Below are 72,089 nucleotides of genomic sequence, written 5' to 3'. Positions count from 1 at the left end.
ACCACGTCGTATCACACTTCGGCATGCATTGAAATTGCACTGGTTCCACATGATGCTGGTGCTGGCCTAGTAATGCGTCCTGAATTGCTCTGGGACAGGTGGCACTTTTGGGGCTGTAGAACACTCGTGATTCAGTCCCGGCTTCATTACTTAGGGCGAGATTCTCCATTGGCCGATGCTGATATCGTAATCGCCGATCGGGTGGAGACTCCTAATTTATGACCGAATTGGGGGTGTTGCCTGTTTTTGGATGCTCAGCCCCCTACAAAACGGCGTCATCGAGGAGTATGCCGAATGCCATTGGGATGGCCTCAGGATGTTACCTGAAGGGTAACCTCCCCCAATGCTCCGCCCCCAATGGGCCGGTTTCCCAATGGTGCGGCACAGGTGTTTTCAGTTTTCGTGAACCCGTCGTGGCGAATACAGACTGTGTCCAGCAGCGTCACAGTCGGGGAGGAGCCACGCTGCTGGCTGGGGGGTTTCGGCGAGGGCTGGGGAGACTGGTGGGGGGTGGGTCAGGTGGCAAGGGGGTGTCCAGCAGGGCACTATCAGGCAGCTCGGGTCCGCGCGCGGCTGGCACCATGTTGTATGGCGCGGCCACTGCGGGTTGTCACTGTGTGCATGCGCGGTCAAGGACCCGGCAATTCTCCAGGGAAGGCCGTACGTTTTACATGGCTTGGCTGCTAGCCCCTCACCGGTCGGAGCATTGATGCTGGGGACTCGCCAATTTTTTTGTCATAGAACCAGACACTTCCTCCAGACATAACCTCAAAATCGGAGAATCCAGCCCTTAGTCTCTCAAACGGAGAATTCTGCCCATCGGCCCCCTGGACGGGCCAGAATTGCTGATCCTGAGGCTGTGTTGACAGCGTCGACAAACGCGACGGCGTTCCCGACGCCGTGAACACTTTAGCCTCAGGATCACAGAATCTCGCCCATAGTGTTTAGACTTTTTTAGGGAGTACGTGAATAAATAGTCTTCTTTAGTGTTTAAAAATTTAGAGTACCCAATTATTTTTTTCCAATTAAACGTCAATTTAGCGTGGCCAACTCACCTACCCTGCACATCTTTGGCTTGTGGAGGTGAAACCCCCAGACATGGGGAGAATGTGCAAACTCCACAAGGACAGTAACCCAGGCCAGGGTTGAACTCGGATCTTCTTTATTTTTTTTAAAATTTAGAGTACCCAATTCATTTTTCCAATTAAGGGGCAATTTAGTGTGGTCAATCCACCTACCCTGCAGATCTTTGGGTTGTGGGGGCTAAACCCATGCAAACACGGTGAGAATATGCAAACTCCACACTGACAGTGATCCAGAGCCAGGATCGAACCTGGGGCCTCGGCGCTGTGAGACTGCAGTGCTACTCACTGCGCCACCGTGCTGCCCCTGATCTTCATTATTTTTAAACCCATGACAGTCTGCTGCAGTTTCTTTAAACTGACGACAGGCTAAAGAGAGCTTGGAAATCTTTCCAAGACAACCGCACTGATTGAGGATAGTAAGGGAATGGAACTAAAGACGCGATTCTCAGGCCTCGTTGCACTTTTGCTGAAGCCAAACGAGGCCAGTGAATGGTGGGAGAGGCCAATAACAGGAACTGCAGCACGCGCCAAACAGTTTACGATGCAATCGGCCCGCTCCCGTATGCGAAATCGGGATCTCGCCGTAGAGTGGCAAGGAACCAATTATCAACGCTTAAGCCTTGTTTCCATACAATGAACAAGAGCCACCCATATCCAAAGGCCTTCTGACATTCAGCGGCCTTCCCACAAGTGTTCATGCTGGCGCCGTTTTGAAAACTCCTTTTGAAAAACGTGAACCTGACGGACAGGCTTCTGTGGGGAGCCAAGGAGGTGGGATTGCTGCCCCTATGCTCGGCGGGGGAGCAGGGGACCCTTCGGCTTGGGGTGCGGGAGCCTCCACAGGGGTGGGCTGTCATAGAATGGTGGAGGGGAGTCACTGTGGGGCAACCGGCGGGCAACTGCAACCGCTCGCGGCATCACCATACCAACCTTGGATCATGTTTAACCGTTCCGAGGGCAATCCTTGTCCCTGCCCGTCAGCCCCACCGACCACCTATAGCCCCCACCGACTGCAGAGGACACTGGTCGTGCGGCTGAAGCTATCACTAATCGGGAATTGGCAGTCATGGTTCAGTGAGCACTTGACACATCCCAAATAGATTCCCGTAGATAGACGGGCCATGTAGCATGTGTGAGTCATTGCCGAGCATCCCAATCACACCTTGATGCCTGGACACTTGAACACTGCAAGAGGCAACACCCCACATACAGCAGCCAACATTCGAACACTAAGGGGATGGGCCACAGCTCCTGGGACATGCCCACGGCTGGAGGGTGGGTGGGTGCCACGTGGTAGGGGAAATGCCTGGAGGGATGGCCAAGCGTTTGGAGGTCGGCCTGCATTGCGGAAGAAAGTGACAGAGACATCATACTGGTTGTGCACAATGGTGATTAATGTGTAATACAAGTCCCTACTCTCCCGATGGTCCCGCCCTCCAACCCCCAACCCCCGATGCACTCAGTGATCCTCAAAGCACTTGGCCCTCCTAGTTCTACCACTACGTCTAGGGGTCTCCCAGGATGCACATCTGAGGAAAGAGCTGCTTTCCTCTTCCGGTGGCCTCCGATGCCCCTGACGGTCCTCTGGGGGCGGGGACCCCGGCTCACTTGTCGGTTGGCATGCGCAGCCATGTTGCCCTTTCCTGTGTGTTGACTGTGAGACGCGGCCTGATCAGAGGGGCGGCACTCACGGGAGATGGTGGCCACGGTCGCCACTCCATGGGACGGGTCCAGGTTGGCACTCAGCAACCCCTCCGTCCTCTCAGTGCCCATAGGGCCATGGGATTCACCGTGGAACAGAGGGGCAGATTGTTCGAGCCCTAGCTGCCCCTGCATCATCTGGCTCTTTCATCCATGGCTGCTCACGATGGTCTGCACCATTGTGTCGAAGCCCTCAATGATGCTCCTCAGTGACTGGGACATGCTCTGCAGCACCTCAGCAATGCCCATCGGCAACTGGGACAAGCTCCACAGCGTCTCGGCCATGTCCATCCGAGAGCGGGGCATGTCCCGCAGAACCTCATCAAGGTCAGCCTAGTCCGGGTGATGTCCCCAAAACATTCTGCCGAGACCCTCGGCCATGGCCGTCAGTAACTGTGCGATGCCTTGGACACCTTCACCTGACTTTGTGCATCAGGCTCTCCACTGTGGTTGCCACCAAGTGTTGGCCTCGGTGCCATGCATTCCCGGCGAAATCTCCTGCGCTTGTAGCCTCTGGGATTTATCTTAGTGGCTATGGATCTGCTGGAATGATGTTGACATCGCCGCCTGAATGTCCTGGCTGCTCCCTTTCGTCACCATCAGCTCCGGTACCTCTGTCCCACAGGTTCAGCAGGCGGAGCGGTAGGCACTCCAGCGCGGGCCTAGCCCCTAAAGGTGCGGAGAATTCCTCACCTTTTGGGGAGGCTCGACGCCGGAGTGGTTGGCGCCACTCTGCTACGCCGGGACCCCCCGCCCTGCCGGGTAGGGCAGAATACCGCCCGTGGTCAGTGGGAGGGATGGGTCAGTCAGTAGGGCAATAACTTTTTTTTAATAAATAATTTTTAATCAAACTTTTTCACATATTTTCAACAACAAACAAACCCCCCCTTACAAAAATAAGAGAAACAAAAAACACATAAATAAACAGAGTATAGCTATATCACACATTCCCCCCAGACTACATGCCCCCCATTAAACGATAATAAATACAATAGTAAACACAGAGTACCCCCCCGATCCCCCCCCCCCCCCCCCCCCCCCGGGTTGCTGCTGCTGTTGACCATCTCCTAACGCTCCGCTAGAAAGTCTAGGAATGGTTGCCACCACCTGAAGAACCCTTGCACAGATCCTCTAAAGGCAAATTTGACCCTCTCTAATTTAATAAACCCTGCCATGTCGCTGATCCAGGCTTCCACACTTGGGGGGCACTGCAACAGAATCCTCCGCCGGGATACCAGGGACGCAAAGGCCAGAATACCGGCCTCTTTCACCTCCTGCACTCCCGGCTCGTCCGATACCCCAAATATTGCGAGCCCCCAGCCTTCGACACCGTCCTCGTAACGCCCCTCCAGAACTCATCCAGCGCTGTGTACGCCCAGAACATGTGGGCGTGGTTTGCCGGGCTCCCCGAACACCTCACACACCTGTCATCTACCCCAAAAAACCGACTCAGCCTTGCCCCAGTCATGTGCGCCCAGTGCAGAACCTTAAATTGTATCAGGCTAAGCCTGGCGCAAGAGGAGGAAGAATTCATGTCTGCCCACGTACCCTCGTCAATCTCCTCCCCAAGCTCCTCCTCCCATTTACCTTTTAGCTCCTCCACCGAGGCCTCCTCCTCCTCCTGCATCTCCTGATCGGCGACACCTTGCCCTCTCCAACCCATGCCCCCGAGAGCACCCTATCCTGGATCCTGCGTGCTGGCAACAGCGGGAATGCCCTCACCTGCCGTCTTACAAACGCCCTTACCTGAATGTACCTGAAGGGCATTTCCAGGGAGGAGCCGGATTTTCCTCCAACGCCCCAAGGCTCGTGAACGTCCTGTCTATAAAAAGGTCCGCCATCCTTCTAATACCTGCCCTGTTCGAGCTCAGGAACCCCCCATCCATTCTCCCTTGGACAAATCGATGGTTCTCTCGGATTGGGGACCACACCGAAGCCTCTACCTCCCACCTGTGGCGTCTCCATTGCCCCCAAATTTTGAGGGACGCCGCCACCACTGGACTCATGGTGTACCTTCAGCGGCACTCTCAGGCTCGTGCCCACACAGGATGCCATCTCCAGCCTCTTCCACGCCGCCCCCTCCCCCTCCATTACCCACTTGTGTATCATCGCCATGTTAGCTGTCCAGTAGTACCCGCATAGATTAGGCAATGCCAGCCCTCCTCTGTCCCTGCTCCACTCCAGAAACACCCTTCTCACCCTCGGGGTCTTCTTCACCCATACAACCCCCATAATGCTCCTGCTGACCCGCTTAAAAAAGGCCTTAGGGATCAGGATGGGGAGGCACTGGAATATAAAAAGGAACCTCGGGAGCACCATCATCTTTACCGACTGCACCCTACCCGCCAGGGAGAGCAACAGCATATCCCACCTTTTAAACTCCTCCTCCATTTGCTCCACCAGCCTCGTCAAGTTGAGCTTGTTGTGGGCCCCCCAGCTCCTGGCCACCTGGATCTCCAGGTACCTAAAACTCCTTTCCACCCTTTTCAGTGGAAACTCATCTATCCCCCTTTCCGGGCCCCCTGGATGTACTACGAACAGCTCGCCCTTCTCCATGTTGAGCTTATACCCGAAGAAGTCCCCAAACTCCCCGAGGATCCGCATCACCTCCAGCACCCCCCCAACTGGGTCCGCCGCATACAATAACAGATCGTCGGCACACAGTGATACCCGGTGTTCCTCCCCACACCAACCCCCTCCAGTTCCTGGACTCCCTCAAAGCCATCGCCAAAAGCTCAATTGCCAACGCAAATAGCAGGGGGGATAGGGGGCACCCCTGCCTCGTCCCCCGGTACAGCTGGAAGTATTCCGACCTCCTCCGATTCGTGGCCACACTCGCCACCGGGGCTTCGTATAGTAACCTAACCTAACTGACGATCCCCTCCCCGAACTCGAACCTCCTCTATACCTCCCACAGGTACCCCCACTCCACCCTATCAAAGGCCTTCCTCACATCCATAGCCGCCACTATCTCCGCCTCCCCCTCCACTGCCAGCATCATGATTACATTTAGGAGCCTCCGCACATTGGTGTTTAGTTGCCTTCCTTTCACGAAAACCGTCTGGTCTTCATGGATGACCCCTGGAACACAGTCCTCAATTCTAGTAGCCAACATCTTAGCTAACAGTTTCACATCCACATTGAGGAGCGGGATTGGCCTACAAGGCCCACACTGTAAGGGGTCCTTGTCCCGCTTCAAGATCAGCAAGATAAGCGCCCTAGACATCGTCAGGGGTAGGACCCCCTCCTCCCTTGCCTCATTGAAAGTCCTCACTAGTAGTGGGCCCAGCAGGTCCATATACTTCCTGTAAAATTCCACCCGGAACCCATCTGGCCCCGGTGCCTTCTCTGCCTGCATACTCCCCAGTCCCTTAGCCAGTTCCTCCAGCCCTACCGGTGCCCCAAACCCCACCACCTGCCCCTCCTCTAACCTCGGAAACCTCAGCCGGTCCAGAAACCGGCGCATCCCCCCCCGCTCCTCCGTCGGGAGCTCCGACCTATACAGCCCCTCATTAAAGTCTCTAAATACCCCGTTTATTCCCACCGCACTCCTCACGTGTTCCCCTCTTTATCTCTAACTCCCCCGATCTCCCTCGCTGCCTCCCGCTTCCGAAGCTGCTGTGCAAGCATCCGGCTAGCCTTCTCCCCGTATTCATACACCACCCGTTGCGCCTTCCTCCACTGTACCTCCGCCTTCTTGGTAGTCAACAGGTCAAACTCGGCCTGGAGGCTTTGTCGCTCCTTGAGTAGTCCCTCCTCGGGGACCTCTGCGTACCTCTTATGTACCCTTACCATCTCCCCCACAAGTCTCTCCCTCTCTCTCCTCTCCTTCCCCTCCTTGCGGGCCCTAATGGAGATTAGCTGTCCCCTGATCACCGCCTTCAGCACCTCACAGACCACCCCTACTTGCACCTCTCCATTATCGTTGACCTCTAAGTATCTTTCTATGCACCCCCGGATCCGCCCGCTCACGGTGCGGGGCATGGTCAGAGATGACTATGGCCGAATACTCCGTGTCCTCCACCCTCGGAATCAGCGCCCTGCTCATCACGGAAAAGTCAATCCGGGAGTAGGCTCTATGGACATGGGAAAAGAATCAGAATTCCCTGGCCCCCGGCCTAACAAACCTCCATGGATCTACCCCCCCATCTGGTCCATAAACCCCCTCAACACCTTGGCCGCCGCCGGCCTCCTACCCGTCCTAGACCTAGAGCAGTCCAATGCTGGATCCAATACTGTATTGAAGTCCTCCCCATTATCAAGCTCCCTGCCTCCAGGTCCGGGATGAGGCCCAACATGTGCCGCATATATCCGGCATCGTCCCAGTTCGGGGCATACACATTCACCAAGACCACCCGCACCCCCTGCAGCTTACCACTCACCGTCACGTACCTACCTCCATTGTCTGCCACAATGCTCAGCGCCTCAAACGACACCCGCTTCCCCACCAAAATCGCCACCCCTCGATTCTTTGCATCCAACCCGAATGGAAGACCTGCCCTACCCATCCGCTTCTCAGCCTAACCTGGTCTGCCACCCTCAGGTGCGTCTCCTGGAGCATGACCACATCTGCCTTCAGTCCCTTCAGGTGCGCGGACACACGGGCCCTCTTGACCGGCCCGTTCAGGCCTCTCACATTCCAAGTTATCAGCTGGATAAGGGGGCTACCCGCCCCCACCCTGCCGATTAGCCATCACCCTTGCTAGGCCAGCCATGTGCCTCCGCCTCCCGCACTCTCCGTTCCCCCCAGCGGCAGACCCCCCCGACCCAACTCTCTCTACAGACTCCAGCTCCCCCTTGGCCATTGCAGCAGCAACCCATTTCCCCCCCACCCCCACCCCCCCTCCCCCTCCACCCCCAGCTAGGTCCATCCTAGCTGTGTTGCTCCCCCATAGCACTCCCGTAAGTTAGCTGACTCCTGCTGATGCCGGCCGCTCCCGCCACTCCCTCGACCCCCCAGTGTGAGAATCACCCCTACCCCCTCCTGTCCATCAGCGGGCGCTCCTCTCCGGCACCACCCTTCCCCCCTGACCCTGCCCCCTTCCACCGCTTGGTGGAAGCGGGGCCGGCTTCCACCAAGCCGCCCCCGCCCCCTCTGGCACAGCTCGCTTTCACGGCCTAAGCCCAGCTCCCCCACCTTGGGCCTCCCCTCTCCTTTCCCCCCCAACGGTGCCCCCTCTTCCAACTACCGATGCCCACACTCTCACAAAACCCGCACTATCAACCAAAAAAAAAGAGAAAAAGCAGTACCAAACAGAACAGAACATCCCCCCAAAACACAACAATCACGTCAATCCCCTCTCGACATCCACTCGCCACCGACCCTCAATCCGAGTCCAACCTTTCGGCCTGGATAAAGGTCCACGCTTCCTCCGGCGTCTCGAAGTAGTGATGGCGGTCCTTGAAGGTGACCCACAGCCGCGCCGGCTGCAATATTCCAAATTTCACCCCCTTCCGATGCAGCGCCGCCTTAGCCCGATTGTACCCGGTCCTCTTCTTGGCCACCTCCGCGCTCCAGTCCTGGTATATCCGGACCTCTGCATTCTCCCACTTGCTGCTACACTCTTTCTTTGCCCACCTTAGGACACACTCCCTGTCCACGAAGCGGTGGAACCGCACCAGCACCGCCCGTGGCGGCTCGTTGGGCTTGGGCCTCCTCACCAAGACTCGATGGGCCCCCTCCAGCTCCAGGGGCCCCGGGGAGGCCCCCGCACCCATCAGCATGTTCAGCATCGTGACCACGTATGCTCCGGCATCCGATTCCTCCACCCCCTCCGGGAGACCCAGGATCTGCAAGTTCATCCTCCTCGACCGATTCTCCATGTCCTCGAACTTTGCCTGCCATTTCTTATGCAGCACTTTGTGCGCCTCTACCTTCACCGCCAGGCCCAAGATCTCGTCTTCGTTCTCCGAGGCCTTTTGCCGCACTTCCCGGATCGCCGCCCCTTGGGCCTTCCGGGTCTCGAGCAGCTTGTCAATCGAAGCCTTCATCAGCTCCAACAGCTCTGCCTTCAGCTCCGTGAAGCAGCGTTGGAGAAACTCCTGCTGCTCCTGCGACCACTGCGCCGGCGGTCTCCACCCGCTGCCATCTTGGTTTTCCTCCCTCGCACTTTTCGCTGCTCCAAATCTACTTTTTTACCCGTTCCATTCCTGCTCCAATCCATACAGTACCGGGGAAATATTGCTGTCACCTTCCCACATTGGGAATCGTCGAACAAATGCCATTGGGGGCCCTAAAAAGAGCCCAAAAGTCAGTTTCTGGCAGGAGCTGTCGAACGTGCGACTTCGCTCCGCATAGCTGCAACCGGAAGTCCCAGTAGGGCAATAACAACTCACGTTTGACAGGTACCCTGGGTGGAACCCGGTGGTTCCTCACCTCTGCGGCATCTGCCAGCCTCTGCGTGAGTGATCGTTCTGTCCTCCGCCACCCCAGTCGCCACCAGGTCGTGCTGTCTGGGCCCTGTCTCGGTGATTATGGGAGAGCTTTTCATGAGGGAACACAGAGGGGGCATTGTTAGCCACATGCATAGTTCACAGTGGTAGGAAGGAGGGTGTGTTGGGGAAGGGGTGTTGAAGGGGGATGGGGGTGAAGGGAGGGTTGGGGGAGTTGATGGGGGAGGAGGTGGAGGGAGGGTTGGGGTTGCATGGGGAGTTGGAGGGTGGACGCTCCCTTTTGGGTGGGGGTGGGGCGTCTTTGGTTTCTATTCACTGGTGCAGCCCGGTGTAGGTCGTTGGCCTATTTTTGGTACTGGAGGCCAGTCCTCCTGGTCGCACTTCCTGAACTCACAGCTGCCACCACTTCGCCCCAGGCAGCATTGGCTGCCCTATGGCTCACCCTCCGGGAATCTCGGGGAAACAGGGTATCCCTCCGGGCCTGCACTGCATCTAGCAGCCTCTTCAGGCCAGCATCCCCGAATCATGGGGCTGGTCTCTTGGCGCCATTGTTGTGAGCTGGCTGGGGTTGGCTGAGCAAGTGCTGCTTCAGTTCTCAACCTTGTTAGTGGGAGGTTGGTGAGCGGGGTTCCGGTGAATCAGCTGGCGAGTCTCCATTACCTACCGTGGGCGGCACAGTAGCACAGTGGGTAGTATTGTTGCTTTACAGCCCCAGGGTCCCAGGTTCAATTCCGGCTTGTGGGGTCGGTGTGGAGTTTGCACGTTCTCCCTGTGTCTGCGTGGGTTTCCTCCGGGTGCTGTGGTTTCCTCCCACAAAACCTGAAAGACATGGGACTGGATTCTCCCAAAATGGGACTATATCCCCACGCCGGCGTAAAAATGGTGGAGTTTTACTCCAGAGATTCCTGTAAAAAGGTTGAGCTAATTCAATGCCCTGCAGGGGGCTATCAGGGACCCGGAGTAAATCGTGCAGCTTTAGCTGCGGATATGGGCCCCCTCACTTCCGGTTTGGAGTCTGCGCATGCGCACGGCGGTGGTCTTCAGTGGCTGCGCAGAGCACCATGGCGGACTTAGACCGCGGAGCCACATGGAAAATGAGATCCCCGATCAGCCGCGCGCCCGAGCATCTAGGCATGCGGATCTGATCCCTGACCGCCTATAAGCCCCCCCCCGCCCCCCCGGTGCCGATCCCACCGCCCCCGACCAGGGCAGCCACGGACTGAGTCCGCAACCGCCACACCAGCATCCTGACCGGCAATAGGTGGTTAGTTCCACACCATCGGGAACTCAGTCAGTCGGGAGCAGAGGATTGCTAAGATAGCCTCCCTCAATGGGCCCCCAGCCACATGGCGTACTCCGCAGTCACGCTGATTTTCGGTCCCGGAGAATCGCCGAAGTGGCGCCAGGCCCGATTATGGCATGAAAGTGAATTCTTCGCCCCAGCGCTGGCTACGATTTTGGCACGAGGCTGCGGAGAATCCAGCCTCCGCTGTCTGGTGAAATGGATATTCTGATTTCTCCCTCTGTGGACCCGAATAGGCGCCGGAATGTGGCGACGAGGGGATTTTCACAGTAACTTCATTGCAGTGTTAATGTAAGCCTACTTGTGACAATAAAGATTATTATTATTTGCAGTGAGAAGCTCGTGGGGCCTCGTTAAGTGGCCCAATTAACGTTGAATAGTGTTTCTGGCCTCGCTGAGCTGGGCCTCCCGCTCGCTACCACACTTGAATGCTTTCCGGAGAATCGCGTCCTAAGTTTCTCAGCTTATTATTCCTCTCCTGTCTGTACCAATGGATGGGTTATTCAATGCTGTTCATTTGTCAGGTCTCTAGAGAATATTATCCTAAATTTATCTCACCAATGTCGATGTCGATTTTAATTCTATCAGAAGCCAAGTGAGTGGCCAGTTAATACTGAGCTTGTGACTTACTTATCCAAATTCACGCCCTTCCCACTATTTCAGCCTTTACCTCCCTAAAGCAGATGGGGATCATGAATTTATTCAAATCGCAGTGCTAGTATGTCAATAGGACAATGATTACATTTTAACTGGGACCTCTGCATGGAAGTTGCCATGTGCAGGGCATTTGTGTGAAGAAGAGAGAGAAGCTGGGGATAATTCTCCTTAGACAGGAGGAGGCCAAGGGGTTATTTAATAGAGATAGTCAAAACCACAAAGGGTTTTGGTTGAAAAAACATGGCAAAACTGTTTCCAGTAGCACAGTGATTTATTTTGATCTGGTTGCACTGACTATAAAGGGTTGTGCAAGCAGATTTAATCGTTCGTTTCAAAATTAATTGGATGAATACTTAAAGGGTAAAAAATGCTGGGTAAGAAGGAAAGAGCAGGGCAGTGGGGCGAAGTGGATAGGTTTTTCAATAAAGCAGCTCAGGTGTGATGAGAAGAATCAGTTCCTTAATTTCTGTAAGATGCTATGATTCAATTAATGAATTGAACAAAATGACCCATTTCTGTAATGTAACATTTAACATCTCGGTATATTTTAGTGTGAAGTAGGTCTGAAGTTGGTCTGAACGCATAAAAGGCCTTCAAGTCAGGCAGCAAGGGAGCACAGTGGTTAACACAGTTGCTTCACAGCATCAGGGTCCCAGGTTCGATTCCCAGCTTGGGTCACTGTCTGTGCAGAGTCTGCACATTCTCTCCGTGTCTGCGTGGGTTTCCTTCGGGTGCTCCGGTTTCCTCACACAAGTTCCGAAAGACATGCTGTGAAGTAATTTGGACATTCTGAATTCTCCCTCCGTGTACCTGAACAGGCGCCGGAATGTGGCAACTAGGGGATTTTCACAGTAATTTCATTGCACTGTTAATGTAAGCCATCTTGTGACAATACAGATTATTATTATTATAAAGGTTTATTTTATAGGTCCTGAAGGAGCAGGATTGCATGGTGAAAATGGTGTCTTGAATAAGGTAGAAGGCATACAGAGGCTTAGGGAGTAAATTCCAGAGCTTTAGGGTCTACACATCTGAAGATGTAGCTACCAATGATGGAGCAATTAGAATCAGAATAGTAGGAAGCCAGGATTGGTGAGAGATCCTGGAGGGCTGTAGGGCTAGCCGAGGTTACAGAGATAAGAAGAACAAACCAATGAGAGATTTGAAGACAAGAATGAGCATTTTAAAATAGAGTATTTGCCAGACTGGGAGCCAATGTAGGCCAGAAAACATAGTCATGAGAAGGCATAGTGGTGATTGTTGACTGGACTTTGTTTGAATGGGTTTTAGATATGGTTTTAATTTTATGCAGGGTGGAAGATGGGAGGCAGGCCAACAGTGCATTGGAATAGTCGTGCATAAAGGAAACAAAAGAATGGTTGATAGTTTCAGTAGCTGAGACAGTAGCAGAATACTATAATATTTCAGAAGTGGACATAGGTGATCTTACGAACATAACATAAGAAATAAGAGTAGGCCATTTAGCCCTTCGAGCCACACTGCCATTCAATGAGATCATAACTGATTTTCCACCTCAACTCCACATTCCTGTACTATTCCCATTTCTCTTAATTCTTTTGAAAAATAGTCAAAAATCTATTGATTACTGCCTTGAATATACTCAATGACTGAGCTTCCACAGTTCACTGTCGCAGAGAATTTCAAAGACCTCACAGGTCCAGAGTGAAGTTTCTCTGTATCTCAGTCTGAGGTGGTCAACTCCATAGTTTGAGTTTGTGATCCTTAGATTCTGGACTCCCCAGACAGGCAAATAATCCTCCCAGCATCTACCCTATCAAGACCCATAGGAATTATCTGTGTTTCAATTGTTCACCTAAATTTGAGGGATTAAAGGTCATCGTAGGATAATCCTCTCTTCCCAGAAATCCACCTTTGGTGCACTCCCTTGAGAGAAATTAGGTAAGGAGACTAACTTATTCACAGTGCACCTGGTATGGGCTCCAGCAAGGTCCAATGTAATTGTGGTAAGATTTTAAAATCTATAATCTAGTTCCCATGTAATCAAGGTAATTTACCATTTTCCCTCCTAATTGTTTTTTCTACTTGCCTGCTGCCTTTTGATACTCACATTCAACTGAGTATCAACATTTCTCAGTCTCTCACAATTTAAAAAATATTTTCCTTTTGTATTCTTCTACCAACGTGGATAACTTTATATATTCTCACATTATATTGCATATTCTTGCCCACTCACTCAACCTGTCTACACCCCTGTGCTGCCTCTTTGCATCTTCCTCACAAGCTACTTTGCATCATCAGCAAATTTGAATACATTGGGTGGGATTCTCTGTTTCTGAGACCAGAGTTTTGACACCGACGCAGAATTTGTGGAGTTCCACGACAGCAAAACTGGTGCCGCACCTGAACTGATTCAGCTACTATCAAGGGGCTAGCACCGGTGCCACGGGAAACAAAATCGATTCCATTGAGAATTAGTGTTAGATTCACTGGGTCCGAGATTGATACTCAGGAGGCTGACAAGCTGCAGCGACATATACACATTTCATTCCACACACACACCATCCCAGCCAACAAGATGTCAGCGAGGCGCAAAGCTCCACGCTTTACGGATGACGAGCTGGAGACCACCTGGACGCAGTGGAGGCGAGGCAGATGACCCTTTACTCCGGCCTGGGAAGGAGTCTGTCAGCCACTTGCGTTCGCTGTGCCTGGCCGCAGGTGGCAGAGGCGGTAAGCGTCGTGGGCAACACCTCCGGTCCAGCCAGCAGGGTGGCCAGGGTGAGTAGGCAGCACTGTGCCCCTGGCATTAGCCTGCATCCACACACCCATTACCTTACCGCTCCCCAACACAGAGGGCAGCAAAACCCCCAACCTGCACCACATACCGATCGCCATGTCTGGGTGCCCTGGCAATTGAGGCCACCAGCTACCCACCCCCTGGACTGCATGTGTTGGTTTTCTGCTTGCCACCCCCCCCCCCCCCCCCCCCTCCTCCCGAACCCTCACCAGGAGAAGGCCACCCACAACTGCTGGGAGCGGAGAAGACTGTCGTGGGACCGCCAAATTGCACCCCTCATCATGGTAGTGCAGAGGACTCTGGGTGGAGTTCAGCTGCGGTCGAGAAAGTGAGACCCTGCTAAATTGCTGTTCCCTGCAACACCCCCCCCCCTCCGTCAACACCCTCTTTTCCAGTACCCTCACCCCCACACCCACCACCCGTACTCCCCCCCCCCCCCAGCCAGTGCCACAGCTGGAGGGCCCCTCCCCCCACTGTGAGCTGAGCACCAATGACGATAGCTGCTCGGCACCAGCCCTCCACCCAAGACGCAGGACACCCAGAGTTCAAGTTTGAGGATGACACTGACTTCCTGTCACAGCTGTCTCCAACACCATCCACCATCCCAGAGATACTCACTTCGATTGGGCACGCCAGTGAACAATGTTATGGGCCAGGGTTTAGAGAACCCCAAAGTGCATCATGGAGTTCACCTGACCCACGACCCTTACTAGATTGTGGTATGAGGAGCTCACTCTACAGGTGTGGCACAGCAGAAATCGAAAAGCAAAACTGTGAACTCAAGTTAACCTTTTTAAAATATACAGTGAACATCTTAGCAACCATCAATTCAAATACAACCCCCAAAGAATACAACACTAAGTAATCCTTACTTTCCTTTTAACATCCATAAGACATTAAAAAAAAAACATTAACATGTTAAGGTCCAGAGTTTAGAGAAGCCCAGAATGTATCATGGAGTTCACTTGACCCTTAACTTTGAATTTATTGGGCAGCACGGTGGCGCAGTGAGTAGCACTGCTGCCTCACGGCGCCGAGGTCCCAGGTTCGATCCCGGCTCTGGGTCACTGTCCGTGTGGAGTTTGCACATTCTCCCCGTGTTTGCGTGGGTTTCGCCCCCACAACCCAAAAAGGTGCAAGCTAGGTGGATTGGCCACTCTAAATTGCCCCTTAATTGGAAAAATGATTGGGTACACTAAATTTATAAAAAAAAAACTTTGAATTTATTGTGGTTATGGGGAACACATTGGCCTGCCTTTCAGGTGTTATTCAACAGGGTGTTACAGATCTTTTAAATTAAAACAATGTTTATTCATGAAACCAGTTGACACTTTATAAACCCACACTAAACATCTTATCAACACCAATAAATCCCCAAAGAATACAGTGCTCGACAGATAACCCCTGATAAATCCCCAAACAACATCCAGAAGACCCCTTTAACACAGAGATCGGGTTTAAATTCTCTAATAAGAGCAGTTATCCCTTTGAAATCACCCAGATGAACACTCTTTAGCTTGTAGAGAGATCCATGCACATCTGCTGCCTTTCACTGCAGCTCTTCTCTCTGAAAACAAAACTAAAAACTCAATCGGTAGCAGCCTGCTCAAAAGCGAAAGTAAAGCAGACAGACAGCCCAGCTCTACCCACACTCTGAAATCACTGATAAACACCCATTTCTTAAAGACCCATTTCTTTTTTTTTAATTTAGAGTACCCAATTCATTTTTTCAATTAAGGGGCAATTTAGCGTGGCCATTCCACCTAGCCTGCACATCTTTGGGTTGTGGGGGCGAAACCCACGCAAACACGGCGAGAATGTGCAAGCTCCACACAGACAGTGACCCAGAGCCGGGATCGAACCTGGGACCTCGGCGTCGTGAGGCAACAGGGCTAACCCACTGCGCCACCGTGCTGCCCAAAGACCCATTTCTTAAAGGTACTCTCACATGATACCTCCCCCAAGAAAAAATAAATAAACCATCAACTTCAAGATGGTTAGGGCAGCACAATGGCACAGTGGTGAGCATTGCTGCCTACGGCGCTGAGGACCCAGGTTCGAATCCGGGCCCTGGGTCCCTGTCCGTGTGGAGTTTGCACATTCTCCCCGTGTCTGCGTGGGTTTCACCCCCACAACCCAAAGATGTGCAGGGTAGGTAGACTGGCCACTCTAAATTGCCCCTTAATTGGAAAAAAATAATTGGGTACTGTAAAAAAAAATTTAAACTTCAAGATGGTTTCATTTTTCACCTTTTCACTTTCCTTTAAAAAATATGGACAGTGAATATACATTTCTTTTATAACAAAACAAAACACACAAACGTTTATAATAACAGTCCATTTTAGCTCTTCTTCCTCCAACTGGAATCCTTCTCGATTGACAGTGTCTTTGAACAAGAAGGTCTTTGCACGATCCGTCCATTTCTCTACGCCTTGGCATTTCTCTTTAAAATCAGATATTTTAGTTCAATCTGATCACAGAGTCCCTATTAATTCTCCAACACAAGAACATTGGTTATTGTCATAATATACACACAGGTATATGATGGTGCACAGACAGGCAGTGATTGACACACAGGATGACCAGTGAACACACAGAACACAGCAGTCAATCACCAGACATGGCACAAGCACTATAAAACCAGAGGGCACTAGTTTTCCCGCTCTCTCGGGATCTATCCTCTGAGACAGTCAGAGCTCGTGAGCAGCAACTAGAACATACACCATGTGGTAGTAAGATAGCCTGGTCAAGTTAGCCTCAGGTCTCCAGTCAAGTCAGCATAGTGTCAACCCACAGTTAAAGCATATATGATAGTTAAGAGTTCAATAAAATGAGTTGCATTTCTTCAAGTTTTGGAAGCCTGTCTCTCTTACTACGCAGTCCTCGCAGACCCAGCTTACCCAACACATCATGGTACCAGTGAGTCATGCTCAAGTTTGATGACCTACCTTGAGATAATCTGCCTTTGACTAACAATCAGCCATCCGGTAACATGGGCAGCGTCAGCCCTCCCCCGCCGATCCGCATCGCCGGCAACCTCGGTGCTGACTGGAAGATTTTCAAGCAGAAGTTCCAGCTGTATCTTGAAGCCACCAACCTCGAGGCCGCATCGGATGCTAGGAAGATCGCTCTCTTCCTCTCTACAGCCGGGGACCAGGCTATCTACATCTTTAACTCCCTCACCTTTGCTGAAGGCGAGGACAAGACAAAGTTTAAAACAGTCCTGCTGAAGTTCGACAGCCACTGTGACATCGAAGTCAATGAGAGCTTTGTATGCTATATGTTCCAGCAGAGGCTTCAGGGTAAGGATGAACCTTTTCAGTCCTTTTTAACCCATCTCTGCATCCTTGCGCAGTCCTGCAACTATGGCTCCACCTCCGATTCCATGATCCCGGATCAGATAGTTTTTGGGGTCCACTCCGATCGCCTTCGCCAGCAGCTCCTTAAAGTTAAGCAGCTCACCCTTATCATCGCCATCGAGACCTGCGTCCTCCACGAGCACGCTAACAACCAGTACTCCCATATCAATACGGCAGGAACTGCATGGCAAAACCCCCACGATGCGGAACGGGTACAGGCCATCAAACAGCTCCAGGGCCTGAATCTGGATGAGCGTGGCCATTTTGCGCGCTTTTCCCGGGTTCCTGCGCATGCGCGCCACGACCAAGGGGACGGCGAGGCCGACAACCGAACTGCGCAGGTGCGCACATCGTTCGACCGCACTGCGCATGCATGGTGGCGCACAGACGTCCTGACGTCGGGAGGTGATTTTCCGTTCACCATGGACATCAGAATCAAGCCTGACCGTTGGCAGCTGGATCCGCAGTCGCCTCACGCCAGAAAAGACTTTGTTCACTGGCTTGCAGTCTTCGAGGCCTACATCTCTTCAGAGGACCCTTCCCCGATGGAGGCTCAGAAAAAGCAACACCTGTACTCCAGACTTAGCTCCAGTGTCTTTCTGCTAATTCGAGATGCGACTGACTACACCACAGCTATGGAACTGCTCAAAGAGAACTATGCACAGTCGGCGAACACCCTGTTTGCGAGGCATCAACTCTACTCGCGTCCAGCAGCCAGGTGAGTCGATTGAGGTCTTCTGGAGGGCCCTTATACCTCTGGTACGAGACTGCGACTGCCGGGCCCTCACAGCCACGAAACACTCTGACTTACTCATGCGCGATGCCTTTGTTACAGGCATTGCATCGGACCCCATCCGACAACGACTGCTGGAAGGGGCTGCCCCCAACCTCGCGGCCGCAAAGGCTCTGGCGCTTTCCATGATGGCCGCCTCCCGTAGTGCGCGATCTTACTCCACTAGCCACTCGGCCCACCCGTCCTACCCCTCGTGAACCCCGCAAATGGCCCCCCAGGCCCAACCGTCCTACCCCTCGTGGACCCCGCAAACGGCCCCCCCAGCAGCCCCCCCCGCGCACTACACCTGCGCTGCTCGCCGCACCGTGCTCCCTGGGGGTCCCCACTGTTACTTCTGTGGTCAGCAGAAGCACCCCCGCCAGCGCTGCCTGGCCCGCACCGCGACCTTCAAAGCTTGTGCCAAGAAAGGCCACTTTACAGCGGTGTGTCAGTCCCGGACAGTTGCCGTTATCACGCTCCCGGTCCCCTCGCCTCAGCCACTCGCTCAATGGGCCCCGCCGTCCGCTTCCCCCGATCCCACGTGCGACCAGTGGGCACCGCCATCTTTCGCCGCCCTGCCACGTGCGCTCCATGGGCGCCGCCATCCTCATCCACCACCGCCATGTGCGTTCCATGGGTGCTGCCATTTTGTCCCGACCCCACAACGTGCGCTCCATGGGCGCCGCCATTTTACCCACAGATACTCCAGACGCCGCCATTTTGTCCTCCCCCGGGACGGGGCCACGGGACACGGGTCGCTACCGCTCCTCGTCGGACTCATCTGACTCGACCGCCGATCGCCCGCTACTCGCCTCCGTTATGCTCGACCAGTCCCGTCCTCGTAACCTGGCACCCTCTTCCACAATGGTGCTGGTCAACGGCCACGTGACCTCCTGCCTCATCGACTCCAGGAGCACCGAGAGCTTCGTCCACCCAGACACGGTAAGGCGCTATTCCCTTGCGGTCCATCCCGCCAACCGGCAGATCTCTCTCGCCTCCGGGTCCCACTCTGTCCCGATCCGGGGTTTCTGCCTGGTTGAACCTACTGTACAGGGCGTGGAATTCGACCGTTTCTGTCTGTACATTCTCCCCAACCTCTGCGCGTCACTCTTACTCGGCCTGGATTTCCAGTGCAATCTCCAGAGCCTCACCCTCAAATTTGGCGGACCCCTACCTCCCCTCACCGTTTGCGGCCTCGTGACCCTCAAGGTCGAGCTTCCCTCACTCTTTGCCAATCTGACCGCAGATTGCAAGCCCGTCGCCACCAGGAGCAAACGGTACAGCACCCAGGACAAGGCCTTCATCAGGTCCGAAGTCCAGCGGCTGCTTCGGGAGGGTATCATAGAGGCCAGCAACAGCCCTTGGGAGAGCCCAGGTGGTAGTGGTTAAGACTGGGAGAAGCACAGGATGGTCGTGGACTACAGCCAGACCATCAACCGGTACACGCAGCTCGACGCGTACCCCCTCCCCCGCATTTCTGATATGGTCAATCAGATTGCACAGTACCGGGTCTTCTCTACTATTGACCTGAAATCCGCCTACCACCAATGACGTCGGCGCCATGACGTGTAACAACTGAGGCTCCACCCATTTAAAGCGGCAATGTCCCGCGAAATCTCGACGTAGTCTCCAGTGTGGCAAGCTTGGCCACTACACAGCCCTTTGCAGATCTGCTCAACTGCCCAACACACAGCGATCCCAGCCACAGCACAGGAGCATCCAGTCAGTACAGCAACCCGTTGCAGACTCCGACTCCGATATTCTTCCAGACACCGACACCGAGGGCTTCACATCCCCATTCCAGGTGGGCATCATCACCAAGCATACCCTGCCTTCAGCAAAGGTGGTGAAACAACTCCCAGTGATGAGCATTGCTTCGGACGACGACTGGTGTGCCATCCTTACGGTCAACAAGGCTTGCATATGCTTCAGACTGGACACTGGCGCTTCAGCGAACCTCATTTCAAAGTCTGACCTTGACACCATCCGCGTCAAGCCAAGCATTCTTCCACCGGCCTGCCAGCTCCTCGACTACAAAGGCAATGTCATTGCTGCCAGTGGCTCATGCCAGCTTGCGGTGTCTCATCGTTCTTCAAAAGCGACGCTGCGTTTTGAAATTGTAGGAACCAACAGAGCTTCCCTGCTCGGTGCTCGGGCCTGCAAACTCCTGAATCTTGTGCAGCGGGTTCACACCATGTCGTCTGCAGAGGCAATGTCCTCGCCAGATGTTAACTTCCAAGCCCAACTAGATTACATCATAGCACAATACCACAGCGTGTTCGAAGGCATGGGCACGCTCCCTTACCAATACAAAATACTGTTGAAGCCAAATGCCACACCATGCACTGCGTCGGGTGCCGGCACCCCTTAAGGACCGTCTCAAGCAGCAGCTGCAAGACCTCCAGGACCAGGGTGTCATTTATTTTATTTTTTTTATAAATGTTTTTATTGGGTTTTTGAACAAGGTGTAATTACCGTTATGTACACAGAATAAGAAACATATATCTACATATATACACATATTTAGAAGAGAAGGGCACACCCCAACATAGAATACAATAAAATATGAAATAGACTAACTGGTGGGGTATTGTACACCAGCTCGACAGCGGCAGCTCTGTGCATCTGGCAGAATTATTTACACCACGTAAGTACGCGACTGTTTGCGCGGGGTGGGGGGGGCAGGGGTGGCGGGGACTGGGGGGGGTGGCAAATATACATTTGGGTGCCGGGGAAATAACCATAGTGTGCGACACCTGGCCGGGTCGTGTGCCGCTGTCGCCCGCCTCTCCTGGACGGCTCTCGCCTCCGTCCCCCGCTCGCCTCCGCTAAGGTCACGGAACCCACGGACTGGGTTAGCTCCATGGTTTGTGTCAAAAAACCGTCAGGGGAACTTCGCATTTGTATCGACCCCAAAGATTTGAACCGTAACATCATGAGGGAACACTACCCAATACCTAAACGAGAAGAACTAACCAGTGAAATGGCTCACGCCAAGTTTTTCACAAAGCTGAGTGCCTCCAAGGGGTTTTGGCAAATACAGCTGGACGCGTCCAGTCGAAAGCTGTGCACATTTAACACCCCGTTCGATCGCTGCTATTACAACCGAATGCCCTTTGGCATCATCTCCGCCTCAGAGGTGTTCCACCGCATAATGGAGCAAATGATGAAGGGCATCGAGGGGGTGAGAGCGTATGTCGATGATATCATTATCTGGTCCACAACTCCTCAGGAGCACATTGATCGCCTCAAGCGAGTGTTCCACAGGATCCACGAGCATAGCCTCCGACTCAATAGAACCAAATGCTCATTCAGTCAATCAGAAATCAAGTTCCTTGGCGACCACATTTCGCAGTTTGGTGTGCAGCCAGATGCAGACAAGGTGTTGGCGATCAATGTCATGACGACCCCGGAGGACAAGAAGGCGGTCCTCCGCTTCCAAGGGATGGTCAACTTCCTTGGGAAGTTTATCCCCAACCTTGCATCACACACCACAGCTCTCCGCAATCTCGTTGACAAAACTGTGGACTTCCAGTGGCTCCCCGCTCATGAGCGAGAGTGGCGTGAGCTCAGGGCAAAACTCACCAAGGCCCCGGTGCTGGCGTTTTTCGACCCCGCCAAGGAGATAGCAATCTCCACCGATGCGAGCCAGGCTGGCATTGGGGCAGTACTCCTCCAGCAGGACAAATCCTCCTCCTGGGCCCCAGTTGCATATGCCTCCAGAGCCATAACACCCACTGAGCAACGATACGCTCAGATTGAAAAAGAATGCCTGGGCCTCCTCAAAGGGATTGACAAATTCCATGATTATGTGTATGGACTCCCCAAATTCACGGTCGTGACTGACCACAGGCCATCGGTTCACATCATTCAAAAAGACCTCAATGACATGATGTCACGGCTACAACGTATCCTCCTCAAACTCCGCTGCTACGATTTCGAACTGGTCTCCACCCCTGGCAAAGAGCTAATTGTGGCCGACGCACTCTCTAGATCCATCACCACGCCATGTGAGCAGTTGGACTTTGTCTGTCAGATAGACGCGCAGTGAAGATTTGCGCCTCCAACTTTCCGGCCACTGATGAAAGGGTCGTGCCAGTTCGTCAGGAGATGGCCAGGGATCCTTTACTCCAGCAGGTCATGCGACATCTCATGGATGGTTGGTAAAAGGGGCAATGCCCCCAGTTTTATAATGTAAAGTAGTATCTAGCGGTAGTGGATGGCATACTAATGAAGCTGGACAGGATAGTAATCCCACAGAGCATGCGAGAGCTGGTCCTCGGCCAAATCCACGAGGGTCACTTGAGGGTCGAAAAGTGTCGCCGTCGAGCCCGAGAGGCAGTATATTGGCCAGGCATCAGCCAAGATATTGCCAACACGGTCCTCAATTGCCCAACGTGTCAAAGGTTCCAGCCGGCTCAGCCGAAAGACACTCTGCAGCCGCATGAACTGGTGTCCTCCTCATGGTCCAAAGTTGGTGTTGACCTCTTCCATGCAAAGGGCCGAGACTATGTCCTCCTCGTGGACTACTTTTCCAACTACCCCGAGATGGTCAGACTGACTGACCTCACATCAGCAACAGTCATCAAACCATGCAAAGAGATTTTTGCCAGTCATGGCATTCCACTAACAGTTATGACTGATAATGGCCCATGCTTCTTCAGCCAGGAGTGGACGGATTTTACTCGGCTGTACAATTTTACTCACGTCACTTCAAGCCCCCACTACCCCCAGTCGAATGGGAAGTCTGAAAAGGGGGTCCACATTGTTAAAAGACTGTTGTGCAAAGCTGCTGACTCGGGTTCAGATTTTAACCTGGCGCTGTTAGCCTACAGGGTGACTCCTTTGCCCGCTAGCCTGTCCCCAGCACAGCTGCTAATGAACCGCACACTATGGACGATGGTGCCAGCTATCCACATCCCGGACCTTGACAATTTTCTGGTCCTGCAGAGGATGCAACAGTCTCGGGCCCAATGCAAGTCAGTGTATGACGCCCACGCCACAGATCTCCCTGCTCTGGTCCCTGCTGAACGGGTTCGTGTTCAGCTACCTGACGGTGGCTGGTCTGCCACAGCTGTGGTGGTTAAGCAAGTAGCCGCGAGATTGTTCCTCGCTCACATACATGATGGCTCCTTTCTTCGGCGTAATAGGCGGGCACTTCGGCTACTTCCACGCCTGCCACCTGAATGTGATGTCCCACCTCGCATGCTGGTTCCTCAGGACGCGCCTTTCCATAAGGCCACCGATCTGCCGGTTCTTTTACCGACATCTACATTGGAGGCAGTTTCACCTGTTCAATTGCAGGCGGCCCCTGACCCACCCTTGAGGCGGTCAACCAGAATTTGTCGCCCACCACAGAGACTGAATTTATGGACTGAATGTTGCATTACCTTGTGATCCGTTTATACACCTGTACATATTGTTTCTTCCTAATTTGTTATCTGCCCTCTATCTGCACTGGACACCTTCCCATGTAAATACATTAGCAACTTGGTATATAGTCAGGCTCCTGTACACACACACTCACTATTTATTGACCTACACACATTTTTTTTTAAAGTAAAAGAAAAGTAGGGGGGGGGGAGATGTCAAAATATACACAGGTATATGATGGTGCACAGACAGGCAGTGATTGACACACAGGATGACCAGTGAACACACAAAACACAGCAGCCAATCACCAGACAGGACATGACCACTATAAAGCCAGAGGGCACTAGTTCTCCCGCTCTCTTGGGATCCAGCCTCTGAGACAGTCAGAGCCCACGAGCAACAGCTAGAACATACACCATGTGGTAGTAAGATAGTCTGGTCAGGTTAGCCTCAGGTCTCCAGTCAAGTCAGCATAGTGTCAACCCACAGTTAAAGTATGTAGAATAGTTAAGAGTTCAATAAAATCAAAGTGCATTTCTTCAAATGTTGGAAGCCTGTCTCTCTCACTGCTGCAGTAAACGCAGTCCTCGCAGACCCAGCTTACCCAACACATCAAGGAGGCCCAGACACTCCTTCTCAATCTGAGCGTACCGTTGCTCAGTGGGCGTCATGGCCCTGGAGGCAAACACCACTGGAGCCCAGGATGAGGAGTCATCTAGCTGAAGGAGCACCGCCCCAATGCCGTCCTGGTTTGCACCAGTTCATATCTTGGTTTCCTTGGTTGCTTGGAAGAATGATAGTACCAGGGCTGTGGTGAGCTTTGCTTTCAGCTCACGCCATTCCTCTTCATGCGTGGGCAGCCACTGGAATTCCGTCGACTTCTTGATGAGATGCCGGAGGGCCGTAGTGTGGGATGCCATATTGAGAATGAATTTCCCAAGGACGTTGACCATCTTGTCCTCCGGGGTCTTCATGGCGTTGATCGCCGAGACCTTGTCGGCATATGGCCGCACGCCCTGCTGCGGGATGTGGTCACCTGGGAATTTAATATCCAATTGACCAAGTGAGCACTTGGCCCTGTTGAGCTGGAGACCATGTTCATGGATTCTCTGGAATACCTTCTTGAGGTGGGCGATTTGTTCCTGGGGCGTTGTGGGCCAGATAATTACGTCGTCAACGTATACTCGCACCCCCTCGATGCCCTCCATCATCTGTTCCATGATGCGGTGAAATACTTCGGAGGCAGATATGATACCAAAAGGCATCCGGCTGTAACAGTAGCGACCAAACGCGGTGTTGAACATGCACAGCTTGTGACTGGACACGTCCAGCTGTATTTGCCAAAAACCCTTGGAGACGTCCAGCTTAGTAAAGAATTTGGCAAGAGCCATCTCACTGGTCAATTCTTCATGTTTTGGTATCGGGTAATGCTCCCGCCCTGGTCTTGGAGGTCCTGTAATTGCTTCTTTAGATGATCCTTGAGGGTGCCTGCACCCGGTGTGGTGCATGAATGACAGAGGTGGCGTTCGGCTTGAGCAGGATTTTGTATCGGTATGGGAGCGTGCCCCTTCCATTGAATACGCTGTGGTACTGCGTGATAATGTCATCTATGTCAGCATGCAAGTTTCCATCAGGCGAGGCCGTCGCCGGTGATGATGACATGGTGTGGACTCGCTGAACCAGGTTCAGGAGCTTGCAGACTCCACTTGACGAGACTGGACAAAAATGGGAGGACGAACTGGGACAGAGTCCCCACAAATGGGGACTCTGGAGCGAAGCACTGAGCAGGGTGAACTCCACCTCCTCCTGCGCAAGGCTAAGCCTAATGCAGCTCAAAGTGGTGCACAGAGTGCACCTGACCAGAACCCGAATGAGCAGGTTCTTCCAGGAGGTGGAAGACAAATGTGAGCGGTGCCAGAGGGGCCCGGCCAAACACACCCACATGTTTTGGGCTTGGCCCAATCTTGCTGGGTTCTGGACAGGCTTCTCCGAGGCAATGTGCAACGTTGTGGGGGTGAGGGTGATGCCATGCCCAATAGTGGCAATCTTCGAGGTATCGGAGCAGCCAGAGATACACATGGGGAAGGGGGCCAAGCTTTCGCTTCCCTAAACGCTCGGCGGAGAATCCTGCTCGGCTGGTGATCGGCAGCTGCAGCTGCAGATAGGCTCACTGACCTTTCTGAATTTCTCCACCTGAAGAAGATTAAGTACACCACCCGAGGGTCAGAGGATACTTGGGGGCAATTTGTCGGTCTGTTCCACAACCTGTTGGAGACCAGCAATGAGGAATAACCTCATAAAATGTTTTTAAAAAACACCAAGGTAGATGAGGTACCAAAAGACTGTGCAACCCGGCGGGGAGGCAGAGGAATGTGGCAAAACCACAAGAGATGGGGGGGTGTTTCCATTCTGTCCGCAAATTAAAAGAAAAGCACTACCAAAGCCGGAGGTGGGGGGGGCAAGAAGGGGGGTGAACAAAGGGGGAGGAACCATAGACTGATCCACAGGGCAACAAAATGCACGTAGGGTCAGTTAAATGAAGGACAAACTAAACCTCTCTGTATAATAAAGGAAATTAGCGTGGGCGAGAAAAATGTGATGTGTATATATACAACTGTTTATAAATATGGGAAATGCCAATAAAAAGTTTTTTTTCAAAATTACCAGATCGTCTATGTATACTGCACAATTGGGCAATCCTGAAACAACTTTGTTAGTTAACCGTTGAAATGTGCTGGGGCGTTTTTCATGCCAAATGGCATAACTTTGAATTGGTATATGCCATCTGGAGTCACAGAAGCTGAGATAACCTTCGCCCTTTCGGATAAAGATAACCTTTAAGTGCCAGTAACGTTTAAGTGAATCCAGTTTGGAAATAAAAGCTGATTGTCCCACTTTCCCAATGCAATCCTCCAAACATGGAATAGGATAAGAGTCCGTTTCTGTAACTGCATTAACCTTTCTATAGTCCACACACAACCGTTGGGTACCGTCTGGTTTAGGTGCCATCACTATGAGTCAGCTCCATTGGCCGCAACCCACTTCAATTATACAATTTTTAAGCATACTCTCAATCTCTTTGTTAACCTGTGCCAATTTTAAAAATATATAAATTTAGAGTAAGCAATTACATTTTCCAATTAAGGGGCAATTTAGTGTTGCCAATCTACCTACCCTGCACATCTTTGGATTGTGGGGGTGAAACCCACGCATACACAGGGAGAATGTGCAAACTCCACATGGACAGTGACCCAGGGCCGGGATTTGAACCCGGGTCCTCAGCGCCGTAGGCAGCAATGCTAACCACTGTGCCACCGTGCTGCCCGTAACCTGTGCCAATTTTAAAGGGTTAAGTCGATATGGATGTTGTTTGATTGGAACAGCATTTCCCTCATCTACACCATGTCGAGCCATTTTAGTGCTTCCCAACTTACCTCCACAAACTTGCCCATGTGAAATCAATAACTCTTTTCAGGTCAGTTGGTTTTTCCTCTGGAAGGTTACTCAAAAATTTATCCCAATTTTTAAGAACATCCTCAGTTTCCAATTTAATTTGAGGTATGTCAAATTCACAGTCATCTGGATTTGGTTTGTCACTTTGAGTTAGTATCATTAAAACCTCCCCCGTTTGTTCTCTTTCCCTTTCAAAGTACCTTATTCACATGACACACTTGGTTAGTTTTCTTTCTATCTGGTGTTCTTACCACATAATTAATCTCACTTAATTTCCTTTCAATCAGATATGGTCCACAAAACCTTGCTTTTAAAGCTTCACCTACCACTGGTAACAATATTAAAACTTTAGTTTTCCTTTTTCCCAAATGACCTCCCACGAACACCTCATGTGCAACTCGCAACACCTCCTTTCTATACCCTACCAGCAATACTACTTGATGAACTTCTGCCCACTTTTCATCCGCCTGCATTTGTAAAGGTCTCCATTTTCTCATCAAGACATCACTTTTACAGTAATAACACTCTGGTATACACTCAGATTGCTCTTCCGTGTATGCTTTATGATACACCCACTTTATTTCTACATCTTTCTGAAGCTTGAGTAAATCAGTCATCAAATAGCTTTTCTTATTCATTCACGGGACTTGAGCATTGCAGACTGTGCCAGCATTTATTGCCCATCCCTAATTGCTCTTGAGGGGACAATTAAGAGTCAACCACATTACTGTGGGTCTGGAGTCACATATAGGCCAGACGAGGTAAGGACGTCATGGTTTCATCATCATCATTAGATGCCACAACGGCATTTGAACCTGGACTCCAGAGTATTACTCTGAGTCTCTGGTTTATTGGTCCAGTGACAATACCACTATGCCACCACCTCCCTCACATATCCTCCAGATTGTGTCCTCTGAGAGCCACTTGTCAGCAAACAAGAGTTCACTTAGTAGCTGTTCTGTAATTGTTCTGCATGTCTTGAGCCTCTGCAGAATGAAAAGGTTGCCTCCTGTGCTGAACTGAATGTGTGCTCATATGTCTAAATCTTTTGGTGCTTCCAGAGCATGGCTGAAAACTAGATTGTAAACAAAACTGGATCCATTAGACAGCCTGACCTGATGTCATTGGTGACAGCAAATGCATCTGAAGAGGCATCATTCTGCATCACATTAATCACAATGGTATCATGAAATGAGCGGCTGACCCTGATCATGTTTGCAAGGCAGCTATATTTGAATTGGACTTTCCACAGGCCTTAATGGTTTACTGTGTCAAAGACTGTGGTCAAGTCACTGAACACCACACAGAGGTCTCTTTCTATTTTTGGGACTTTTCTCGAATTTAATGTTCCAAAGTGATCATGTTGACCGTTCATTTTCCACCATGAAAGCCACACCTTGATTCTGGATACATCAACGCTTTAAGATGTGGATGGCAAATATTCAGCCTGGAGCCCAGTTACCAGTGGCGTACCGCAGGGATCAGTTCTGGATCCTCTGCTGTTTGTGATTTTCATTAATGACTTGGATGAGGGAGTCGAAGGGTGGGTCAGTAAATTTGCAGGCGTTACGAAGATTGGTGGAGTTGAGGAGGGCTGTTGCAAAGAGACATAGATAGGAGCTGGGCTGAGAAGTGGCAGATGGAGTTTAACCCTGAAAAGTGTGAGGTTGTCCATTTTGGAAGGACAAATATGAATGCTGAATACAGGATGAACGGTAGGGTTCTTGGCAATGTGGAGGAGCAGAGAGATCTTGGGGTCTATGTTCATAGATTTTTGAAAGTTGCCACTCAAGTCGATAGAGCTGTGAAGAAGGCCTATGGTGTACTAGCGTTCATTAGCAGAAGGATTGAATTTAAGAGCCATGAGATGATGATGCAGCTGTACCAAACCTTGGTGAGGCCACATTTGGAGTACTGTGTGCAGTTCTGGTTGCCTCATTTTAGGAAGCTTTGGAAAAGGTGCAAAGGAAATTTACCAGGATGTTGCCTGGAATGGAGAGTAGGTCTTACGAGGAAAGGTTGAGGGTGCCAGGCCTTTTCTCATTAGAACGGAGAAGGATGGGGGCGACTTGATAGAGGTTTATAAGATGATCAGGGGAATAGATAGAGTAGACAGTCAGAGACTTTTTAACAAACCATTACAAGGGGACATAAATTTAAGGTGAATGGTGGAAGATATAGGGGAGATGTCAGAGGTAGGTTCTTTATCCAGAGAGTAGTGGGGCATGGAATGCACTGCCTGTGGAAATAGTTGAGTCGGAAACATTAGGGACCTTCAAGCGGCTATTGGATTACGGTAGAATGATGGGGTGTAGATTAATCTGTTCTTAATCTAGGAAAAAAGGTCGGCACAACATCATGGGCTGAAGGGCCTGTTCTGTGCTGCATTTTTCTATGTTCTATGAATGACAATCTTGTTGAAAATAATTCTATCAAGAATCACTCTATAGCCCCAAAGCCAACGTTGCAATACCCATCCTTTCAGCAGCTGCTAATCAGCTCTCAATAAACAGACATGATATTCTCTCTCATTAGGGACAGCACTTTAAATATCTCATGAAACAAGAATCCACAGTGTGTCATACTTACAGCAGTTGTCTGTTGGTACCATTTTGGAAGCAATTCATTACCTTGGGGGTTTACTACAGGCCTCCCAACAGCCAGCGGGAGATAGAGGAGCAGATAGGTAGACAGATTTTGGAAACGAGTAAAAACAACAGGGTTGTTGTGATGGGAGACTTCAACTTCCCCAATATTGACTGAGACTCGCTTAGTGCTAGGGGCTTAGACGGGGTAGAGTTTGTAAGGAGCATCCTGGAGGGCTTCTTAAAACAATATGTAGATAGTCCAACTAGGGAAGGGGCTGTACTGGACCTGGTATTGGGGAATGAGCCCGGCCAGGTGTTAGAAGTTTCACCTAGGGGAGCATTTCGGGAACAGCGACCACAATTCAGTAAGTTTTAAAGTGCTGGTGGACAAGGATAAGGGTGGTCCTAGGGTGAATATGCTAAATTGGGGGAAGGCAAATTATAACAATATTAGGTGGGAACTCAAGAATCTAGATTAGAGCGGATGTTTGAGGGTAAATCAACATCTGACATGTGGGAGGCTTTCAAATGTCAGTTGAAAGGAATTCAGGACCGGCATGTTCCTGTGCAGAGGAAGGATAAATACGGCAAATTTCGGGAACCTTGGATAACGAGAGATATTGTAGGCCTCGTCAAAAAGAAAAATGAGGCATTTGTCAGGGCTAGAAGGCTGGGAACAAACGAAGCTTGTGTGGAATATAAGGAACGTAGGAAGGAACTTAAGCAAGGAGTCAGGAGGGCTAGAAGGGGTCATGAAAAGTAATTGGCAAATAGGATTAAGGAAAATCCCAAGGCTTTCTACACATACATAAAAAGCAAGAGGGTAGCCAGGGAAAGGGTTGGCCCACTGAAGGATAGGCAAGGGAATCTATGTGTGGAGCCAGAGGAAATGGGCGAGGTACTAAATGAATACTTTGCATCAGTATTCATAAAAGAGAGGAATTAGAACATAGAACATTACAGCACAGTACAGGCCCTTCGGCCCATGATGTTGCACCGTCCTGTGATACCCTTCTAAAGTCCCTCTACACTATTCCCTTATCGTCCATATGCCTATCTAATGACCATTTGAATGCGTTTAGTGTTGGCGAGCCCACTACTGTTGCAGGCAGGGCATTCCACGCCCTTACTACTCTCTGAGTAAAGAACCTACCTCTGACATCTGTCCTATATCTATCTCCCCTCAATTTAAAGCTATGACCCCTTGTGCTGGACATCACCATCCGAGGAAAAAGGCTCTCACTATCCACCCTATTTAATCCTCTGATCATCTTGTATGCCTCAATTAAGTCCCCTCTTAACCTTCTTCACTCTAACGAAAACAGCCTCAAGTCCTTCAGCCTTTCCTCATATGATCTTCCCTCCATACCAGGCAACATTCTTGTAAATCTCCTCTGTACCCTTTCCAATGCTTCCACAGCCTTCCTATAATGTGGCGACCAGAACTGCACACAATACTCCAAATGCGGCCGCACCAGAGTTTTGTACAACTGCAACATGACCTCATGGCTCCGAAACTCAATTCCTCTACCAATAAAAGCTAACACACCGTACGCCTTCTTAACAACCCTCTCAACCTGGGTGGCAACTTTCAGGGATCTATGGACATGGACACCGAGATCGCTCTGCTCGTCCACACTACCAAGAATCTTACCATTAGCCCAGTACTCTGCCTTCCTGTTATTCCTTCCAAAATGAATCACCTCACACTTTTCTGCATTAAACTCTATTTGCCACCTGTCAGCCCAGCTCTGCAGCTTATCTATGTCCCTCTGTAACTTGTAACATCCTTCTGCACTGTCCACTACTCTACCGACTTTAGTGTCATCTGCAAATTTACTCACCCATCCTTCTACATCCTCTTCCAGGTCATTTATAAAAATAACAAACAGCAACGGCCCCAAAACAGATCCTTGTGGCACACCACTAGTAACTGGACACCAGTCAGAGCATTTCGCATCAACCACCACTCTTTGTCTTCTATCAGCTAGCCAATTTCTGATCCAAACTGCTAAATCACCCTGAATCCCATGCCTCTGTATTTTCTGCAATAGCGTACCGTGGGGAACCTTATCAAACGCTTTACTGAAATCCATATACACCACATCAACTGCTTTACCCTCATCCACCTGTTTGGTCACCTTCTCGAAGAACTCAATGAGGTTTGTGAGGCACGACCTACCCTTCACAAAACCATGTTGACTATCTCTAATCAAATTATTCCTTTCCAGATGATTATACATCCTATCTCTTAGAAACCTTTCCAAGACTTTTCCCACAACAGAAGTAAGGCTCACTGGTCTATAGTTACCGGGGTTATCTCTACTCCCCTTCCTGAACAAGGGGACAACATTTGCTATCCTCAAGTCTTCTGGCACTATTCCTGTAGACAAAGATGACTTAAAGATCAAAGCCAAAGGCTCAGCAATCTCCTCCCTAGCTTCCCAGAGAATCCTAGGATAAACCCCATCCAGCCTGGGGGACTTATCTATTTTCACACTTTCCAGAATCGCTAACACCTCCTCCTTATGAACCTCAAGCCCTTCTAGTCTAGTGCCTGTATCTCACTATTCACCTCGACAACTTTGTCTTTTTCCTGTGTGAATACATACAAAACATACTCATTTAGCACCTCTCCTATCTCCTCAGACTCCATGCACAACGTCCCACTACTGTCCTTGACTGGCCCTACTCTTACCTTAGTCATTCTTTTATTCCTGACATATCTATAGAAAGCTTTAGGGTTATCCTTGATCCTACCTGCCAAAGACTTCTCATGTCCTCGCCTGGCTCTTCTTAGCTCTCTCTTTAGAGCCTTCCTAGCTAACTTGCGCCCTAACTGAACCATCACGTCTCATCTTTACATAAGCCTCCTTCTTCTTCTTGACAAGTGTTTCAACTGCTTTAGTAACCCATGGTTCCCTCGCTCGACCACTTCCTCCCTGCCTAACAGGTACATACTTATCAAGGACACCACCAGGGTTTAGAAAACCCCAAAGTATATCATGGCGTTCACCTGACTTAGAACTGTTTATCGATTTTGGTTATGATGAGCACAAGGGCCCACCTTTCAGGTGTTATTCAACAGAGGTCTTAAGCACTTTAAATCAAAAACAAGCTTTATTCTACGAATTGAATGAACATTTTTATAAACACACACAGTGAGCATTTTTATAAACTACCAACATAAATACCCCACACAGCTACAGTACTATATGTATAACCCTTAATAAATTTCTCCTTTATCTGTTACAATTTGATAACAAGATCCCATAAACCAGAAACCCCTTTTTGAAGGTGTGGCCCAGCACACGGCACTCAAGACCTGGTTCGGATGCTCTTGTGTCCTTTCCAAAACAGCAGGTTCGAATTTCGCCCAGAAAACAATTATTTCTTTTCAAGTTGTCAAGCAGTCGGGAAACAGCTTTTAAAATGCAGATAGAGAAAAAAACAACTTATTTTTCAACCTGTGCTGTACAAACCAGTTCAAACTCAAAGCGAAAGTAAAACTCCGAGCCACAGCCAGCTTCCAACTCAAAAGGAAATTAAAAACCTAGAGCCACAGCCCAGCTCCACCCACACAATGACATCACCGAAGCCATGTGATAAAACAAAAACATTTCTTAAAGGGACACTCCCATAACAATTGTTTCGCAGGATCACCATCTGATGAGGCTGTGTCATCCAGATTCTTTCCCCCATCCCCTGTCACCCAAGAGAACATCTTGGAGAGAACACCAGCAATGTGTCATAGCTTTAACCCTCACCTTTCACGAATGCAGAGACACACACCTCGGTGGGCGATAACAGTGGACAGGCTTTGAGGGCACTATCTGGTGAGCACCACAACAGTTGCTGATGCACATCAGGTGAAGGCAGGAACATCCAAGAGAAACAGCAGTCGAAGGTCTGCTGGCTACCAGGACTCAGCTAGATCAAGGTTCTCCCAGAGCGAACACAGAGTCCCAAAGCCTTCAGGCGCAGGAGATGATGCCAGCAAAGCGTGGCACCCAGGCCAACACTGATAGAGTGGCGACTGCAATGGAAAACCTGGAGCACAACATCCTCGCCATGAGTGGTGGTGTCTAAGACATGGGTTGATTTGTGACGTCCATGGTTGAGGGCCTCAACGCCATGTCCCAGTCGATGAACATCATGTCCCAGGCACAAATAAACATTGCAGTGCATGGCCGAGTCACTGAGGAGCACTGCTGAGGGTCTTTGCACCATGGTGCAGACAATGGGAAGTCTCCAGGGCTGGCAGTGCCAGATGACTCAGCTCACTTTAGCTACCCCTCTGTCCCATGGAGTCACGCAGGACACCTCAGGCAGGAGGAAGCACTGGAGCCTAACCTGAACTTTCCACCAAGGAGACGAGGGTGGTCTCGAGTTCTTCTAAACCCCCCCCCCCCTCCTGACACCAGTGCATCTCAAGGGAAGAGGGCAGAGCAGGTTGGCACAGTGATCCCTACAACTTCAGGCACTCGAGAGGATGACCGCCGAAGGCATCAAAGACCATAGAGTGTGGAAAGCAGCAGGCTGGCTCCACCACTAACATGCATCGTGGGGACACACCTAGATGTAGCATTAGACCATGGAGGATCAAAAAGAGTTAGAGACACAGTGAGCATTGGTGAGGCCACTATCCATAGCTAGGGGCAATGGAAATCTGTCACATTGGAATCTTCACCATTAGAACATGTCACACCTGATACATGTGAAGCCTCTGCCACTTTAGGCTTCAGAGTGGGCCTCATCGCACCACAACTACTTGTTTCTCCCCTACTCCCAAAGACCAGATGTGATTACCACGCTGGGGGGCTCGGAGTCCATTGGAGCCCCTGGGATCCTGCCCTCCTCAGCAGTGCCAGATTAGCATTTCCAAGGGTGCCAGGAGGCAATGGCTGATTGGCACAGCCAAGGGTGCCATGGGCAGTCTTCCAGTGTTCCAGGAGGTAATACTGCCAAGTGGTGGGTATGAAAGTGGCGTGGCATGAAAGAGAAGATGCCTGAAATCAGTGGGGCATGAAGGGTGGAGCCTGAAGGGGCAGGGCATCTGGCGACCCCATAGCAGGGGGCCTTTAGTATAATTTTGAAATTGGGGCACCCTTTGCAAAGTTGGTGGATGTTGAGTCTGGAGAAGGGTGTGTAGATAGCCTGGGTCACATTGAGATCCAAAAAGATGAGGTGTTGGGCGTCTTGAAAAATATTGAGATAGGTAAGTCCCCAGGGCCTGATGGGATCTACCCCAGAATACTGAAGGACGCTAGAGAGGAAATTGCTGAGGCCTTGACGGAAATCTTTGGATGCTCACTGTCTTCAGGTGATGTACCGGAGGACTGCAGAATAGCCAATGTTGTTCCTTTGTTTAAAAAGGGGAGTAAGGCTAATCCAGGGAACTACAGGCCGGTAAGCCTTACGTCAGTCATACGGAAATTACTGGAGAGAATTCTTCGAGACAAGATCTACTCCCATTTGGAAGCAAATGGACGTATTAGCGAGAGGCAGCATGGTTTTGTGAAGGAGAGGTCATGTCTCACTAACTTGGTAGAGTTTTTCAAAGAGGTCACAAAGATGATTGATGCAGGTAGGGCAGTGGATGTTGTCTATATGGACTTCAGTAAGGCCTTTGACAAGGTCCCTCATGGTAGACTGGTACAAAAGGTGAAGTCACACAGGATCAGATGTGAGCTGGTAAGATGGATACAGAACTGGCTAGGTCATAGAAGGCAGAGCGTAGCAATGGAAGGGAGGTTTTCCAATTGGAGGACTGTGACTAGTGGTGTTCCGCAGGGATCAGTGCTGGGACCTTTGCTGTTCGCAGTATATATAAGTGATTTGGAGGAAAATGTAACTGGTCTGATTCGTAAGTTTTGCAGACGACAAAAAGGTTGGTGGGATTGCAGATAGCGATGAGGACTGTCAGAGGATACATCAGGATTTAGATCGTTTGGAGACTTGGGCGGCAAGATGGCAGATGGAGTTTAATCCAGACAAATGTGAGGTATTCATTTTGGAAAGTCTAATGAAGGTAGGGAATAGACAGTGAATGGTAGAACCCTCAAGAATATTGACAGTCAGAGAGATCTATGTGTACAGGTCCACAGGTCACTGACAGGGGCAACACAGGTGGAGAAGGTAGTCAAGAAGGCATACGGCATGCTTGCCTTCATTGACCGGGGCATTGAGTATAAGAATTGGCAAGTCATGTTGCAGCTGTATAGAACCTTAGTTAGGCCACATTTGGAGTATAGTGTTCAATTCTGGTTGCCACACTACCAGAAGGATGTGGAGGCTTTAGAGAGGGTGCAGAAGAGATTTAGCAGGATGTTGCCTGGTATGGAGGGTATTAGCTATGAGGAGCGGTTGAATAAACTCGGTTTGTTCTCAATGGAACAACGGAGGTTGAGGGGCGACCTGATGGAGGTCTACAAAATTATGAGGGGCATAGACAGACTGGATAGTCAGAGGCTTTTTCCCAGTGTAGAGGGGTCAATTACTAGGGGGCAGAAGGTGTGAGGGGCAAGGTTTAGAGGAGATGTACTAGGCAAGTTTTTTACACAGAGGGTAGTGGGTGCCTGGAACTCGCTGCTGGAGGAGGTGATGGAAGCAGGGACGACAGTGGCATTTAAGGTGCATTTTGACAAATACACGAATAGGATGGGAATAGAGGGATATGGACCCAGGAAGTGTAGAAGATTTTAGTTTCAACAGGCAGCATGGTTGGCACAGGCTTGGAGGGCCGAACGGCCTGTTCCTGTGCTGTACTTTTCTTTGTTCTTTGTTCCCATTGTGACGGATGCCTGGAGGAGAGCACTTGGAGATTCATTCCTTCCCCTGTGCTATAGCCACCTGGGGTGGCCACTGCCCAACGCAAAATGGAAGATTACAACAAATGCAGGGAAATGGACATGTTGCAAAAGCAAGCAGCTTGCAGAAGCGCTTGTGTATTCTGACTGCTGCAGAAACCCGACAGCACTGTGAAAAAAACAAGTTAGCATACTAATGAGGCGATACCCGGTGATTCCCAGGTCCAATGGAAACAAGTTAACTTAAATCGCTACATTGAATAGAAGGCCAGACTTCTCGGCACCAAGAGAAGTCCAAAACAATAAGCCCCAAGAACCGTCCAGTGATCGAAGAACAGCCCCGTTATTGGGGAAATTCAAATCAATCGATTGGGAAGAGACCCAATCAATTGCGAGTGTATAGAGGGTCCGCCCAGGTGGGCACGAGACCCTGGGAGAGGTATAAGACAGAGACCCCAACCCCAGCTCGCTCTCTTAGCCAGCCTCTCTTTGACCAGCCAGCCCTCCCAGCAGAACACCGTTGCAGTAGAAGACCTTGAGAAGGAGAGGCCTGGTCAGCAGCCACCATCAAGTAAGTGTCATACAACGCACGCTACGAGACTAGACACTCCTGACCCCTTTAGTCCGCAACTACTGGAAACCTGCGGACCCAGTGCAGAGCAAGAGACCATTGATCCCTGATCCGGCAGTTCCCTTATCCAGATAAGTATTTGGCCTGTTAGTGGTAGGATTAGCCTAGTCTTGTAGTTTTATATGCATAATTAGTAGATAACTGTATTATAATAAACATGTCTTGTTTGAACTTACTAACTGGTGTATGGAGTTATTGGTCTGAACTTGAACTTGAAACTTGTGGCGGTATCTTAACGATACCTGGCGACTCTAGAGCTAAGGAACGAAACAGAGCCAAATTGAGTGTAAAGCACACTCACCCAGAACGAGCAGCAGTGCGAAAACATCTTGTAAAAGGCAAAGGCTATTCGCAACAGGATTCTCGCTTATCTGTTTGGTAGACTCCTCATTCTTCCAGTAGATCCAAGCAAAGAGTATTACCTTTTGTGGCCCCTCTCATGACATAAGAAATAAGAACATAAGAACTAGGAGCAGGAATAGGCTATCTGGCCCTTCGAGCCTGCTCCGCAATTCAATGAGATCATGGCTGATCTTTTGTGGACTCAGCTCCACTTTTCTGCCCGAACACCAGAACCCTTTATTCCTTTATTCTTCAAAAAACTATTTATCTTGAAAACATTCAATGAAGGAGCCTCAACTGCTTCACTGGGCAGGGAATTCCATAGATTCACAACCCTTTGGGTGAAGAAGTTACTCCTGAGCTCAGTCCTAAATCTACTTCCCCTTATTTTGAGGCTATGCCCCTAGTTCTGCTTTCACCCGCCAGTGGAAACCACCTTGCTGCATCGACCCTATCTATTCCCTTCATAATTTTAGATGTTTCTATGAGATCCTCCCGCATCCTTCTAAATTCCAACGAGAACAGTGCCAGTCTACTCAACCTCTCCTCGTAATCCAACCCCCTCAACTTTGGGATTAAACTAGTGAATCTCCTCTGCACACCCTCCAGTGCCAGTACGTCCTTTCTCAGGTAAGGAGACCAAAACTGAACACAATACTCCAGGTGTGGCCTCACTAACACCATATACAGTTGCAGCATAACCTCTCTTGTCTTAAACTCCATCCCTCTAGCAATGAAGGACAAAACTCCATTTGCCTTCTTAATCACCTGTTGCACCGGTAAACAAACTTTTTTGCAATTCATGCACTAGGCACTAAGACACCCAGGTCCCTCTGCACAGCAGCATGTTTTAATATTTTATCATTTAGATAATAATCTCTTTTGCTGTTATTCCTACCGAAAGGATAACCTCACATTTGTCAACATTGTATTCCATCTGCCAGACCCTAGCCCATTCACTTAACCTATCCAAATCCCTGTGCAGACTTCCAGTAATCTCTGCACTTTTTGCTTTACCACTCATCTTAATGTCATCTGCAAACTTGGACACATTGCACTTGGTTCCCAACTCCAAATCATCTATATAAATTGTGAACAATTGTGGGCCCAACACTGATCCTTGAGGGACACCACTAGCTACTGATTGCCAACCAGAGAAACACCCATTGATCCCCAGTCTTCGCTTTCTATTAATTAGCCAATTCTCTCCATGCTACTACTTTACCCTTAATGCCATACATCCTTACCTTATGCAGCAACCTTTTGTGTGGCACCTTGTCAAAAGCTTTCTGGAAATGCAGATATCCATCCATTGGCTCCCCGTTATCTACCGCACTGGTAATGTCCTCACAAAATTTCCACTAAATTAGTCACAACCTGCCCTTTATGAACCCGTGCTGCATCTGTCCAATGGGACAATTACCATCCAGATGCCTTGCTATTACTTCCTTGATGATAAGATTCCAGCATCTTCCCTACTACCGAAGTTACGCTAACTGCCCGATAATTACCCGCTTTCTGCCTACCTCCTTTTTTAAAAAGGACTGAAAAGTCCAATGTGGGATTAGCATCGACATCCACAGAACTGGCGGTGTTGGTTCTTGTGGGAACTTCAGCATCTGGGCCAGCTGTGGCCTTCCTCTGGGCACATCACAAGTTGTGAGTTTGAGCATAGATGATCCTCAGCTGCTCCTCTATATCTCGGACCCACAAAGCAGCATGGACGGAATCATCGCGCTCCTGAAAGAGTTTGGAGCCTTCTCGGGCTACAAACTCAACATGAGCAAAAGTGAGATCTTCCCAGTACACCCGCAAGGGGGGGGGGGGGGGGGGGCAGCACTAAAGGGGCTGCCGTTCAAACAAGCCCGACATAAATTCCGCTACCTGGGGATCCAAATAGCCCATGACTGGAAAGGGATCCACAAATGGAACCTCACCAGCCTGACGGAGGAAGTTAAAAAGGACCTGCAAAGATGGAACACACTCCCGCTCTCCCTCGCGGGGAGAGTTCAGACGATCAAAATGAACGTACTGCCCAGGTTCCTCTTCCTGTTTAGATCCATTCCGATCTACATCCCCAAGGCCTTTTTCAAAGCGCTGGACAAACTCATCATGGCGTTCGTATGGGGGGGTAAAAATGCTAGGATCCCAAAGAAGGTCTTACAAAAAACAAAAACCAGGGGAGGGCTAGCCCTCCCGAATCTACAATTCTACCACTGGGCAGCAACAGCCGAGCGAGTAAGGGGATGGATCCAGGAGCCAGAAGCTGAGTGGGTGCGTGCGGAGGAGGCCTCCTGCATGGGAACCTCCCTCCGGGCCCTCGCCACGGCAGCACTCCCATCCCCACCCAAAAAACACTCCAGCAGCCCAGTGGTGACAGCCACCCTCCAATCCTGGAACCAACTGCGGCAGCAACTTGGCCTGACCAAAATGTCGAACAGGGCTCCCATCTGCAACAACCATAGGTTCACACCAGCACTGACCGACGCCACCTTCAAAAGGTGGAGGCAGGACGGGGGGACACTGACAGTCAGGGACCTATACACGGACGACAGGATCGCAACACTGGACGGACAGACAGAGAAATTTCAGCTAGCTGGGGGGAACGAGCTACGGTACCTGCAGCTCAAAAACTTCCTACGAAAGGAGACAAGGACGTACCCACAACCGCCACGACAGACACTACTGGAAGACCTACTGGACGCAAGTATCCTAGAGAAAGGGAACTGTAATGACATGTATGACCGACTGGTAGATAGGGACGACACCGTACTGGACGCAACAAGGAGGAAATGGGAGGACGACCTGGGGATGGAGATAGGGTGGGGACTCTGGAGCGAAGCACTGCATAGGGTCAACTCCACCTCCACGTGCGCAAGGCTCAGCCTGACGCAACTAAAAGTGGTACATAGAGCCCACTTAACAAGAACCCGTATGAGTAGGTTCTTCCCGGAGGTGGAAGACAGATGTGAACGGTGCCAAAGAGGCCCGGCCAACCACGCCCACATGTTCTGGTCTTGCCCCAGACTCGTGGAGTACTGGACAGCCTTCTTCGAGGTTATGTCCAAAGTGGTGGGAGTGAGGGTGGAGCCATGCCCGATAGTGGCGGTCTTCGGGGTTTCAGAACAGCCAGATCTATTCCTGGGGAGGAGGGCGGACGCCCTTGCCTTTGCCTCCCTGATCGCCCGCCGTAGAATCCTGTTTGGCTGGCAGTCAGCAGCACCGCCCAGAGCTGCGGACTGGCTGTCCGACCTCTCGGAATCTCTCCAAATGGAGAAAATCAAATTTGCCATCCGAGGGTCGGACGACGGCTTCCACAGAACGTGGGAGCCATTCATGCAACTGTTCCGGGACCTATTTGTGGCCAATGTACAAGAGGAAGAATAGTCGGGGGAAGGTAGCGGGAGGGGGGGGGGGGGGGGCTACAGGTTCGTTACGGGGGTTCGATGGCTAGCCAAGGCCCAAAACCAAACTAAATAAACATGTTGAGGGGGGGGGGGGGGGGGGGGTGCGCAGTTACTACTACGAAGATGCTTACCTGTAAATATGTATGTTAATTTTTGCGTGTTTGTTTTTTTTTCTCTCTCCTAACAATTTATAATTTGTTCAATATAAAATATGAAAACTGAATAAAAACATTTATAAAAAAAAAAATAGATGATCCTCAGAGCTTGCTGGACCAAGTTTAGTGCTTGCCTCCACGAGTTGCTCAATGGCAGACTCCAGCAATGTTATCCGAAGTGAGGTGGTCTGTATTGCAAATGTTTGTAAGGCTATTTTTAAAGGTGTCCTTGTATCATTTGTATTCATCGCATTAATGTAATTTGCCCTAAAATAATTGCCCATAGGGCATCAATGTGGCGCAATGGTTAGCACTTCTGCCTCACGGCGCCGAGGTCCCAGTTTCAATCCTGGCTCTGGGTCACTGTTCGTGTGGAGTATGCACATTCTCTCCGTGTTTGCGTGGGTTTCGCTCCACAACCCAAAAGATGTGCAGGATAGGGGGATTGGCCACGCTAAATTGTCCCTTCATTAAAAAACAATTGGGTACTCAAAATTTTTTTGAAAGACAATTGCCCATGGAAGGTCTGTTTGTGGCTTATCTTATACAATTGGTGTGCCCCTAAATGTTACTCCAAGCTACACTCGGAAATACCATTTTCTAATAAAGATTCATTTATTTGCAAGATCATCTATTGAGCTGCCAATACAGATGCTAAGAAGCACACATATATTTGTTGACCATCCATTCATGTGCCTCATCAGTTACCGTAAGAAGTCTTACAACACCAGGTTAAAGTCCAACATGTTTGTTTCAAACACTAGCTTTCCCAGCACTGCTCCTTCCTCAGGTGAACCTCCTCAGATTCACCTGAGGAAGGAGGTGCTCCAAAAGCTAGTGTTTGAAACAAACATTTTGGACTTTAACCTGGTGTAAGATTTCTTACTGTGCTCATCCCAGTCCAACGCTGGCATCTCCCCATCATCAGTTACCAAAAGTACCTGAAACTCGGCTGGAATCTGGTGCAACAGGTTTCCCCTGGTTTCAGCTTTAGTAAACTGAGAACATCAGCGAATGCCCGCCCACTATTCTGGGGCTATAAGTGGCATCACTTCTACTTCTCATCCTCAGCTTGTTCGGGAATGTGAAAGCAGATTAAATCGTTTCTCTTGCAACGTCGCAGTTTGTTTCCACAAAACCACAAGAATGGCATCAATGGGACTCCAGATTCTGGGCATAGCTCTGTGTGTATTCGGCTGGCTGGGCGCTCTTCTCACCTGCGTCCTGCCCATGTGGAGAGTGACCGCTTTCATCGGAAACAACATCGTGGTGGCGCAGATCATTTGGGAAGGTCTCTGGATGAACTGCATCGTTCAGAGCACTGGGCAGATGCAATGTAAGGTGTACGACTCCCTGTTAGCCCTCTCCCAAGATCTGCAGGCTTCCAGAGCTCTAACTGTTATCTCACTCGTGGTGGGGATCATCGGCATCCTCGTCTCCATTGTTGGAGGTAAATGCACCAACTGTATAGAAAACGAGGCAACAAAAGCCAAGGTCATAATTATAGCGGGAATTACCTTCATCCTGGCTGGAGTTTTGACCCTGATCCCAGTGTCCTGGTCAGCAAACACCATCATCCAGGATTTCTACAACCCGCTGGTGACGGACGCCCAGAGGAGAGAACTTGGAGCTTCTTTGTACATCGGTTGGGGCACCTCGGGTCTGCTGATCCTCGGAGGGGCTCTGCTCTGCTGTTCCTGCCCTCCCAAAGATGAAAATAACTACTCTGCAAAGTATTCCGCGGCGAGATCTACAACTCCAAGCAAGAACTATGTGTAACTTGGAATGGAATAGATGGGTACTCATTTCCAGAGACACACCAACATTGTTCATCAATTGAAGAGTTAAAGCAATTTACTATAAAGCGCCTGTTAAGAAATTCGCTGAATGATTATTTTTTTAAAAGTTCAGTGACTATTTAACCTTACGTGTCTGTTACCGAAGTTATCAATATCAGGAAGGATTTGAAGTCAGTGCGCTTGCAACCAGCACAACCTCAGGTACAGAGTTTGCAAATCTGTCCAGAGTTGGAAAGTAAAGGTAGTTGTTAAAGAGAGATACTGTTGGAGATGGCAAGATTTGATAAAATAACCGATATTTAGCGGCTGTTTATATAATGTATAGAAATGAAATTGGTTTAGAAATTAGTCGGCGATTCACCTATCTGGAGACTTGCTTTATAAAGCAAGGCAGCAGGGTAGCATGGTGGTTAGCATAAATGCTTCACAGCTCCAGGGTCCCAGGTTCGATTCCCGGCTGGGTCACTGTCTGTGTGGAGTCTGCACGTCCTCCCCCTGTGTGCGTGGGTTTCCTCCGGGTGCTCTGGTTTCCTCCCACAGTTCAAAGATGTGCGGGTTAGGTGGATTGGCCATGCTAAATTGCCCGTAGTGTCCTAATAAAAAGTAAGGTTAAGGGGGAGGTGATCATGGCTCAGCACAACATTGAAGGGCCTGTTCTGTACTGTTCTATGTTCTAAAGCTGTACAGGAATGAGAAAACCTACCTGCCACTGGGAACATATGGACCATTTGGAAAGATTCAGCCGCTGCATTTCGCATAAAGTGAGAAAGTGATAATTGTGAAATGGATCTGTACCTAAACTGAATAGGTTCGATATTTTAACGAATGATCTCAACACTAATCATATTTGTATTTCAATTGTATCCGTGATTGAAGTTATGACTTTTCATTTTCTATTCTTTTCTTAATGTTACTTCCATTCATGTATATTTTAAAGATTGTCTGAACCCGTCTTTTCCAAGACTCGTTTATTTAGACCACTGTATGTTCAATGATCGGGGGACTTATTATATTTGTAAAGCACAAGAGGCAAAATAAAAACTCTTTTGTGACAATTTTAGTCTACTTTATTAATGTGCGGGGGAAAAAAATAACAAAGAGAAAGGGACGCAGGGGTACAGGTCCACAAAAGATAAAAAATACTCGGGCGAGCAGGGGCATTCAAAGGTAGTCAATTGGCTGAATTCAGGTCATTAGGAAGCAAATAAATTATGGTGAATTTCAATATAAGGTTGGTTGGACCACAATTGTAGTCATGGCAATAGACTGGCAGACATTGGGATTCTCCATTCCTGGGACTATTGGATTCTTCCGTCCCGCCAACCGCGAGATGCGGACAAAGGGAAAGTCCATTGACCTCGGGTGGGATCCTCTGGTCGCCGGGATCGTGCGGCTGGAGAATCCCGCCCTAAGTGTTGATACCGGGGCAGGATTCGTGGAGTTCCATGACAGCAAACCTGGCGCCACACCTGGACCGATTCAGTGACTGTTGAGGGGCTCACACCGGCACCAAGTGGAACACAATCGATTCCAAAAGGAAACAGTGCAGGATTCATCGGGTTCGCCGTTGATATGCTGGAGGCTGACAATCCGCATTTACAAACTTCAATCCCCACACACGCATCCCGGACAACAAGGTGACAGCAAGGAGAGCGGCACCCTATTTCATGGACATCGTGTTTGAGATGTCGTGGAGGAGGGTCGGGTGACCCTGTACCCTGGCCTGGGAAGGAGGCTGGCATCCGCTGCCGTTCGCCATGCCTGGACAGAGGTGGTCAGTGCCATGGGCGGCGGCAGCTAAACCCGAGACACTACACGTGTAGTGTCTCCCAACCGTCCTCCTCCTCTAACCAATTTGATAAGGTAAAGTTTTTTTTAACTCTTATTTGGTATAAGTTTGTTATTGAGTATTATAGTAGTTGAATTAAGCTTTTATTTAGCAGAGAAGTACTAGAAATTATTTAACATAAATTTGTAAACGTTAATTAAATAAGTAGAGATGGCTGGACAGGTGATGTGTTGTAGCTGTATGATGTGGGAGCTGGCTGATCCCATTGTGAACGGCAGTGACCACATCTGCAGCAAGTGTTGGTTGCTGGAAGAACTCCGGGTCAGAATTGATGATCTGGAGTCTGAGCTTCAATCTCTGCGGCACATCCGGGAGGGGGAGAGTTACCTGGACCTTTTGATTCAGGAGGCAGTCACACCCGGTAGATTAAGTAATTCAAATTCAGTAAGTGTTCAGGAAAAATAGGGTATGATTGTAAGTGAGGCAGGTCGGGGGATTCGGAGTTCAGGAGTGCAGGAGCCTCAGCCCTTGACCTTGTCCAACAGGTATGAGATTCTTGCTCCCTGTGTGGATGAGGAAAAGGGCTGTGGACAGGATGAGCCAGCTGACCATGGCACCATGGTGCAAAAGGCCATTCAAGAGGGGGGAGCAAAAAGACAAGTAGTTGTTATAGGGGATTCTATAATTAGAGGGACAGATAGTATCCTTTGCAAGCGGATAGGGAGTCCCGCATGGTGTGTTGCCTGCCCGGTGCCAGGGTGCGGGACATCTCCGACCGGCTTGAAAGGATACTGGAGCGGGAGGGGGAGGATCCAGTTGTTGTGGTCCACGTTGGGACTAACAACATAAAGGCTAGGGTGGAGGACCTGTTTGGGGATTATCAAGCACTAGGAAGGAAATTGAAGAACAGGTCCTCGAGGGTCATAATCTCCGGATTACTGCCCGAGCCACGTGCTAATTGGCATAGGGATAAGAAAGTTAGGGAAGTAAACACGTGGCTAAGGGATTGGTGCGGAAAGAGGGATTCCATTTCATGGGGCATTGGCACCAGTTTTGGAACCGGGGGGATCTGTACCGTTGGGACGGTCTCCACCTGAACCGATCTGGAACCAGTGTTCTAGCGAAAAGGATAAATAGGGTGGTCAGTAGGACTTTAAACTTCTGAGTCGGGGGGAAGGGAAAGCGACAGGGAGTAGGGAGTTAAATGGAAGGATAAGCAGCAGGTTAGCATGTGTGCAGGTGGGTTTAAGTTCAAGGCAGACTAGGAATGAAGCAAAAAGGAAGGATAACTTGGGACATCTCATGATGTCCAATTTCTCTAATAATGATAAGAAAGTCAGCATTAAGGCACTTTACCTGAATGCTCGTCGCATTCGTAGCAAAGTTGATGAATTGACGCAGGGGTGGGCAAACTACGGCCCGTGGGCCGCATGCGGCCCGCCAAAGGTCTTTATGCGGCCCACCAAGTCATTTTTTTAAAAAAAAATGTTTTTTTTAAAAGGTCAATGGTGGGGGGGGGGGGGGGGGGGGGGGGGGCTGTTGGGTTACTTACTGGTATAGGGTGGATACGTTGACTTGAGTAGGGTGATCATTGCTCGGCACAACATCGAGGGCCGAAGGGCCTGTTTTGTGCTGTACTGTTCTATGTTCTATATGAGGCGCCCAGAATCATAACAGGGTGAGGTAATTATTTTACTTAATATACTATGCGGCCTTTTAAAATTGTGAATTTCTGAATGTGGCCCTTGCACGGAAAAGTTTGCCCACCCCTGAATTAACGGCACAAATCATCGCAAATGAATATGACTTGATAGCCATTACGGAGACATGGTTGCAGGATGGTCACGACTGGGAGTTAAATATCCAGGGGTACCAGACGTTTCGGAGGGATAGACAGGTATGTAAGGGAGGTGGAGTAGCACTAATAATCAAGGACGACATCAGGGTGGCATTGAGGGATGATACAGGTTCTATGGAGGATGAGGTTGAATCCATTTGGATAGAAATTAGAAATTCTAAGAAGAAAAAGACACTGATAGGCGTAGTCTATAGGCCACCAAATAATAGCATCACACTGGGATAGGCAGTAAATGAAGAGATAACTAATGCCTGTGAAAAGGGTACAGCAGTTATCATGGGAGATTTTAATCTGCATAGAGATTGGTCAAATCAGCTCGGTCAGGGTAGCCTTGAAGAGGAGTTCGTTGAATGTATCCGGGATAGTTTTCTGGAACAATATGTAATGGAACCGACGAGAGAGCAAGCTATCCTAGATCTGGTCCTGTGTAATGAGGCAGGAATAATTAATGACCTCATCGTTAGGGATCCTCTTGGGAGGAGTGATCACAGCATGGTTGAATTTAGTATACAGATGGAGAGTGTGATGATAGAATCCAATACCAGGGTCCTATGCTTGAACAAAGGGGACTATAATAGAATGAGGAAGGACCTCGCTAAAGTAGACTGGAAACAAATATTTTATGGTAGGACAGTTGAGGAGCAGTGGAGTACTTTCAAAGAAATCTTTCATCGTGCTCAACAAAAGTATATTCCAGTGAGAAGGAAGAATTGTAAGAAAAGAGGTAATCTACCATGGGTGTCTAAGGAGATCCATGAGGCTGTCAAATTGAAAGAGAAGGCTTACAAAGTGGCCAAGATCAGCGGGAAACTAGAAGATTGGGAAAACTTTAAAGGTCCGCAGAAAGCCACGAAAAGAGCCATAAAGAAAAGTAAGATAGAACAGAAAAAAAAACTGGCACAGAATATAAGATCAGATAGCAAAAGTTTTTATAATTATATAAAACTAAAAAGAGTGGCTGAAGTAAACATTGGTCCGTTAGAGGATGAGAGTGGTCATTTAGTTATGAGATATGATGAAATGGCGGAGGCATTGAACAAATATTTTGTATCGGTCTTCACACTGGAGGACACTAATAACATGCCAGCAATTGACCGAGAGAAGAAGGTAGGTGAGGACCTGGAAACCATTACTATCACGAAAGAGCAAGTGTTGGGCAAGCTAATGGAGCTCAGGATAGATAAGTCTCCTGGCCCTGATGGAATGCATCCCCGGGTACTGATAGAGATGGCTGGAGTAATAGCAGATGCACTGCCGGTAATTTTCCAAAATTCACTGAACACTGGGGCAGTCCCAGAGGATTGGAAAACAGCAAATGTGACGCCACTGTTTAAAAAGGGAAGTAGACAAAAGATGGGGAATTATAGGCCGGTTAGCTTAACCTCTGTCTTGGGGAAGATGCTTGAGTCTATTATCAAGAAAGAGATAGGAGGCTCCTCGATAGAAATTGTCCCATTGAACGGACGCAACATGGATTCATGAAGGGCAGGTCATGATTGACGAATCTCTTGGAGCAAGGTAGACAAAGGGGACCCAGTGGATGTGGTGTACCTAGATTTCCAAAAGGCCTTTGACAAGGTACCGCACAAGAGGCTGCTGCATAAGATAAGGATGCATGGTGTTAAGGGTAGAGTACTAGCATGGATAGAGGATTGGTTGTCTAACAGGAAACAAAGAGTGGGAATAAATGAGTGCTATTCTGGCTGGCAATCAGTGACGAGTGGTGTGCCTCAGGGATCGGTGTTGGAACCACAATTATTTACAATTTATATAGACGATTTGGAGTTGGGAACTACGTGTAAGGTATCCAAGTTTGCAGATGACACGAAGGTGTGTGGCAGAGCAAAGTGTACTGAGGACTGTAAAACCTTACAGAGGAACATTGACACATTGAGTGAGTGGGCAAAGGTCTGGCAGATGGAGTATAATGTCAATAAGTGTGAAGCCGTGCATTTTGGTAGGAGTAACAATAGAACGGATTATTACTTAAATGGTAAAAAGCTGCAGCATGCTGCTATGCAGAGGGACCTGGGTGTACTTGTGCATGAGTCACAGAAGGTTGGTCTGCAGGTGCAACAAGTAATTAGGAAGGCAAATTGAATTTTGTCCTTCGTTGCGAAGTGGATTGAGTTTAAAAGTAGAGAGGTAATGTTGCAGTTGTACAAGGTGCTGGTGAGGCCACACCTGGAGTACTGTGTGCAGTTTTGGTCTCTACACTTGAGAAAGGATGTGCTAGCACTAGAGGGGGTGTAGAGGAGGTACACTAGGCCTATTCCGGAGTTGAGGGGGTTATCGTATGAGGAGAGCCAGAGTAGATTGGGATTATATTCACTGGAATTCAGAGGGTTGAGGGGGGATCTAATAGAAACATATAAAATTTTGAAGGGAATGGATAAGATAGAAGTAGAAAGGATGTTTCCACTGGTAGGTGAAAGTAGGACAAGAGGGCATAGCCTCAAGATTAGGGGGAGCAGATTTAGGACTGAATCAAGGAGGAACTTCTTCACTCAGAGGGTGGTTAAAGTATGGAATTCCCTACCGAAAGGAGTAGTAGACGCTACTTCATTGAATATATTTAAAGATAGGGTAGATGTTTTTTTGAAAAATAAAGGAATTACGGGATATGGCGAGAATGCGGGTAAGTGGTTCTGAGACCATGAAAAGATCAGCCATGATCTTATAGAATGGCGGAGCAGGCTCGAAGGGCCGGACGGTCTACTTCTGCTCCTAGTTCTTATGTTCTTATGTGCAACATCGTCAGGACTGGCCAGCAGTGCAGGAAGAAACTGCACGACCTCATCAGGGCGGCCAGGATGAGTAGGCAGCACTGTGCCCCTTGCATCAACCCCCGTTCCACACACCCTTAACCCCATCCCCCCACCACACTCGAACCCCCACCCTGCACCACATGTTGGCATCCATACCGGCCACCATGGACGGGTGCCCTTGCCAATGAGGCCACAGTGACCCACCCCCTGGGCTGCATGTGTCATCGACTGGCCGGGAGAAGACTGGCGGGGGACCAACCGAACCTCACCACAGCAGAGTAGAGGGCCCTCTATGCACGTTGGGCCAGAGGAAAAGGCAGCCACCGGGGTGGAGGTCCGCATCGGTCAAGAAAATGAGACCCCGTTGAATTGCGGTTCCCCATGACACATGTGTCACCCTGACACCACCCACGTTCCATCACCACCCTTACTCCCCGCTCCCAATCACAACCCCCTCCCTAACTCACCCCAGGCTGGGGGGACAGAAAATGCACAGTGTTAGGCTGTTGAAGCCACATGCAGCCAAGGGGGGTTGGTCGCTGTGGCCTCAGTGGTCTTGTCTTTTGTCTTACAAGAGGTGCTGGTGATGAGGCAGGCACTTCTGGTGTCCCGTGCCCCCGACTACAGCCAGAACTCCAGGTGCCCACCAGCGAAGAGGACGATACCGACACGGATGGGAACCATCGACCCAAATCCCAGATACCCTGGAGCTCCGGTCTGAGGATGACAGAGTTCCAGTCACAGCTGGCGTCAACACCCTCCACAATCCCAGAGACACTCACCTCGGTAGGGGATTTTAGTGAAGAGGCTCCTGGAGTGCTATCTTATGCAGACCATACACATGCTCCATTACATCAGGTGGAGGTAGGAACATCCGAGGAGGTGGACGTTCAGCGGGCGGGCCAACCCCAGGGACTAGCTGTGGTCCAACCCCAGGGACTAGCTGCAGTCCGGACAGGTTTTGGGCTTCTGGAATGGACAGTCCCAGAAATCGTGCAGATGCAGTCGAAGAGCCAGGGACTGCATGAAGATCTGTTGGCGAGCATCCAGCACCTGCAGGTACATTTGGAGGAGCCCAACCATGTGCAGGAGGTGGTGCCAACCATGCGTGCCACCCAGACCAACACCGCAGGGGTGGTGTCCGTGATGGAGACCTTGGGGGCCAAAGGTTTCAGCCATGGATCAACACGTCCATGGCCTGAGGAAATCTGGGCAGGCGGTGGCTGAGGCCCAGGACAGGGTTGCCCACTCACAGGCAGCCATGTGCCAGGTCCACCTGGACATTGCAATGGCGCTCATGAGCTTGGCTCAGTCACAGCAGGCCATGGCTGAGAGCGTCGGCGGCATTTCCCACGTACTAGCCGACGTGGCACAGGCCCCGAGGGAGGTGGCCCATTCCAAGAGGGAGATGGCACAGTCACTGGGTGATGTTGCGCAGTCCCAGGCGGAGGTGGTCCCCTCCCTATGCTCCATAGCTGCGAGCATGCAGATCCTGGTCGAGACCGCAGCGGGCCTCCAGGACTAGCAGTGCCAGGTGTTCGGGGAGCTTCAGGGGTTAGCTCCTCTCACACCCAAGTCTCCTGGAATAGGCCGGGGGCCACCGGGCACCTCAAGGGAGGATGAGGTGATGGGGCCCGTCCCAGTGCCTCCCACAGTCAACGTGTTGGATCATCGGAGAACCTTGCACTCCCCCCATCCTGTCCGTGGCGCATCACATGGGCAGCGGGCAGAACAGAGCCGCACCATGCCACCTGGGACACCCGAGCAGCAGCCGGGCCCATCCAGGCCCAGACTCCCCAAAGATGGCTGCCAAAGAGGATGCAAGTCACAGGGCGGGAAATACAGAAGGCCGCCTGCACTCCTGATGTACCATCTGGGGATTCACCTTGGCTTAGTGTTAGGGCCTATAAGGCCAGAAAAGTACACAGCAGTTAAGTTGGCACAGGTGTTGTATATTCTTCCCATGCCGACATGGGTCTCACCTCCACAACCCAAAAAGATGTTCAGGCTAGGTGGATTTGCCACGCTAAATTGCCCTGTAATTGGAAACAAGATTGGGCACTCCAGTGGTGGGGAGGGGGGGGGGGGGGGGGGGCGGGGAGCGTGTATGGGGAATAGGCAAACGTTGGAGGTGGGCTTTTCTCAGGGACTGCAGCTCAGCCAACGCTTACCGCTATGTTGTCCCAACTCCCCCCACCCCCCTTACGGTCACCACCTGTGCCAACCCGATGGGACTGTATAATGGAATGGCCAGCTCGCATGCAGGGATGTCTCAGATGGATGGTGGAATGTGCTGCCAGGGGCAGGGGTCAGATGTTATCAACCGATGCAGAGCAGTGAGGAGCGTGTCATCCGGAGCCGATGCCCCCGGCCAATCACCCCTCCGCCCCAGTCGGTGATCCTGGAGGTGATAAGAGCGTCCCGTGCGCGTTGACCCTGGCGCACATGTATCGCGGCCCCATATTGTGCCCATCTTCGGCCAGTCCCGCAACCTCATTGACAGATGAGGACTGGCATTCAGCCTTCTCTTGAGAATGGTGTCCCTTTGTTGCGCGATGTTGTGGAGGATGCAGCAGGCCACCACGATCCGGGCGACCCTCCTCACGCTATACTGGACGGCCCCTCCAGAACAGTCCAGGCACCTGAACCCCACCTTAAGGATGCCGAAGCACCGCTCGATCACAGCCCTGCTCGCAGCATGGGCGTTGTTGTAACGGTCTCCACATCATTCTGTGGCCCCTGTCATCAGCCACGATGGCAGCGGATAACCCCTGTTGCCCAAGAACCAACCCCCAGCCGGGAGGAGCCTCGTGGAGGCGAGGCACTGTCGAATGTGCCAGGGTGAAGGCTTCGTACACACTGCCTGGGTATCGGGCGCAGATGTGCATCTTATGGTCACACACCAGCTGCACGTGCATCGAGTGGATTCGGTTTGTGAAATTCGGCCTGGGCAGCACGGCAGCACAAGTGATGAGCACTCTGGCTTCACAGTGCCAGGGTCCCAGGTTCGATTCCCTGCTGGGTCACTGTGCCGAGTCTGCATGTTCTCCCCGTGTCTGTGTGGGTTTCCTCTGGGTGCTCCGGTTTCCTCCCACAGTCCAAAGACGTGCAGGTTAGGTGGACAGGCCATGAAAAATTGCCCTTAATGACCAAAAAAGGTTGAGGGGTTATTGGGTTACAGGGATGCGGTGAAAGTGAGGGTTTATGTGGGTTGGTGCAGACTCAATGGGCCAAATGGCCTTCTTCTGCACTGTATGTTCTATGTTCTGTAAGCAGGTGCTCGTAGAGGGACATGCATCCCATCGATCACCCTCTGGAGCCAGGCCATCTCGGCGATGGCGGCGAACCCCCCTGCCCGGGCATCCTTGTTGTGCTACTGGGCATATACAGCCTCCGTGACGGCGCAAATACACCTGTGCACCTAGATCTGCGTGATCCCGGACAGACCCCCACTCGGTGCCTGGAAGGAGCCCGTGGCGTAAAGGTTTAGTGCACCCGTCACCTTTAAAAACAAAATTTAAACAACCTAATTCATTTTTTCCAATTAAGGGCTGATTCAGTGTGGCCAATCCACCTACCCTGCACATCTTTGGGTTGTGGGGGCGAAACCCACGCAAACACGGGGAGAATGTTGGCCATCCGCCACCTTGATGGCCACGGGGAGCGAGTGTCCTCCCCCATTCCCACGCAGTGCCAGGTGCGCCAAGATCTGGCAGATATACCATAAGGTCCGCCTGATCAGCCTGAGTCTTTGATGGCATGTCCAGCCCGGCAGGTCCTAGAATGACAGGCGCGCCAGTACACACAAGGCCTCATGCAGTGCCTCCTTTGCAGCTCCTCCTCCTGCTAGCCTTGTTGGGCGGCCAGCTCTCCATCCTCAGTAGAACATAGAACAGTACAGCACAGAACAGGCCCTTCGGCCCTCAATGTTGTGCCGAGCCATGATCACCCTACTCAAACCCACGTATCCACCCTATACCCGTAACCCAACAACCCCCCCTTAACCTTACTTTTATTAGGACACTACGGGCAATTTAGCATGGCCAATCCACCTAACCCGCACATCTTTGGACTGTGGGAGGAAACCGGAGCACCCGGAGGAAACCCACGCACACACGGGGAGGATGTGCACACTCCGCACAGACAGTGACCCAAGCCGGAATCGAACCAGGGACCCTGGAGCTGTGAAGCATTTATGCTAACCACCATGCTACCCTGCTGCCCCAAAGGAGGTAGCTGCCTCCTGTTCCTCTGGAGCAGACTCTGCTGCTGCAGCGTCCTCCTCCTCTAAGGTCCCAGCTCATACAAGCACAGTGCATCCCCCAGGGCTGTGGCGATGAGGTGTAAGATCATCTTTGCTTGTTGAATTCCAACATCCATTGTCTGCAGGGAGTGAAAGACAGACATGTTAGCATGGTGCGTACCCCCGTGCCCAACCATGTCTGCTGGGCTACACGGTTGGCACTGCGGACTATGCCCCCACATGTCCCCACCCCGCACCCCTGGCACTGTCAGTTCCTGGCACCGTGGGGGCCTCTGACACTGGAGCCCGTGCCTGCTGCGAGGGTTACCATTGGCCAGCAAGGCCCTAGCCAGCTGTATGCTCCACGGCCCCCGTCTAGCCCCCCCCCCCTCCCTTAGGGCTACTGTGGCCGTTGCCCATGGACAGCCTGCGTGAAGCCCCAGTGGTAAGTTGTGGCCAGTTAGGATGGTATGGTAGAAAGTAGAGTGCGGGAGTGGTGGCACCTACACGTCTGGTGGCACTTTGCAGAACCAGGGGTCACGGTGAGTAGTCAGTGGGGTGAGCAGCAAGATGGCTGCCTTACATAATAATAATCTTTATTGTCACAAGTAGGCTTACATTAAAACTGCAAAAACGTTACTGTGAAAATCCTCCAGTGAAAGTCGCCACACTCTGGCACCTGTTCGTCTACACAGAGGGAGAATTCAGAATGTCCAAATTACCAAACAGCATGTCTTTCGGGACTTGTGGGAGGAAACCGGAGCACATGGAGGAAACACACGCAGCCACGGGGAGAACATGGAGACTCTGCACAGACGGTGACCCAAGCCGGGAATCGAACCTGGGATCCTAAGGCTGTGAAGCAACAGTTTTAACCACTGTGCTACCGTGCCACCCACAGTATTGGTGTTGCTCTGCATCACGAACCAGATGTCCAGCCAACTAAGCTAACTCCCTGGCTGCAGCAATGGCGGTCTGCGCCTGTACACCGCTCCAGTACCGTGGGGAGTTACCTAGGACCCAGGACCCTTCCTCCTGTCACCTCCCCCCACCCCCTGCCCTGGCAGAGGCCCCCTCCCCCATAACCAGCCCTGCTAGTATCAGGACCAGCAGCCCACAGTCACGTCTCTGCATGTCCTACCTCCTCTCCCTCCCTCACCAGCCGCGATGCCTGTTTCTCGAATTTTAAAAGCACAAGTGAACCTCGAGACAGAGATTCATGGAGACCCGTGAAAATACCGGGTCAGGCCCGCTAATGATTTGCAAACGGTGTTTATTGTATGCACGGAGTGGAATGCATTGATACCGCTGTCGAGGCACTGGAGAATTGCAATTTGGCGTGAACAGGCATCAATGACATCAAGGAACATGGAGAAAATGGTGTAGAGTTGGATGGACAGCCATGATCTATTTGAATGTGGAGTAGTCTCAATGTGCCAAATGGCCGACCCCTGTTTGTACGTCCTGCGTTCCTCTGTACCAGCATGCGAACATTCTGTGATTCCTATACAAGGACTCACTGATTCCTCTGAATGTCAGATTTCCCAGTCTCTCAACATGTTAAATACATTCTCTTTTTCTTTTTTTTCTCCCAAAGGGGATAACTACATACATCTCCACATTTCCATCAAATGCGCTTACCCTTGCATTCAACCATTTTATGTATCCCTTTAGCAATCCCCTTGTCTTCCTTAACTTCCACAAAGCTTTGTATCACTAGTGAACTTGAATATATGACTCAGTCCTCTCATCTAAGGCATTGGCATAGATTGTAAAAAGGTCAATGACCTTTCAGGTATGGCACTAGTTGCGACTGCCAACCTGAAAATAATCTATTTATTCATATCCCCTGTTTACTGTCTATTCACCATTCCTCAGTCCAATGTTTTTTTAAAACTTTTTCCAATTAAGGGATACTTTAGCGTGGCCAGTCCACCTGCCCTACATATCTGGCTGGTTTAGCACAGTGGGCTAAACAGCTGGCTTATAATGCAGAACAAGGCCAGCAGCGCGGGTTCAACTCCCGTACCAGCCTCCCCGAACAGGCGCCGGAATGTGGCATCTAGGGGCTTTTCACAGTAACTTAATTGAAGCCTACTTGTGACAATAAGTTATTATTATTATTTTTGGTTGTGGGGTGAGACCCACGCAGACATGGGGAAAATGTGTAAACTCGACAGTGACTCGAGGCCGACATCGAACCCGGGACCTTGCCGCCATGAGGCAGCAATACTAACCACTGCGTCACCGTGCTACCTCCTCAGTTTAATCTTGATGGTAGAGCAGATATGTGGCTTGGAGCTCATTTTGGGGTCAAACATGACACCATGTTTGTGAGCAGTTTGGTTCAGACACAGAGTTGCCAGGAAGGAAGATCGAGTTGGTGACTAGGGAACGGAGTTTCTTGTGCAGATCAAGGTCGCTTCGTTCTTCCTAATATTTAGTTGAAGGAAATTACTGTTCATCCAGTACTGGCGGTCAATCAAAGCAGTGTGACAAATCAGAGATACCAGGGGTTTAATAGTGATAGTGATGACGTAGGGCTGGGTAACATCAGCAAATATGGGGAATCAGACATGTTGTCCGGTTATGTTGCTGAAGGACAATGTAGATGCGATATAGGGGAGGATCAAAGGTAGATACTTGTAGGGACACCAGAGGTAACGTTGCAGGAGCAGGAAGAGAAACCATTGCAAGTGATTCTTTGGCTAAGACTGGATGGACAAGAATGGATGGAGGCTTGCGTTGACTCATCCAGCTGGATAACAGAGACAGTAAAGGGGTACAGCAAATATTGTGAGGTGAAAGAACAGGCACAAATATAATGCTGCATGCCGGTGATAATTTTGTACGGTAATGGTGTTAATCACATCCTTATAGATTGGATTGACAGGTTGTCATTTTAATTATTTAAAATTGATCTTGGTTTGAACTGACCCTTTGCTCTAGATACTGAGTTCTTCCTTCTTGCAGCAGGTGTCTGATGCTCTTTTGGAAACAATTCATTACCTTGCCATAGGGTTCCTAGATCAGATAAAGAAAATATCAAAGTTTATCTTTAAGTCAGCTCCTCCCATCATAAGAATGGCAGCAGGAACAGAGAGCAGAAAAGGCCTCTGAAGATTCGTTTTACATAAACTTAACTGTTTGTAAAATAAAAGAGTTACCGGAGGAAGTCACGTTCCCTTGTCCTCCAAATGACAGATTACTTAAAGCTACACTGGGCAATATCATTTTCGAATAAAGATTGGTTTCTTTACAAGGGGAAAATCTATTGAGCGACAAACATATGCCAAAAAGCACACAGATATTTGTTGACCAACCCATTTATGTGCCTCATCACATTACCAAATGTACCTGAAACTAGGCTGGAATCTGGTTCAACAGGCTCTCCCTGATTTCAGTTTAAGGATGCTGAGAAGAGGAGCTATGCCTGCCCATTACACGGCGGCTAAAAGTGCATCTCTTTTACTACTTGACCTCAGCTTGCACGGGATTGTGAAAGCAGACTAAATTCTTTCTCCACAATGTTGTTAATTGATGCCACAAAACTACAAGAGTGGCAACAGTAGGACACCAGATTCTGTGCATCGTACTGTGAGTGTTCAGCTAGCACGGCGCTCTGCTCACCTGTGTCCTCTCTATGTGGAGAGTGACCGTTGTCATTAGAAACAACATTGTGGTGGCATATATTATTTGGGAAGGTCTCTGGACGAACTGCATTATTCAGAGCACAGGGCCGATGCAATGTAAAACTCCCTGTTAGCCCTCCCTCAAGACCTCCAGATTTCCAGAGTTCTGACTGTTACCTGACTCATGGTGGGAGTCATTGGCATCCTCATCTCCATTGCTGGAGGTAAATACACCAACTGCATAGAAAACGAAGTAACAAAGACCAAGGTCCTCCTGGCTGGTGTACTGACCCTGATCCCAGTGTCCTGGTCAGCAAACACCATTATCAAGGATTGCTACAACCCAGTAGTGACATATGCCCAGAGGAGAGAACTTTGACCTTCCTTGGACACCAGTTGTGGAACCTCGGGTCTGCTGTTCCTTGGAGGGGCTCTGCTCTGCTGCACCTGTCCTCCCAAAGGTGAAAATCCCTACTCGGCAAAGTATTCCACGCCTTAATCTCCAGCTCCAAGCAAGAAAAATGGGGAATAGGGCAGCACAGTGGCGCAGTGGGTTAGCCCTGCTGCCTCATGGCGCCGAGGTCCCAGGTTCGATCCCGGCTCTGGGTCACTGTCCATGTGGAGTTTGCACATTCTCCCCGTGTTTGCGTGGATTTCACCCCCACAACCCAAAGATGTGCAGGGTAGGTGGATTGGCCACGCTAAATTGCACCTCAATTGGAAAAAATTAATTAGGTACTCTTAATTTTAAAAAATGATTCACACCCACACAGTGCATGATACTCATTTTAATACATCTGCATTGAATTAAATATTATTAGCAGCACCCCCGCCACATGAGCCTCATTAATGAATATTCATACCTTGCCAACGTGACTGTTTACAACAGGGACAGAACTGAAGCAGTCAAGAGGATCCCTCCGGGGCGCAGAGGTAAGTATAGCCTAGTGTTCTTCAAAGTCGGGGGCGCGACTCGCGGGCAGGTGTCGGGAGGGTCGCGGAACCGTTGTCCGCGATGCTCCCAATCGCGCAAATCCCCGCGCAGCAGCCGGCTTTTAATAACGCCGGCTGCAAGGGGCCGCAGTGTGAACGATGACCGCCGCGCAAGCGCATTCTGCGAACATGTAAAAAATCGGCCGCATTGCGCATGCGTGCCTGATCATCGTATGTGCATGCGCAATGCGGCCGATTTTTTTTTACATGTTCGCAGAATGCACATGCACGCCGATAATCGGGCATGCATGCGCAGTGCGGCTGCTATTTTTGTTAAACTGTTGCAACTTTTTGTTTTACAAGTTCTGCAGTGGTTTTCATTTATTTATTTTATTCTTTTTTTTTACAAGCTTGGGGGGATTTTATTTTTTTTTTACATTTATTTTATTCATTTTTTTTTTACAAGTTCGGGGAGGGGTTATTCATTTTTTTCATTTATTTTACTCATTTTATTATATTTTTTACAAGTTCGACGGGGGGGGGGGGGGGGGGGGGCGTTATTTGATAAAAATTTACAGGAAAAATATGCAGAACTTGACAGATGGAGACTCCATGCTTTCCGACAGCGGAAGGCTTCACCTTAATCCAACAGGTTCCATTGGAGGAGCATGTACGAGGGCCAAAGGGACCCAAAACCATTTCCTCCTTTTTTGTCTGCAGCAAACAAGGTAAGAGAAAATGGACAGTTGCTCAGGTCAGCCGGCATGGGTCGCGAAGGTCGGCCGGCGTGGGTCGTGAAGGTCGGCCAGGTTGGGTCCCGAAGGTTGGCCGGTTGGTAAAAAAGGGTCCCCGGAAAAAAAGTTTGAAGAACACTGGCCTAGACTAGGGGGACATGCTGGGGCAGCGCCAGACCATAATGAGAGCCCCATGATGTGGGGTGCAGGCGGAGTGTCGACTTTACTTCTGTGGTTTTGGTGAGGGGGGGGTCGCTGGATGTTGTGGGGGGCCGGGGGATGGTCCGGTGTGCGTGCAGACGGAGAGGAATGCCGCAAAAAATTACCATGGGGACGCGGGGGAATCCCCCAATGCCTGCGTGATGGGGGCTGGGGGTGTAAGGCAGCCGCACGGATCGGGATGCCGTTTAAAGATGGCGTCCTGATCTCTTTGGAGCTGGTTTCCGGCTCGGAAGATCCAACCCACCAGTGACACCGTAAACCATGCCGACCCATTTATTTTGTCAAAGAGGCTCAAGATTTGGCGAGAAATTGGTCTGTGCAACTGGAGGGTTACACAACAATTTTCTGTCCGAGTCTGAAACTTTGCCAAATTTTGGTTTGAGTCCACCCAATGTGTAATTTGGAATGGGATAGATTCAAAATAATTTCCAGAGATAAGGTTACACCAACACTCCATGTTTTCTGTATTATTTGCCAATCGAAGAATTAAAGCAATTTATCAGAAAGCGTTTGATAAGAAATTCACTCTATGATGGTTTTAAAAATTCAGAAACAACAGCTGAGCCTGTTAGGTTATTGATATTTTAAGGATTTGAAGTCAGTGCACTTGCAGCCAACACTACCTGAGATACAGAGTTTGGAAATCTGACCAGAGTTTGAAAGTAATGGCGGTTGTCAAAGGGAGTTCAGCTGGAGATTATAACGTTTTACAAAATAACCGATATTTAGCAGCTGTTTTCAGAGGGCTGGGTTTTCTGCTCCCCTCAGCCAGTAGCGGAATTCCCGTTCCAGCTCAGAATTGAGCTAAAATGGAATCAGCAGCTATTCCGATGCTCAGGCCCCTGCTGGAGGCGAGCTTTATGCCCCTCTCGGGTGGGGGCCTGCAAATGCGTCATTTGCATCCGATTAACGGGCTGAAAGTCCGATTCTCCACACCCTCAGGCTAGATTCACGAGGGCATCATTTGGTGCAGGTATTTTCCAGCGTGGCCCTGATACGGTGTACTGCTGCTGTCAATTTCCAGCTCATAGAACATACAGTGCAGAAGGAGGCTATTCGGCTCATTGAGTCTGCACCTACCCACTTAAGCCCTCACTTCCCCCCTAGTCCCGTAACCCTCCTCACCTTTTTGGTCACTAAGGGCAATTTTTCATGGCCAATCCACCTAACCTGCACGTCTTTGGACTGTGGGAGGAAACCGGAGCACCCAGAGGAAACTCACGCAGACTCGAGGAGAACGTGCAGACTCCTCACAGACAGTGACCCAGCGGGAAATCAAACCTGGGACCCTGGCGCTGTGAAGCCACAGTGCTATTCATTTGTGCTACCGTACTGCCCGTACCTGTGCTACCATGCTGCCCATACTTCAAAATCACTCAAGTGTGAAGGGGGGTGATTTGAATGCACTTAACTATATTTAAAGTGGTTGATGTTTGTAAAGGTAAAAGGTAACTTTGCCATAGGCCCAGATGACCATCGGTTGCTTTGAGAGCTAGAGCTGACAAGTGGTGATTTAACACGAGGATCACCACATCTCAGGCGAAGGGCAAGGTTGAGGACGTGAGCCTTCATTAATAACCTCCGCCAGTACGGGGATTGAACCCGTGGTGCTGACATCGCTATGCAACACAAACCGGCTATCTAGCCAACTGAGCTAAACCAGACCCACAATGTTTGTAAATATTGTGGTTACCTTCAGAGGTACTCATCTGTTAAGCGAGTGAGATATTGGGAAATTGGGTCCAGAAATGAGATCAAAGATGGAGCAAGCAATTTAGGGATTAAACAGACTAAGGAAAAAAAATCTGCTGACACAGTCAGAGGGATACGCCCACACCTGCCATGAGTTACATTGTCCTATTCAGACTTAAACGTGTTAGTGGGAATACATAGAATGGCCCTGTTCAGCAAGGATGAATCACCCCGAGCAATTGTCTTTCCAGACATTCCTGTCTGACCATTTATTAGCCCACCACAGAGTTTGATGGCCTTTTTGTCCGTCAGTGGGAAGTTAGTTGCATATCAATAGCATGGCTCTATTCTTTTGCATAAACTGGAATGGGAAATCAAACAGCCAAGGTAACAATGATGGGTTCAAATCTGGAAGCTCCAGAAGAGAACCTTTGTTTTAGGGGTTGGGCGGAGCTCAGAGAGAGAGATAATTAATCCTGCTTTGAACAGATCAGTAGAAGGATTTGAGAAGTCACCCAGAGAGGTCATGAAAAAGCTGCTCCAGATACAGACTTTCGAAAAGGATTCGAAAGGAACTTTACTTACAGCAGTTTACTGGACACAGTTTCATCTTTGCCTGGCTGTGTAAGTGGAACTGGGAGCTGTATGAACAAAGAACAAAGAAAAGTACAACACAGGAACAGGCTCTTCAGCCCTCCAAGCCTGCGCCGACCATGCTGCCCGTCGAAACTAAAATGTTCTTCATTTCCGGGCTCTGTATCCCTCTATTCCCATCCTATTCATGTATTTGTCAAGATGTATTAGTGAGAGACAGCACGGTGTTGTGAAGGGGAGATCATGTCTCACTAACTTGATGGAATTTTTCGAGGAGGTCGCAAAGATGATTGATGCAGGTAGGGCAATGGATGTTGTCTATATGGACTTCAGTAAGGTCTTTGACAAGGTCCCTAATGGCAGACACAAATGGTGAAGTCACACGGGATCAGAGGTGAGCTGGCAAGGCGGATACAGAACTGGCTAGGTCATAGAAGGCAGAGAGAGAGTTAGAAGGGTGCTTTTCTGATTGGAGGGCTGTGACTAGTGGTGTTTCACAGGGATCAGTGCTGGGACCTTTGCTGTTCATAGTATTTATAAATGATTTGGAGGAAAATGTAACTGATTAGCAAGTTTGCAGATGACACAAAGGTTAGTGGAATTGCGGATAGCGATGAGGACTGTCAAAGGATACAGCAGGATTTAGATCATTTGGAGACTTGGGCGGAGAGATGGCAGATGGAGTTCAATCCGGACAAATGTGAGGTAATGCATTTTGGAAGGTCTATTGCAGGTAGGGAATATACAGTGAATGGCAGAACCCTCAAGAGTATTGAAAGTCAGATAGGTCTAGGTGTACAGGTCCACAGGTCACTGAAAGGGCAACACAGGTGGAGAACGTAGTCAAGAAGGCATACGGCATGCTTGCCTTCATTGACCGGGGCATTGAGTATAAAAATTGGCAAGTCATGTTGCAGCTTTATAGAACCTCAGTTAGGCCACACTTGGAGTATAGTGTTCAATTCTGGTCGCTACACTACCAGAAGGATGTGGAAGCTTTAGAGAAGGTGCAGAAGAGAATTACTGTTGCCTGGGATGGAGGGCATTAGCTATGAGGAGCGGTTGAATAAACTCGGTTTGTTCTCACTGGAACGATGGAAGTTGAGGGGCGACCTGATAGAGGTCTACAAAATTATGAGGGACATAGACAGGGTGGATAGTCAGAGACTTTGTCCCAGGTTAGAAGGGTCAATTACTACGGGGCATAGGTTTAAGGTGCGAGGGGCAAGGTTTAGAGAAGATGTACGAGGCAAGTTTTTTACATAGAGGGTAGTGGGTGCCTGGAACTCGCAGCCGGAGGAGATGGTCGAAGCAGGGACGATAGTGATGTTGAAGGGGCATCTTGACAAATACATGAGTAGGATGGGAATAGAGGGATGCGGACCCCGGAAGTGTAGAAGAATTTAGTTTAGACGGGCAGCATGGTTGAAGCAGGCTTGGAGTGCCGAAGGGCCTGTTCCTGTGCTGTACTTTTCTTTGTTCTTTGTTCTATGCCCCTAAACATCACTATCGTCTCTGACCATCCACTCTGTCTATGCTCCTCATAATTTTGTAGACCTCTACCTGGTCGCCCCTCAAAATCCGTCGTTCCAGTGAAAACAAACCAACCTTATTCAATCTTTCCTCATAGCTACTGCCCTCCATACCAGGCAACATCTGGTAAATCTCTTCTGCATCCTCTCTAAAGCCTTCACATCCTTCTGGCAGTGTGGCGACCAGAATTGAACACTGTACTCCAAGTGTGGCCTAACTAAGGTTCTATACAGCTGCAACATGACTTGCCAATTTTTATACTCAATGCCCCGGCCAATGAAGGCAAGCATGCCGTATGCCTTCTTGACTACCTTCTCCACCTGTGTTGCCACTTTCAGTGACCTGTGGACCTGTACACCTAGATCTATCTGACTGTCAATACTCTTGAGGGTTCTACCATTCATTGTATATTCCCGACCTGCATTAGACCTTCCAAAATGCATTACCTCACATTTGTCTGGATTAAACTCCATCTGCCATCCCTCCGCCCAAGTCTCCAAACGATCTAAATCCTGCTGTATCCTCTGACAGTCCTCATCGTTATCCGCAATTCCACCAACCTTTGTGTCATCTGCAAACTTACTAATCAGACCAGTTACATTTCCTTCACATCATTTATATATACTACCAACAGCAAAGGTCCCAGCACTGATCCATGCGGAACACCACTAGTCACAGCCCTCCAATCAGAAAAGCATCCTTCCATTGCTACTCTCTGCCTTCTATGACCTAGCCAGTTCTGTATCCATCTTGCCTGCTCACCTCTGATCCCGTGTGACTTCACCTTTTGTATGAGTCTGTCATTAGGGTCCTTGTCAAAGGCCTTACTGAAGTCCATACAGACGACATCCACTGCCCTCCTGCATCAACCATCTTTGTGACCTTCTCGAAAAACTCTATCAAGTTAGTGAGACACAACCTCCCTTTCACAAAACTGTGCTGCCTCTCGCTAATACGTCCACTTGCTTCCAAATGGGAGTAGATCCTGTCTCGAAGAATTCTCTCCAGTAATTTCCCTACCACTGAAGTAAGGCTCACCGGCCTGTAGTTCCGTGGATTATCCTTGCTACCCTTCTTAAACAAAGGAACAACATTGGCTATTCTCCAGTCCTCCGGTACATCACCTGAAGACAGTGAGGATCGAAAGATTTCTGTCAAGGCCTCAGCAATTTCCTCTCTTGCCTCCTTCAGTATTCTGGGGTAGATCCCATCAGGCCCTGGAGACTTATCTACCTTAATATTTTTCAAGACGCCCAACACCTCGTCTTTTTGGATCTCAATGTGACCCAGGCTATCTACACACCTCTTTGGTGAATACCGATGCAAAGTATTCATTTAGTACCTCGCCCATTTCCTCTGGCTCCACACATAGATCCCCTCCCCTGTCTTTCAGTGGGCCAACCCTTTCCCTGGCTACTCTCTTGCTTTTTAATGTTCATGTGAAGGGCTGTTTAATGGAAAGTAGTGAGTTAATGTTAAGAAATGATATGTAATCTGTTATTGTTAGGGTTAAAGTTTAAAATATGTTTTTCTTTTGTTTTAATAATGTTTGTTTATAAAATAACCAAGCCCTATTTCTCACATTTTCACTCCTGGAACGAATTGACCTTTCCGAACTGCCTTAAAAAACTATTGAGTTATGGTTCTGGTCCAGTCACTCAGACGCTGGTGAGAACTGGCCAGGCATTGTAACACATCCATGAAGGGAGATGAATGAAGCAAGGCTGACAGCTGTGTTTGTGGAAGCTGTCGATCAGAGCCCGCTTAGAGAAATGGATGAATAGCTTGCAGCTAAAGGATCTGGGAAGTTTAAACAGAGGTCATTGCTTTTCTCTTTCCAGTCATGGAGATGTGGTACTTCCTCTGTGTACCAAGAAAGCCTGTCATTTCAGGACCTGGTGGACCGGGGAATATCGTCAAAAACTCCGGCTGAGGAAGGAGAGAGTGCGATATATCTGCCAGATTATTGCACACCTGGCACCACGGGGGAATGGGGGAGGACACCCGCTCACAGTGACCGTCAAGGTGACGGTTGCCCTGAACCTTTATGCCACGGGGTCATTCCAAGTGGCGAGTGGGGAATTGTCTGGGATCTCACAGAGCTCAGTGCACATCCGCACCATCACCTATACGCCCGGAGGGCACAATACACCCATTTCAATGTGGACCGAGCCCATCAGGATGCCGGGGCAATGGGGTTCGCCACCATCACTGAGATGCCCCAGGTCCAGGGGGTGATTGACGGGATGCACGTTGCCCTACGAGCACCTGCAGATGATAGGCCATGAAGCAGCAACCAGGAGGGTGATCGAGTGCTACTTTGGCCTCCTGAAGATGCAGCTCAGATGCCTGGAGCGCACTGGAAGGGCCCTCCAGTATGCCGCTGGGAGGGTCACCCGCATCGTGGTGGCCTGCTGTGTCCTCGACAACATCACACAGCAGAGTGGTGATGTGCTGGAGGAGGAGGAGGAGCACCAGGCCTCGCCCGATGAAGAGCATGCAGAGGAAGGCAAGGGTGGACAAGAGATGGAGGCCAGGCAGGTACAGGAGGCCGCACGATGTGTGCGCCAGGGCAACGCGCATGGAACACTTTGATTGCCTCGAAGTTCACCGATTGAGAGGGGGGATGTTGGAAGGGGGGGACTGGCGGAGCATGGACACCACATCCCAACCCTATCACTCTGCCCATCCCCCCCGCCCACTTCCCCCAGTCACCCCCCCGCTTGCACCTTACTCCATGATACATACCTCTTGCACTACGTGGTGGGCGTCTTGGGTTGGTAGTAACAGCGGTTCCGGTCCATGGGATGGAGGATGTTGACAACCCGCTCTGCGATGGGCTCTGGTGCTCCATATCATTTGGCAATGTCTGACTCCTGCCCACGATAGAACTTTCCACTGTCCACCTGGGTGATCCCTGCATGCGAGCTGGACATCACACGGTCCCATCGAATCTCTGGGGTGGTGGTCGGGATGGTCAGCGGTGGGGAGGGGGGGGGGGCAGTGTTGTGGAGCCCAGGCCCCACCCCATCCAGCCTAGACTAGCCCACCCCTTACACTCATCATTCAGAGCACCGAGGCAGGTTGTAACGGTGGTAACAAGTGTTCAATGTGAATGAATATATACAGATTGTGCCCTAGTCCCAACTTAACTAGTCTCTAGCTTCCTGGCCTTAAGGACCCTAACATCTAGGTGGTTCCCCAGATGGTACAGCAGGAGTGGGAGTGATTACTGCCCTGCGACCTGGGTCCCCGTTGGCGGGCGTCTTCTGGGGCAACCGAGCCTGGATGTTGGTCGGGTGTCCCAAGTGGCATGCTGCCGCCCCATTCTTTCCGCTGCCCACCAGATGCACCAGGGACAGGAGGGGAGGAATGCGTGGTGCTGCAGTGTTCTGGCACCTCCCCTGCGGGAGTCATCGGCACTGGCCCCATCACCTCCTCCTCCCTCGGGATGCCCGATGGCCCCCGGGCGACTCCATGGGATGGGGGTGCGATCAGTCCTGGAGGCCCACTCTGGTCTCGACCAGGATCCACATGCTCGCGACCATGGAGCACAGAGAGTGGACCATTGCCGTCTGGGACTGTGTCACATCACGCAGTGACTGAGCCATCTCCCTCTGGGACTGAGCCACCTCCCTCTGTGTTGGCGCCATGTCAGCCAGCGCCTGGGCAATGCCGCCACCGTTCCCAGCCATGGCCTGCTGTGACTGGACAGCAGGAGCGCTGTTGCGATTTCTAGGTGGCTCTGGAACATGGTCGCCTGGGAGGCGGCAACTCTGTCTTGGTCCTCGGCCAGCACCTACACAGAATGCCCCAGGCCCTGGACTTGCTAATTCAGTTTATAATTTTTTTTTAAGAGTACCCAATTCATTTTTTCCAGTTAAGGCCAATTTAACGTGGCCAATCCTCCTACCCTGCACATCGTTGGGTTGTGGGGACGAAACCCATGCAAACACGGGAGAATGTGGGACATGCTGATTCATAGCCCCCAAGGGCTCCACCGTGGACGCCACCCATACAGTGTTGGCATGGGTGGCACGTATGGTCGGCACCACCTCCTGCATGCGGTTACACTCCTCCAACTGTGCCTGCATCTACTGGATGCTCTCCGACAACCCATCATGTAGTGCCTGGCCCTGTGACTGCATGTCTACTATAGATGGGTCAGTCTGTTTCTGAAGCTCGAGGCCAGTCTAGACGACAGCTAGTTCCTCAGGTCGGTCTGCCCTCTGATTGTCCGCCCCCTCGGGTGTTCCCACCTCAGCTGTGTGATGTGCATCAGAGAGTGCCCCAGGAGCCTCTTCCCTAACATGCCCAACTGAGATGAGAGTCTCTGGGATGGTGGAGGGTGTTGGACATAGTTGTAATGGAAAACCAGTCATCCTCTGACCCGAGCTCCAGGGTGTCCTGAGTCTTGGGCAGAGGGCTGGTGTCCGAGCTGCTTTCATCGTTGGTGCCCGGCTCATGGGGGCAGGGGGAGGTGGGTTCTGGCTGTGGCATTGGCTGGGTGCGGGAGACGACTGATGGACCCGCCCCATCCCCAGCAGGTCATGCAAGACACAAGAAAGACGCATGATTAGACCATGGGGCGGGGGGCTCAGGATGGTGTGGGTGTGAGGGTGGTGTTGTGGTGTGCGTCATCTAGGGGTAAGGGTAGAGTGGGGGTGAGGGTGGTATTGAGGTGAGGGTAATGTGGGGGTTAAGGGATTGACATACGTGTCATTGGGAAACGTAACTAAACGGGGTCTCACTTCCTCGCCTGGGGCCCAGCACCACCTCGGCAACGTCCCTTTCTTCGGGCCCGCCAACCACGTCCAGGCCCTCTGCTCAGCCATGGTGAGGGGCCTGAGGTCCAGCAATCCCCCTCCTGTCATCTCCCGCTCCCGGCAATTGTGCATGGCCTTGTCCTAAGGGAGGATAGGAGAACACGCAGAAGACGCCAGCGTTAGACAGTCAGACTCATGCAGCTCAGGGGGTGGGCAGCTGTTGGCCTCAGTGACCTAGGCACCCGACTATGACAGTCGGTATGGGTGCCAGTATGTGGGGCAAGGTTTGGATTCGGCTGCCCTCCGGGTTGGAAGGGGGGGAGGATAAGATTATGGGTGTGTTGGATGGGTGTTAGTGCAAGGGACACAGTGCTGCCTACTCATCCTGGCCGCCCTGAGAAGGTCGTGCAGTTTGTTCCGACATTGCTGGATGGTCCGGACTACGTTGCCCACAGCGCTGACCATCTCTGCCACCTGCGCCCAGGCATGATGAATAACGGTGGCTGAAAGCCTTTTGCCCAGCCGGGGTACAGGGTCAAGCGCCTCTGCTCCAGGAAGGTCTCCAGTTCCGCATGGATTAGTGGGGTGCTGCTCTTCTTGCTGCCATCTTGTTGGCTAGGATGGTGTGTGTGGGGAGTGAAGTGTGTATATGCGGCTGCAGCTTGTTAGCCTCCTAATTGTCGATCATGGAACCAGTGAATCTGGCACCGTTTCTCATGAAAATCGATTGTGTTCTAGGGCGACATGACGGCGCAGTAATTAACACTGCTGCCTACGGCGCTGAGGACCCAGGTACAATCTCTGTGTGGAGTTTGCACATTCTCCCCATGTCTGCTTGGGTCTCACCCCCACAAGCCAAAGATGTGCAGGTTAGGTGGATTCGCCATGCAAAATTGCCCTTTAATTGGAAAAATATAATTGGGTACACTGAATTTATATAAAAAAAGAATCGATTGTGTTCCACGTGGCACCGGTGCTAGCCCCTTAACAGTAGCGGAATCGGTCTTGGTATGGCACCAGTTTTGATGTTGTGTCCGTCCACAAATTCTGCATTGGCGTCAACACACAGTCGCAGAAACGGAGAATCCCACCGAAGAGTCTCTTAATATAGTACTTCTGCAGCACGCTGGTTGATCATAGCTACCATGCTGCCCAACCCTCCATCCCAGCTGCAGATTCAAAAGTGAAATTAAAATCTCATGGTTCTGAGGATATTCAAGTGGGATCAGATCCAATCATCACCTGGTGGGCAGAGCACAGTCTTTTGGGCCCTTACATTGGCCACCAGCCACATCAATCAAATCATCACTGTGGCCAGCCAATCTCCAAACACCCGTCCAAAACAGCACAGTTTTCTGGTCCATGCTTGTTTGAATTAAAGGCTGCTTCTTGCAGGCGGCTTTGTCTTAAGGTCACAGGTCCATTAAACATCCATGGATCAAAAAAATGTAACAGCAGAATAAAAAGGGAAATAATGCAATAAACAAGAAGGAACAGGAGTCATAGTGACCATGAAACTAACCGGTCGTCATAAAAAGCCATTACCTGTGGGCGGCACAGTGGCACAGAGATTAGCATTGCTGCCTCACAGTGCAGGGTTCAATTCCGGACTTGGGTGACTGTCTGTGTGGAGTTTGCACATTCTCCCGTGTCTGCGTCGGTTCCACCGGGTACTCCAGTTTCCTCCCACAGTCCAAAGATGGGCAGGTTAGGTGAATTGGCCATGCTAAAATTGCTTCTTAACGTCCAAAGCTGTGCAGTTTAGGTGGATTACAGGGTTAGGGCAGGGGCGTGAGCCGAGGTAATGTGCCATTTAAGAGAGTGATGCAGTCTTGATGAGCTGAATGGCCTGCTTCTGTACTGTAGAGATTCTATGTCCTTATCGGGAAACAAATTTGCTTCCTTTCCCCAGTCTGGTTTCCAAAAGAAATAATGCAGACACACTGCAGAAAATGAAAATAAAAATTCAGTAAAATGATACCAGAATTGAGAGTTTAAATCTACCAGGGATAATTAAAAGATTCAACTCTTTCCTCTGGAAAAATTCAGACTGAGGAGCACCCTGTTAGATGTTTTAAGATTATGGAAGGGTTTGAAAGGGTAGATGTAGAAAAAATTCTTCTACTTCCAGGGAGAGCAGAATTAGAGGTCAGATGTGTAAGATACCAATTGATAAATCCAATGGGGAATTCAGGAAAAACGATTTTTCTGCAAAGAGCAGTTAGAATATTGAACTGGGTACCACAAGGAATAGTTGGGGTAGATAGCATAGGTGCATTTAAGGCAAAGCAAGATATGTACAAGGGGGAGGAAGAAATAGAAGAATATGCCAATGGTGAAGAAGGTTGGGAGGAGGGCCATGTGGAACATAAATATTTGCATGGATATGATGGACTGAATGGTCTGTTTCTATGCTGTAAATTCAATGCAAGGCTACGTGATACTCAGTTACACACCCTTCTATCCTTCTGAATTAGCAGAACGTCTCTGAGGTTTATATCACAGAAGTTAGTACGGAAAGTCAGGGGCTGGATTCTCCGCTGGCGGAATGCTCCGTTTTGCTGGCAGCTGGGGGGAGGTTCCCGATGGCGTAGGGCTGCCCCATAATGGAAAACCCCATTGACCAGCCGGTGTAACGGAGCACCCTGCCGGCGTGCTGAAACAGAAATGTGGCGCGACGGGGCGGAGAATCCAGCCCCTGCACCTGTGCAACAGAAACATTCATCGATGCAAGCTGAAGGAAATCATCAAGGTGCACAAGCTGGGTTTCCATTTCGTTTAGGCACTGAAGGTGATCTTTGTCCACAGTTTAACACAGAACTTGAGAAAGGGGTTAATTAACTGATTTTGGCTCAGATTTCGCTCAGTTCTTCAAAGTTACATATGATAAATTTAACTCTTTGTCTGAGGACTGACATCCAGTCTGTACTTGTCACTTCAACAGTTAGGAGGCGCATGACAGAAACCTGAGGATGACACTTCAATTATTTTCCTCTCTGTGGGAAGCTCTTATCTATTGTTTCGTTTATACCAACAGCTTGAACAAGAAACATGTGAAAAATAACTTGCATCCAACTGTGGCCAAAGTCTGTAGGAAAATTAGAGTAGCCAACAATTACCAATTGGTATTATTCTGGTAAGTACACTGTGGAATTGAGACATTCGTTTTTTTATGCTGATTGTAATTGCTCCAGCTTTGACGGCTGTCAAGTCTCTAAGCTCCGGAATTCCATCCCTAAATCTCTCTGCATCCCTATTTCTCTTTCCTTCTTTAAGATGTTCCTTAAAATCTAGCTCGTGACCCGGGTTCAATTTCGGCCTCGGGTAACTGTCTGTGTGGAGTTTGCATTTTCTCCCCCTGTCTGCATGGGTTTCCAACGGAGGTGCTTTGGTTTCCTTCCACAGCCCAAAGATGTGCAGGTTAGGTGGATTGCCATGCTAAATTGCCCCTTAGAGTCCAAAACATTAGGTGGGGGTACTGTGTTACTAGGATAGGGTGGAGGCATGGGCTTCAGTATGGTGCTGTTTCCAAGGGCCACTGCAGACTCGGTGGGCCAAATGGCCTCCTTCTGCTCTGTAAATTCGGTAAATTCTTTGACAAAGCTTTGACCAAGCCTTTGGACCAGTGCCTTCATATAAGCTGGATGTCAAACTGTGTTTCATTACACTTGCAAAGCACTTTAGGGACATATATTTTATTAAAGATACTATAAAACAAGTTTTTATTGCAAAATTCTGACTCATCACTATTGAGCCTGAACAGCTGCTACAACTTGCATTCATGTCCTCTTGCAGTCAATGTAGCAGAATCTTACAAGGTGCTTCCCAGAAGTGTTATCAAACAAAATTTGACACCGAGACACAAAGTGGCTGTGAAGACAGGTGACCAAAAGCTTGGTGAAACGATCTGTTTTGAAAGTCTTAACTAAGGAGAGGGAGGTACAGCTGCTTAGGGAGGGAATTCAAGAGTTCAGGGCCTAGTTAGCTGACGGCAAGGCCGCCCTTCAATCATGGAGCATTTAAAATTGGAATAGCATGAGGCCAGAATTGAAGAATTCATCCTGGAGAGCTGATAGAGTAACTCAAATAGGAAGCAGTAAGACCATGGAGAAACTTTAAAGCAGGGATGCAAATTTTTAAATTGAGCATTTACCACATTGGAACTTATGGCTAGTTAGGATATGGGCAGCAGAATTTTTGACATGTTCAAGCCAATTCAGGGTGGAAGGTGGGAGACTGACTATGAGTGCATTGGAATAGTCAAGTCTAGAAGTAACAAAGGGTGATGGTTTCAGTAGAATGTGAGCTGAGACAGCAGCTGAGTCGGATAGTGTCACACGAAGAAGTAGGTTGTATACCCACCTCAATCAACTGGCCAACCTTTGGTACCTATGGTGGATGGCCTTCACAACCCACACTGGCTGACCTAAGCGACCCACACCACCGACCTTTGCAACAAATGAAATGTTTGCTTCCCTTTAATGTGATAGAGGAGGCTTGCTTGGTCCTCACAAACTCACTTGAATCAGGTTCAAAAGAGGAGAAGGTAATGTGTATATCAGGTGCAGACTTTAGCCAGTTCCTTTGTGCTGTCTTCATCACCACAAATCGAAAATTCCAACCTCGCGCAGGTAGGTCATCGCGAACGGCAATCACAACAATATGCATATTTTACTCAGCAGTGGATACTCCTTGGGATGCTACACCGGAATGCTGACA

At 50.0% G+C, this 72,089-nt stretch overlaps 1 protein-coding gene and 1 pseudogene across 1 annotated transcript; both read left to right on the top strand.

Moving 5' to 3' along the window:
- Window positions 1–41,874: 41,874 nt before the first annotated feature.
- LOC119974736 (claudin-4-like) lies at window positions 41,875–43,661 on the top strand. The gene has a single exon (XM_038813925.1). It carries the CDS (start codon window positions 41,954–41,956, stop codon window positions 42,584–42,586), a length of 633 nt encoding a protein of 210 aa, XP_038669853.1. The 5' UTR covers window positions 41,875–41,953; the 3' UTR covers window positions 42,587–43,661.
- Window positions 43,662–56,892: 13,231 nt separating this feature from the next.
- Window positions 56,893–57,395, top strand: LOC119974524 (annotated as a pseudogene).
- Window positions 57,396–72,089: the final 14,694 nt, after the last annotated feature.

This window comes from Scyliorhinus canicula, chromosome 12 (assembly GCF_902713615.1).
Source record: "Scyliorhinus canicula chromosome 12, sScyCan1.1, whole genome shotgun sequence".
NCBI lineage: Eukaryota > Metazoa > Chordata > Chondrichthyes > Carcharhiniformes > Scyliorhinidae > Scyliorhinus > Scyliorhinus canicula.
The sequence above is the reverse complement of the archived record's forward strand: the minus strand, read 5'-3'. Positions and strand labels throughout refer to the sequence as shown.

Bases quoted from the DNA above. Each gene is read 5' to 3' on its own strand.
- LOC119974736 (XM_038813925.1), top strand. From the start codon at position 41,954: ATGGCATCAATGGGACTCCAGATTCTGGGCATAGCTCTGTGTGTATTC.